Raw genomic sequence first — 72,089 nt, 5'->3', positions numbered from 1 at the left:
GAAACCATTTCTGCACATTTTAAAGTCAAAATAAATTTTCCTGAATCCGAATTCAGTGGTTTCCTAAAATGTCCATCCCTATGTCATTTTAGGAAATCCTACTCCCTTACTCTTATTTAAGAAGTCCAACTCCTTAGTTCATTAAATTTAACTCTTTAAATTTAACTATCTCAACGGGGATTAAAACTCCATTACACTGTGTGACCCTCAATGGTTCAGGGATACAGCTAGCCGTGGGCTCACAACTCCTTGTGACTCGGAACAACATTTTCCGACTTGCCCAACGAATCATGGTAAAGCGCCTAGCAACATCGCCCCATGATTCCCTAGGTATCACTGATAGTGCCTACAAGAACCAGTAGATTTTGGTTAGCGTACAGTACGGTCCCTTCATCCATATATCCCGATCGAATCAACAACCATTGGTATATCGAGAGTCACTCAAGATTCGATAACTATGCAATACATCTTGAAGATCAAATTAGTGACATCGCATGTGCTACTAAGAAACCATTTCTTAAATCACATCAAGTACTCTGGCCAGAGATTTGTCACACTAATATCTCCTCAGATCGCATAGGATATCCACACTCGCAAGTATGTGGTGTATCCTTGACAACAATGCATCGACTCCTATATGTGTCGTAGCTGTACCCAATCCCGACACCTGATGACCCCCATAGAGTCGGTAAACGAGTCAAAGCACAGCACTAGCATATAGAGTCTCCATGATGTTTCAAGTCGTAAGGACTAATGGTGTACAACCAAAACCGCGGACTTTATCCACTCGATAAGTGATAACCACTTGGAAAGTCCGGATAGGGTAGTTCGATTATTCATCCTATGAATATCCATTTGCATGCTTCGAACATCTCTATGTTCCCTACCAATGAAACGTGGTACTCCGCATCGCAAATGCTAGTCTCAAACTCGAGCGATCCTTATCCTTATTATCGGACGGCTCAATCGACTAGGAACAGTTTAGAATATACAGTGACTATAAGATGTATTTCATGATAGACATCTCCATGTTCTACCACATCTTACATACACTATGGTATATTCAAGGTCTTTATCAAAACAACAATAGTATATCACAATATAACAATATGAAGTAATATAAAGTCATTGCCATTAATAAAAGTGTAAATTACATTAAACAAAAGATTATTTTTACAAAGAGTCATCAAAGCCCATAGCCACAAGTTGGCTCACTGGGCACCCACTCTTTCACTGATCATGACGATACATCATCCTGTACGGAATAAAACACGCAGACTTTGTCAATCGGTCGATCACTACCCAAATGGCATCGCATCCTCGAACGGCTCGTGGTAGCTTTGTGACGAAATCCATGGAAATGTGATCCCACTTCCATTCAAGAACAGATAGACTGTGCAACAGACCTCCTGATCGCTTCCGTTCTGCTTTTACTTGCTGACAGTTCAAACACCGAGATACAAACCTCGCAACATCGCTCTTCATTCTCTTCCACCAGAACTGGTTCTTCAGGTCGTTGTACATCTTAAGACCTCCAGGATGAACGCTGAACCGACTGCAATGAGCCTCTCAGAGAATACGATGTATCAACTCCGGAATATCAGGCACAACAAAACGGTTATTCACCAACAAAACATCATCTCTAACCTGGAATTCAGACTGATGTCCTGATCTGAATTTCTCTACTGAAACCTGAATGCTCGGCTCAGACTTCTGTGCTTCTCTGATTGCAACAAACAACTCCGGCTCGGTTTGAATAGCAAACACCCTGATAGTCTCCCTATCTGTTTCAAACTCTAAGCCAGAAGTGCAACAATCATCGATCAACTGAGAAACACCGATAGTAGAAAGAGATAAAGAACAAAGCTCGGCTCAAAGCATCTGCAACTGCATTCGACTTTCCCGGATAATACTTGATTTCGCAGTCAAAATCCTTCAACAGATCTAACCATCTTCTCTATCTCATATTCAGCTCTTCCTGTGAAAACAAGTACTTAATACTCTTATGGTCAGAAAAGATCTCGAAAGACTCACCATAAAGATAGTGACGCCAGATCTTCAGAGCAAAGACGATCGCAGCTAGTTCAAGATCATGAACCGGATAACGAGTCTCGTGCGGTTTCAGCTGCCTCGATGCATACGCTATCACATGCTTATGCTGCATAATAATACAACCCAAGCCTCGGTTAGAAGCATCACAATAGACTGTGAAACCTCCAGTACCCTTCAGAATAGAAAGAATTGGAGCACTGGTCAGTCTCCTCTTCAGATCAACAAAGCTAGCCTCACAATCTGGAGTCCAAACAAAAGGCGCATTCTTCTGAGTCAGCTGGGTAATTGGCTTGGCAATAGACGAGAAACCCTCGATGAAACGATGGTAATAACCAGCTAAACCCATGAAGCTTCGGATCTCAGGTACTGATGTAGGTCTAGGCCAATTCATAACCGCTTCAATCTTGCTGGGATCGACAGAAATCCCATCTTCAGAAATAATATGACCGAGAAAGACAACTCGATCTAACCAGAATTCACACTTAGACAGCTTGGCAAACAACTGCTCAACTCGCAAAATCTGCAGTACGGTCCTCAAGTGCTCTGCATGGTCAGTACGGTTCTTTGAATAGATAAGAATATCATCGATGAAGATAATGACGAACTCATCTAGATAGCGCTGAAAGATACGGTTCATCAATCCCATAAAAACCGCTGGAGAGTTAGTCAAACCGAATGGCATGACTATAAACTCAAAGTGACCATACCTCGTTCTGAATGCGGTCTTAGGAACGTCTTCCTCTCGCACTCTCAACTGGTGATAACCTGACCTCAGATCAATCTTAGAGTAGACAGAAGAACCCTGCAGTTGATCAAAAAGGTCATCTATTCGGGGTAAAGGATACCTGTTTTTAACTGTAGCCTGATTCAATTGGCGGTAGTCGATACAGAGCCGCATAGAACCATCCTTCTTCCACACAAATAGAACAGGAGCACCCCAAGGCAATACACTAGGTCTGATGTATCCCTTTGCAATAAATCCTCAAGCTGCTCCTTCAACTCTCTCAATTCAACAAGTGCCATACGATAAGGAGCTTTTGAAATAGGTTGAGTACCTAGCACTAAGTCAATACTGAATTCGATTTCTCGAATAGGTGGCAAACCAGGAACATCTTCCGGGAACACATCAGCAAATTCTCTAACCACCGGTAAATCTACCAAAGCTGGGCTAGATTTCAGTGCATCAACCGCATAAACCAAAAATCCTTCTGCACCTCTCTGTAGCAAACGAGTCATAGATAACACTGAAATCAAAGGAATTCTAGATCGAGAAACCTTACCAAAGAATTTCCACTCGTCTGCCATTTTAGGTCTGAACCTGACAACTTTCAGAAAATAATCGACTGTTGCCCTGTACTTGGTTAAAGCATCTATACCGACAATACAATCAAAATCTGACAGTCCAAGTATGATGCAGTCGAATTCTAACAAATTTTCTTCAAAACACAGTTCACAGTTCCTGACTAATCTGACAGAAACAATTCCTCCACCCAAAGGTGAAGTAACAGCTACTACTGTAGGCAACAACTCAGTAGGCAAAGCATGCAATAACACAAATTTCTCAGAGATAAAGGAATGGGAAGCACCTGTATCTATCAAAACATGAGCAGAATGACCAAAAATCGAACAATTACCTGCTATAACATCATCAGGTGCCGCCTGAGCCTGATCCTCTGTCAAGGCGAAAACTCGTGCCTGCTGTCTCGGAGGCTGGTTCGCACTAGAATTACCTCCTTGTCTGTTCTGCTGCTGAGGCTGGAAAGAGTGCACTGCAGGCGACTGCCTCTTCGGCTGAACTGCAGGTCTAGATGAACTCCCACTCTGAGCTCTATCTCTGTTACGCTGAGGGCACACCTTAGAGAAGTGTCCCGGTTGCTGACAGGTGTTACAATTACCAAAGACTCCCACACACTGATTCGGTGAGTGTCTTCCTCCACACTTGCTGCAGTACAAGGATGATGATCCAGAGCTCTGTCCTGAACCAAACTGTCGGGAACCACTGGAACTAGACGAACTGTTCCCCTGCCTTTTGAACTGTTTACCTCTTGCCTTGTACTGATCCTTTCTTTTTCCCCCACTCCTATCACCTTCATACCTCTGCTGCTGGTTCTGATGCTGAGATGGTTGATTCTGATACTGAGACGGTTGGTTCTGATACTGCCTCTGTTGCTGAGGTGCCACCTGATTACCTCTTTGCCTCCACAAGCCTGCTTCTGCTCCCTTTGCGTGATTCATGGCATCCGCAAAGTTGTTAGGCCTGTTGGTGTTAACCAACGTGAAGACGTCGGGGTTCAACCCATTGATGAACTGATCTTCCTTAGCTTCTTCATCCCCGACAATTAGCGGCGCAAAAGCAACAAACTATCAAACTTAGCCACGTACTCTTCAATGTTCAGATTCCCTTGCCTCAGGTTGGCAAAATCTGCTCCCTTGTCTTTGCGATACGAGATAGGAAAAAACCGCTTATAAAACTCAGATTTAAAAAGAGTCCAAGTAACCTCTGTACCTCTACTCTCAAATGCTTTCTTTGTCATGATCCACCAGCTCTTAGCACCACCACGCAGCTGATGAATTACTAACCTGATTCGGCGGTCATCTGTGTAATCAATGGAATCGAACAGCTGATCGATATCATCCAACCAACTCTCGCAGTCAACTGGATTTTCTGAACCCATCAATAACGGCGGATTGAACGACTGAAATGTCTTCAGCAAGGTTTCCATAGGCGTTGCTAAAGCATCCAACTGATCAACTTCAGTGCTAGCTTGCTCAGTCGCAGGGATAACTGGCGGTGTGTTTCTGTTTATCACTCGACGAGGACCCATCTGATAATCAAAGGTTAGGACACGAGATATCTCAATGGCTACAATCAGTGCCCTTACAACCGCTTGGAATACCGGATACCAGTCGATAACAGAAACAGTTATATCTCAAGTAGATCATGCTTTATAAATTAAATCACATAACCATGTAATTCAATAATTCTCAATAATAAAGCATGCTCGCATGGAATTAAGTACACAGTTAAAATAATTCAAACACATGCGAGGAGCCAATACACGCAGACTCGATCTACCCGCTTACTCTAGTTCGACCAAGAATCTTATGCTCTGATACTACTTAATGTGAGACCTCGGTTCTAAACAACTAATCTCGGCTTAAACAACAATTAAGCATACAAGATCCAAGATCAAAGTAAGAAGAAAAAAAAATTTTAAAGGGGGGTGCGCTCGGGCGGGCAAAAACTGCCGCTCGAGCGCGCCCTAAACTCCAGCGCTGCTGGATTACTCGAACTGGGGTGCGCTCGGGCTGCTAAAAACTGCAGCTCGGGCGCCCCCCCCCCCCCCCCCCCCCTGTAGCAGAAACAGAACAAAGCAGAAAAGCTTGGCATCTCAAACTAAAAGTTATTCCATACATCAAACTCAAATTCATGCATTAAAAACATAACTTCTCCAGTTATTACATGAAATGCTAACGTTGGTCAACTACGAACCAGTCTATAACATGCAACATAAGGCTCGCATAATCGATACAACATAAACACCGAAGTTCGAGATCTAAACATGTTCCAAAACAACTACGTAGACATGCTGACACGACTTCTAAACCGAGTCTCACTACTAGATCTCCGTCTTGTTGCTAACCAGGTCTTCGCTGACTTGGTCCTGCCCCACCTGTTGCCAAGTACACATACAAAACAAAGCAACAGCCGGATAACCGGTGAGAATGATAATCCCAGTAAAAACAACATATCAAGTAATACAACAATAAACATGCTTTCAAGAAAACAACGAAATCAATAACGATGTAATGAAATGCATGTCTTTAAACCGGGATATCAAATCTGATAACGAGGTATTGCTGCTGTGATTTTGGGATCCCGAGGGTGAGATTACGTAACGACTCACCAACTCACCCAATCGAGGTGGTGCCACGTATCCCACTCCTCTAGATTTTGAGCAACTATAATGAGTATGCTAGCACTAGGCGAAACGACTACGACCTAGGCCACTCAATCATAGTTCCCAAACGTCTAAACAAAAAGGGCGGTTCTGCCCGCTGAAAACAAGATTGGCTCAAGATGAATGCATAACAAAAACATAAAACATAGCCATATAACAAAAGCTCAATCAAAACAACAAAACACAAGTTCCTCATGCTAGAACGAGTGTAGATGCAAGTATGTGATTTTAAGAGAAACTCGAGAACCAACTGTCCCGAGTATGCTATCCCGCTATTGATGTCTGCTTTTACCTTTCAATGCAGTAGTTCCAACTCTGGATAAGCTACAACAAAAGGTTTAATCAACAACTAAACAATCCAACAACAAAGGCAACGGTTCAAGTAATCTCTTTACCGTTCTTCGTCCAATTCTCGACGACCAAATGCTGCTAACACAGGGCTTGACAACTCCAAACGAATCTGTTCAGATACAATCAAAGATCAATTACCATGATCGACTTACAAGCCAAGTTCAACAACTTAAAAAATGGTTCAAATCTCCAAAACTCAAACCGACGGCATAACGGCTATAACTGAACAAACCGACAACGCAGACTGCAGTTCAATAGCGATATAACCTCATAACAATTCTAAGACAACCAAAACAAGGCAATCCCAACAAATCTCAAATCACAATTTTCGAAAATGGCTTCCAAAAATCATAACAATTTCGAACATCGCTCAAATTCAAAACCAACAGATAATAGACGATCAGGACTCTGTAGAGAACAACATACTCGAATCTAGAACGATTCTAACAACATCCAAAAACTAGAATGTATCTGATCGTAGAAAAACTTACGATATAACAGAGCTCTCACTGCAGTGATCGATAATCTGCCTTCAGAAATAATTTCTAACGGACGGATCGAGCTCGGACTGAAATCTAGAAGCTTGAAAAGGTGATGGGGCATTTTAATGGAGGAGGAGCCGGCTAAGGAAGGAGATGAAGACTTTTTAATCTCAATTCTAAGTGTAGATAATATATAAAATCCAATAATTGTGTTTTAGTCCCTAAAAAATCCAAATTTTGCAAAAAAGGACCCTGATCAAAATCAAGTCGGCTCGTGAACTCTGTAATCTCCGATTAACTCAAATAAACTTATTTAAGATAAAATAAAAAAAAAACGGGGCGTTACAGTCACTGTATATTCTAAACAGTTCCTAGTCAATTGAGCCGTCCGCTAATAAGGATAAGGATCGCTCGAGATTGAGACTAGCATTTGTGATGCCAAGTACCACGTTTCATTGGTAATGAACATGGAGATGTTCAAAGCATGCAAATGGATATTCATATGATGAATGATCGAACTACCCTATTCGGACTTTCCAAGTGGTTATTATTATTTGAGTGGATAAGTCCGCGGTTTTGGTTGTACACCATTAGTCCTTACTACTTGAAACATCATTGAGACTCTATATGCTAGTACTGTACTTTGACTCGTTTACCGACTCTATTGGGGTCATCAGGTGTCGGGATTGGGTACAGTTACGACACATATAGGAGTCGATGCTTTGTTGTCAAGGATTCACCACATACTTGCGAGTGTGGATATCCTATGAGATCTGAGGAGATATTAGTGTGACGAATCTCTGGCCAAAGTACATGATGTGTTTTAGGTTACTCGGTTTTCCTAGTAACACATGCAATGTCACTATTTGATCTCCAAGATGTAATGCATAGTTATCGAATCTCGAACGACTCTCGATGCACCAATGGTTGTTGATTCGATTGGGATATATGGATGAAGGGACCGTACTGTACGCTAACCAAAATCTACTGGTTCTTGCAGGCACTATCAGTGATACCTAGGGAATCATGGGGCGATGTTGCTAGGCGATATTACCATGATTCGATGGGTAAGTCGGAAATTGTTGTTCCGAGTCACAAGGAGTTGTGAGCCCACGGCTAGTTGTATCCCTAAACCATTGAGGGTCACACAAGTAATGGATTACTAAACCCCGTTGAGATAGTTAAATTTAAAGAGTTAAATTTAATGAAAGAGAAGTTGGACTTCTTAACTAAAAGGGAGTGGAATTTCCTAAAATGACATAGGGATGGATATTTTTGGAAATCGCTGAATTCGGATTCAGAAAAATTATCTTGACTTTAAAAGATGCAGAAATGGTTTCTGTGCACATTGGTAAAATCAGTTTATCAATCGGAGTCACGATGAATTTTATATTAATTTCTATAATAACAGGCTTGGCTTGTTGGGCTTAAGTTATGGATTGTGGGCCCTAAGGAGTTAGTGTCCTAATACAATTATAACTTAATCTAGTCTAGAAATTATCTATAAATACATGTGTAGTGTTCGAAAATTACATAGCATTCACTCTTGAAATTTTCGAAAATACTGCATAATATTTCAAGAGGAATTTTTGAATTTCTCTGCTCCTTTTTGAGATAATTCAGTCTGTAATTTTTGTGAAAAATTACATTCTGAATTGATAGATCAAATCTGTTTATTCTCTTCGATAAACATCTGATTGATTTCTAGTGCAATCAATCAGAGGGTTTTAGTTTTCTATTCGTGGACTTAATTCCGGAGGTTGATCGTGATAGTCATCGGTTCCCGGGATTTACAAGAAGAGCAGATTAAATTCTGTTGGAGTCCATAATCAAGCCTTAGCTTGAAGAGGTAAAAATATTTAATTGTGAATTTATATTTTTACTTGCAAGATTTTAATCGTTTGGATTTGATACCCACGATATGGAATCGTTCCATATCGAAAAATAAAATTTTTAAACTTCCGCTGCTCCGGGTATCACATCCATGTGATCAGAGAACGCGTGTACCAACAAAGGGTTCTCGAGCCAAGATCCCTTTGATATCTGTGTTATCTATGACCCGTTTATTGCAGAGAGGGGCGGAAGGATTTCTGATTTATGCAGTCGATGTATTGAAATCCAGTCCAGCAGTAACAGATATTCCAGTTGTGCATGAATTTGCTGATGTATTTTCTGATGAAATTCCTGGTTTACCTCCAGTCCGAGAGATAAATTTCAGTATTGATTTAATGTCAGGGACGCAACCAATATCCAAAGCTCCTTACAGAATGGCACCTATTGAATTGAAGGAGTTGAAGGATCAGTTGGAAGATTTATTGGCCAAAGGGTACATTAGGCCGAGCGTTTCACCTTGGGGCGCTCCGGTACTGTTTGTACGAAAGAAATATGGTTCAATGCGCTTATGTATTGATTATCGTCAATTGAACAAGGTAACCATCAAGAATAAATATCCACTGCCTAGAATAGATGATTTGTTTGACCAGCTACAGGGTTCAGCTATCTATTCTAAGATTGATTTGCGATCCGGATATCATCAACTGAGAGTACGAGATAAATATATTCCTAAAACTGCTTTCAGAACAAGGTATGGACATTATGAATTTATCGTCATGCCTTTTGGTTTAACCAATGCTCCTGCAGTATTTATGGGATTGATGAATCGGGTATTTCAGAAATACTTGGATGACTTTGTCATTATTTTTATCGATGATATCTTGATATATTCCAAGAATGTGGATGATCATGCTGAACATCTCAGAATCATTTTACAGACTTTGAGAAATGAGAAATTATATGCAAAGTTATCGAAATGTGAATTTTGGTTGCAGAAAGTTCTGTTTCTTGGGCATATTATTTCAGGTGATGGGATTTCAGTGGATCCAAGCAAGGTAGAGGCTGTACTGAATTGGCCTAGAGCTACCTCAGTGCCAGAAATACGGAGTTTTATGGGCTTGGCAGGTTATTATCAACGCTTTATCAGAGATTCTTCCAGCATTGCGAAGCCTATTACGCAATTGACTCAGAAAAATATGTCGTATGTCTGGACTGAAGCGTGTGAAACTAGTTTCTTGGAATTGAAGAAAAGGCTTACAAGTGCACCTGTATTGACAATTCCATCAGGTACGGGTGCTTTTGTTGTATATTGTGATGCTTCTCACAAGGGTCTGGGTTGTGTACTTATGCAGCGAGGACATGTTATCGCTTATGCATCGAGACAATTGAAGCCACATGAGACTCAGTATCCTATCCATGATTTGGAGCTTGCCGCTATTGTCTTTGCATTGAAAATATGGCGACATTATCTTTATGGTGAGAAGTTTGAAATCTTTTCTGATCACAAAAGTTTGAAATATCTGTTTTCGCAATCAGAATTGAATATGAGACAGCGTAGATGGCTTGATTTATTGAAAGATTTCGATTGCGAGATCAAATATTATCCAGGGAAATCTAATGCAGCTGCAGACGCCTTAAGTAGAAAGGTATGTTCTTTATCCTTGTCTACGATAGGTGTATCTCAATTGGTGGAAGATTGTTGTATTTCTGGATTAGTATTTGAAACAGATATACAGCCTATCCATGTTTATGCTATGAAAGCTGAGCCAGAACTTTTGATAAGAATCAAAGAAGCACAGAAAGAGGATCCGAATATTCAGAATTCGATTGCTATGGTCAGATCTGGACATCAATCTGAATATCAGGTCAGTGCTGATGATGTGTTATATGTGAATAACAGACTTGTTGTTCCAAATATTTCAGATTTGAAACAGCAGATATTGAAAGAGGCTCACAGCAGTCGATTCAATATTCATCCTGGTGGCAGAAAAATGTATAATGATCTGAAAATGCAGTATTGGTGGAAACAGATGAAGTCATATGTGACTGAATTTGTATCCAGATGTTTGAATTTCCAACAGGTGAAAGCTGAACGAAAGAAGCCAGGTGGTCGATTATAGAATTTATCAGTTCCAGAATGGAAATGGGATCACATTTCCATGGATTTCGTTACACAGCTACCACGTTCATCCAGAGGGTATGATGCCATTTGGGTGATTATTGATCGTTTGACGAAATCAGCATGTTTTATTCCGTACAGGATGACGTACAGACATGATCAGATGGCAGAAATTTACGTCAGAGAAGTGGTAAGATTACATGGTGTGCCTAAATCTATCGTTCAGATCGAGACCCTAGATTTACATCACACTTTTGGTATAGCTTGCAACAAGCTCTTGGTACTCAATTTCATCTGAGTACAGCTTATCATCCTCAAACAGACGGACAGTCAGAGCGGACTATCCAGACACTTGAGGATATGTTGAGAGCTGTAGTACTAGATTTTGGTACTAATTGGCAAGATTCATTACCACTTGCAGAATTTTCTTATAATAACAGCTATCAGACTAGTATTGAGATGACTCCTTTTGAAGCACTGTACGAAAATAAATGTAGATCACCGTTATATTGGGATGATATCTCAGATGTACCAGATGTTGGGCCGGATATGATCAGATAAATGACTGAAAAGGTAAAGCTTATACAGAAAAGAATGAAAATAGCTCAAGACAGACAAGCAAAGTATGCAAATATCAGACGACGACCTCTATCTTTTGATCAGGGAGACAGAGTTTTCTTGAAGATTTCTCCGTTTAGAGGTACAGTCATATTTGGCAAGAGAGGAAAGTTATCTCCGCGTTTTATCGGTCCGTATGAGATTATCAAGAATATAGGCGATCTTTCTTATCGACTCGCTCTTCCTCCATCTTTGTCTGGTATTCATGACGTATTTCATGTCTCTATGCTTCGGAAGTATCAGCCTGATCCTTCCCATATTCTTCAGCCTGATGAAGTTGAACTGGATGAGACTCTTAGTTATTTTGAGCAGCCTTTTCAGATTCTTGATCATAAAGACAAACAGCTCAAAAACAAGATTATTTAGCTAGTCAAGGTTCAGTGGAGTCGACATGGCACAGAAGAAGCGACTTGGGAGACTGAGTCAGACATGAGACAGAGATTTCCAGAGTTGTTTCATTGATGTGAGTTCTTATGTTGTTTTCTGTTATTTCATTATCTTATGTGTATACAGATTATCTATACAGCTTGCTTATGATTTCGAGGATGAACTCATGTCTTAGTGGGGGAGAAATGTAAGGCCCGGGATTATTTAATTTTAATCCGATAATATTTAATTTGGGAATATTTAGAGTTTAGAATTAAATTCTAATATTCTTAAATGAATAAGGATTGAAATTGAATTAAATCGCTTTTCTGGGGACTGAATTGCAAATAGCCAAAAGTTCAGGGACTAAACTGCAAATATGCTTATATTTATCTATTCTCACTTAAATTATTTCCATTCTCACGTGGAAACCATCAGAAGGAAAGGGGGAAAGAACAGAGACGGCTGAAACACATTTTCACGCCATTTTCAGCCTACAAAAGCTTCGATAATTTGTGATCCGGCTGTCAAAAATTTCAGATAAATATATATCTGCGATCACTGCTCCGAGACCTTTGTTTTGGTACAACTTTTATTGAGCTTTCTCAGATTTTATTTTTATGCTGAAGATGGAAATTCATGATTTTAAGATATAAGCATATATGAGCTGTACCGATTGTGTATTCGCAGACGGTTCGGGAAAAGACTGTCGTTCGGATTTTATATGAATTTATAAGCAAAAATTCGAAAACTACCATATCTGAATGTTGCTGATTTTTATGTTATTGAGTTGATATGATAGAGATTATGGTTGGTATGGCTTGGTAGATTGATGTGGATATCATTTGGATTGTCGGTGTTTAGCCGTTACGCCGCCGATTTCAGAATTGATCTACATTTGAACTTGTTGAATGAATGGTGTATTGTATTGAGTTGAAGCTGATATTATTGTTTCAAACACTTCATTTCAGCCTTGTGTTTGAAGTTTCCGAACTCGAGATCTTCGATTCGAACCGAGAAGGATTTGAAGCAAGGTTTGCTAGCATTTACACTTAAGATTGAGTTGAGACGTTGAGCAGCCTTTTGATATAATTTATCATTGATGTCATTGCAGATTTGAAGTACTTTCAGACGTGTCATCGAAAGGTATAAATGACAGCTAATCCAGATGGGATAGAACGCTCGAAATAGCTATTGTTTCGAGTATTCCCTTGTTAATCACATACTTGGTTGATTATGTGTTTTATGTGATTAAATGATTTGATTGTTTTGCTTGCTTATTTAAGTACATGTTCAAGGTGTTTTATAGCATTTAATGCATACAGACCATATTGCATTCATCTTGAACTCCAGCCTAATAAGCACAGAGGGTTGAAAAGCCTAGAGTGCATATGACGATTTTATTTCCTCGGGATCCCAAGAACTTATATCCTATTGATATCAGCTTGATAGCCTCTTTTGTCATATGCATTGCATTCACGTTTATTATCTCGCGCATTATGTTGTTTATACTGGGATTTTATTCTCACCGGAGGTATCCGGCTATTGCTTTGTTTTGTATGTGTGCATGGCAATAGGTGGGGCAGGAGCTGGTCAGAAGTGACAAGGATAGCTCGAGAGAGAGTCTTAGCATGTGAGGACTCAGGTTTTAGCAGAACAACTTGTATTTTAGCAGAACAACTTGTACTTTGAGTTGTTGAAACATGGTAGAATGATACAAGAACTTTGTATGATGTTGTCAAGTACTTGTTAGCCTTCATATTATGTTTGTAAAGAGCATGTCTTTGATTGTGTAACTTGTCAAAGATTAGATATACATGTTGGGTTGTGTTTTGATGTTATCATCTTCTCTTATTCATGTATGGTGTTGTTAGAAGAGCTGAGGCATCCCAAACTTCTATTTGACAGCAAAAAGTCAGTTTTTGAGCAGCCGAACAGAGCGCAGCTCGCTCGAGCGGAGCCCGAGGCTCGCTCGAGCGAGCCAAGGGGTCCTAGACCCGAGCGGCACTCGCTCGAGCGAGAGGTGAGGCTCGCTCGAGCGAGCCACCTTGGTTCTAAAAAAAAAAATTGTTGATCTTTTTGCGACGTGCTTTTGCGTCGCCAAATGTTAGGTTTTGCATTGCCAATTGTCCGGTTTTGCAGATTAACTATTTTTAGTTACTAATTTCCCTATAAGATTTGATTAGCAACCCGGGTCACCACAAAGACCAACTCCAAGAATTGTTAGATAAAAAGCAAATACGACCAAGTGCAACTCCTTGGGGAGCCCCGGTCCTGTTTGTAAAGAAGAAGGATGGTGGGAGTATGAGATTGTGTATTGACTACCGAGAACTCAATAAAATCGCAATCAAGAACAAGTATCCTCTTCCAAGAATTGATGATCTGTTTGACCAACTCAAAGGAGCAACAGTCTTTTCCAAACTCGATCTAAGGTCAGGCTATCACCAATTGAAAGTCAAGAAAGAAGATGTTCCGAAAACAGCTTTCCGAACAAGGTATGGACATTACGAGTTCATGGTGATTCCTTTTGGATTAACCAATGCACCGGCAGCATTCATGGACCTCATGAACAGAGTATTCAAGTCGTTCCTCGGCAAGTTTGTAGTGGTGTTTATTGATGACATTCTCGTATATTCACCAAGTGACGAGGACCATAAAGACCATCTCCAGCTCACACTTCAAACATTGAGAGAAAACGAACTCTACGCCAAATTTAAGAAGTGTGAATTCTGGCTAAAGAGCGTACTTTTCTGGGTCATATAATTTCTAAAGACGGAGTGTCAGTGGATTCCAAGAAAGTGGAAGTCGTCATGGATTGGCCTAGACCAAAAACGGTAACTGAAGTTTGGAGTTTTCTAGGCCTGGCTGGCTATTATCGGAAGTTTGTGGAAGGATTTTCCTCAATAGCTATACCTATCACAAAACTCACACAAAAGAATTCTAAATTCAACTGGGATGAATTGTGTGAGAAGAGCTTTCAAACCTTGAAAGAAAAGTTGGCATCCACTCCAGTGTTGATTCTACCAACGGAAGGTAAAGATTTTACCATATACAGTGATGCGTCAAAAGGAGGGTTGGGATGCGTACTCATGCAAGAAGGAAGGGTAATTGCTTATGCATCAAGACAACTGAAGTCGTATGAGCAAAACTACCCCACACATGATCTTGAATTAGCAGCAGTAGTCTTTGCACTAAAAATTTGGAGGCACTACCTCTACGGGGCAAAATGTGAAATATTTTCTGATCACCAAAGTCTCAAGTACTTGTTTACTCAAAAAGAGTTGAATATGAGACAGAGAAGGTGGATTGATCTACTGAAAGATTATGACTTGACGATAAGCTACCACCCTGGAAAAGCAAACAAGGTCGCTGATGCGTTAAGTCGAAAGAATATGGGTAAAGTAATTCTAGCTTCACTCTCAGCACAACCATGTCTTCGAGAAATAGTCAAGTTGAAACAGAATCAAGATCCTTCTTTAATCAAACTTAAGGACCAATTCAAGAAAGGAAAGACGCCTAATCTCCAAATAGATCAAAATGGAGTTTTGTGGATGAAAAGACGATTGTGTGTACCCGACATCGATAATCTTCGTCATGAAGTAATGTCTGAAGCACACAAATCAAAATTTTCAGTTCATCCCGGTAGCACCAATGTATCGAATATGGGTAATTGTAGATAGACTTACAAAGACAGCGCATTTTCTACCGGTCCGCATGAACTACAACCTGGATAAACTAGCTACCCTGTACATGGACAATATCATAAGATTACATGGCTTACCTGCTAGTATTTTGTCAGATAGGTACCCGAGGTTTGCGTCCAGATTTTGGAAAAGCTTTCAGAATGTCATGGGAACCAAGGTCACTCTCAGTACGGCCTATCACCCTCAAACTGATGGCCAAACAGAGAGAACGATCCAAACATTGGAGGACATGCTGAGGGCTTGTGCTCTAGACTTTAGTGGTAACTGGAGTGAACACTTGCCTTTAATCGAGTTTGCTTACAACAATAGTTACCACAGCAGTATTGGTATGGCACCATACGAAGCATTATATGGGAGAAAGTGTCGCTCAACTTTATACTGGGATGAAGTAGGAGAGAAAGCCATCACTGGACCTGAACTGGTTCAAGAAAAGGTAGAAAAAGTAACCATCATCAAGGAAAGACTCAAAGCTGCCCAAGATCGACAAAATAGTTGGGCTGATATGAAGAGACAACCGTTGGAATTTGAAGTAGGTGAAAAGGCGTATGTAAAAATCTCACCCATGAAAGGAGTTGTTCGATTTGGTAAAACTGGAAAATTGAATCTCAGATATGTCGGACCATTCGAGATTCTGGACAAAGTAGGAACCTTGGCGTATAGACTGGCTTTACCACCAGATATGTCAAGGATTCACAATGTTTTCCATATTTCTCAATTAAGAAAGTACATCCCATATCCCAGTCATGCCCTTGAAATTGAACCTCTGGTAATTGAAGGCAATCTAAATAAGGAGCTCAAGTATGAAGAGATTCCAATTCGAATAGTTGATACTAAGGATCAAATTTTGAGACGAAGGATCATTCCATATGTAAAGGTCCAATGGTCTAATCACACGGAAAGGGAAGCCACTTGGGAATTAGAGGAGAAGATGCGAAAGCTATACCCATTCCTCTTTGAAGAACAAGCCAATCCAAGTTTCGAGGACGAAACTTCTTCCAAGGTGGGAGGAATGTGAAGCCACGTTTTTGTCATAGTTGCATAAGCAAGAATTTTAACAGCCAAGGATTGTAACAGCCACAATGAGTATGCAGATTAATGCTGCATGTAACAGCCAAGGATTGTAACAGCTAGAAACCAAGAGTTGTAACAGCTGAAATAATGAGGAATGATGGCTGTTAGTGGCCATGAATGGGAGGCCTTTCAACTGCTGCTTACACCTATAAATAGTGGCAGATTATGAAGGGAAACCACATCATTTTCGAGCACCAAGTTCCAAGTAAAACACTGCACATTTTGAGCTCCAGCTTTCTGCCATTTCTAAGTAGCATAATTCTGACCAAATTCGAGCATACTTCCTGTTCCAGTTTCAAGCAATCACCTACAACAAGCTAAGCCAAGAAGCTGACCGAAGTTGATCCAAGAAGCAGTGCCAAAGTTGATCAGGGAACTGCATTTTCTGTCCAGAACCGAGCAACTCATATTTCTGCACGATTTTCTTACAAATCACTTAAGGTAAGAGGGCTTATACCTATATATGTTTTAAAAACTTTCATGATCTTGTTTGTGAAAGTTCAATCGTACATCTCCTGGTTCATATTTCTTTGAATTATGTACAAGTTTATTCCATGAAACTCCTTGTTATGCACTGTTAGAATTCGACTTAAGAATTGGTAAGGAATTCTGAAAACATGATAAGATATTATATGACCCTGATGCGGTGGGTTATAATAACCGTTTAAGGCCTCGCCCCCTTAGAGGAGTAAAAATTAGGGACTGATCAGTAGTCATGCTTAACGAGATGAATAACAGTGTTATGTCTAAGTTTATGTTTCATTCATGATATGTGTTGATGCTCAGTTTCAAGTTTTGTCTTGTCTTGATTTATGTTGCGACATGTGTTGGAACATGCTCCCTTCGAACTTCTATATATATGTATATTCGACATTTGCATGTACGATTGGCCCCCTCTTGCTGAGTGTTTCCCAAAACACTTATCCCCCTTACTTCCCTTCCCAGATACCGAAGAGCAGTTGGATGACGATGAGCAACACGCATTCTGGGGTTGGTGATCAAGTCTAAAATTATGGAAATGCTAGCAGTCTGATTAGTTTTATTATCTTTTACGTTTCGCTTCCGCTATTGTCATGTTTTGATATTGTAAAGACATTTCTGGATTTGTAAAAGACTGGTTGAAGGCTATTTATACACTACATGGCTTGTTTTTTTACGGTTTAAAATTGTTAACAACGCCGATGCTGCGTTCCGATTTCGGGGCGTGACATCATCAATTTTGCCAAACTATGTACTCGAACCTAAAAAACAAGGAAAATGTGTGATAATTGTTTTAGTACATTTGTTTGTTTCTTTGTAATTTGCAATCTTGATCAATTATATAGTCAAATTTTAGCCGTCAGAATCCTATATATTTCAATTTTTCAAAGTTATGGTCATTTTTGTCGTTTGATTGTTTTGACACTAGACACGTTAATACTATGTCGATTCACATCAACATCTCATTAGAAAATAAAATTAAAATTATAAATAAATAAAAAGAAAAAAAAATCAAATTTAATAGAATAAAATCAAATTTTACAACATAGGAAAACAAAATTGTGAAAAAACAAATATAATAATGTACAATGTAATTGATATTTGATCCTAACATACCTATGTAGACCAAACCCTACGTAAAAGCAACGTACTAGTAATTAATGAAGTTTTTGGTGTGTAAAAGTCAATAAAATTTAAGACTCAACCATTAATTGATCAAGCTTCGATATGGATGAGAATAATTTTCATGCTGGCAACTAAAACATACATACATATACCGTCAAAAAAAAAAAAAAACATACACACCTATATATATACACACACTTATACTTTTGATGGAACTTTTTCATAATTCATATTTAATCACTCAATAATTTCATGAAGTCTCTTTTCATCATTCACGAGTCTCTTATTAAAAAATTGAGAAATTTAACTTAAAATTTATTTGAAAACTTTATTTTTTTTTTTTACTGATCACACGTATATATCGTATATGTCATAACGTGCTGGTTGTTTATTTAGTGAACAATTTTCTTTATCGGTTATTTTCTCTCATCATATTATCAACTCTCGTTTTAAATTTTTAACAAAATATTAATTCTTTAGTTTTTTTTTAAAAAAAAAAAAGCTTGTATAACGTGTGTCACAATTCTCTTTTACATATATATATTTTTATGATGTGGGAATCTCTTTTATATATATATATATATTTTTTGAATATATTTATGGTAGGAAAATAAATTAGATCGATATCTATAAACAATGTATATAATGTTGTGAAAAGTAAAAATTTATGGTAAAAACTAAAAACTCTAAAACTCAAAATATATATCAAACCAAACACTTATAAAATATTCTCTCTAAACTTGTGTTATTTCTTCACAAATGTTGAGGTCTATTTATAGATCCTCGATTGAGAAATGTCCAAAAATAAATTAGTCATCCATTACATAATCAAAAATTAAAATATCATCACATCACCATCACAATAATTTTCAATCTAATTTTAATATATAATTTCCAATACTTCCCCTTGTGATGATGATCGTGATATTACGTGTTTGTATACTGCCTCGTTAAAAATCTTACTAGGAAAAATCCAGTGGGATAAAAATCATAGCAAGGAAAAAAGAGTGCAACTGTAACGCCCCGTTTTTTATCTTAAATGAGTTTATTTGAGTTAATCGGAGATTGCAGAGTTCACGAGCCGACTTGATTTTGATCAGGGTTCTTTTTGCAAAAATTGGATTTTTCAGGGACTAAAACGCAATTTTGGAGTTTAATATATTATCTACACATGAGACTAGTCTTCATTTCTCCTCATCTTCTCCCTTGGGCGTGAACCACCATTGAAGACGCCTCCTTAGGTTTTCAAGCTTCTAGATTTCTGTCCGAGCTCGATCCGGCCGTTGGAATTTATTTTTGAAGGCAGATTATCGATCACTGCAGTGAGAGCTCTGTTATATTGTAAGTTCTTCTACGATCGGATACATTCTAGTTTTTGGATGTTGTTAGAATCGTTCGAGATTCGAGTATATTGTTCTAGACAGAGTTCTGATCGTTTATTATCTGTCGATTTTGAATTAGAGCGACGTTCGGATTTGTTATGATTTTTGGAAGCCTTTTTCAAAAATTATGGTTTTGAGATTTGTTGGGTTTGCCTTGTTTTGGTTGTATTGGCTTTGATATGAGGTTATATCGCTATTGAACTGCTGTCTGCGTTGTCGGTTTGTTCAGTTTATAGCCGTTATGCCGTCGGTTTGAGTTTTGGGGATTTCGAACCGTTTTTGAGTTGTTGAACTTGGCTTGTAAGTCGATCATGGTAATTGATCTTTGATTGTATCTGAACAGATTTGTTTGGAGTTGTCAAGCCTTGTGTTAGCAGCATTTGGTCGTCGAGAATTGGACGAAGAACGGTAAAGAGATTTCCTTGAACCGTTGCCTTTGTTGTTGGATTGTTTAGTTGTTGATTAAACCTTTTGTTGTAGCTTATCCAGAGTTGGAACTACTGCATTGAAAGGTAAAAGCAGACATCGATAGCGGGATAGCATACGCGGGACAGTTGGTTCTCGAGTTTCCCTTAAAATCACATACTTGCATCTATACTCGTTCTAGCATGAGGAACTTGTGTTTTGTTGTTTTGATTGAGCTTTTGTTATATGGCTATGTTTTATGTTTCTGTTATGCATTCATCTTGAGCCAATCTTGTTTTCAGCGGGCAGAACCGCCCTTTTTGTTTAGACGTTTGGGAACTATGATTGAGTGACCTAGGTCGTAGTCGTTTCGCCTAGTGCTAGCATACTCATTATATTTCCTCAAAGTCTAGAGGAGTGGGATACGTGGCACCACCTCGATTGGGTGAGTTGGTGAGTCGTTACGTAATCTTACCCTCGGGATCCCAAAAGCATAGCAGCAATCCCTCGTTATCAGATTTGATATCCCGGTTTAAAGACATGCATTTCATTACATCGTTATTGATTTCGTTGTTGTCTTGAAAGCATGTTTATTGTTGTATTACTTGATATGTTGTTTTTACTGGGATTATCATTCTCACCGGTTATCCGGCTGTTGCTTTGTTTTGTATGTGTACTTGGCAACAGGTGGGGCAGGAACAAGTCAAAAGAGGCATGGTTAGCTCCGAGGGAAAGTTGTAGAAGTGAGACCCGGTTTAGAAGTCGTGTCAATATGTTTATCTAGTTATAGTAGAACATGTTTAGGTCTCGAACTTCGTTGTTTATGTTGTATCGATCATGCGAGTCTTATGCTGCATGTTATAGACTGGTTTGTAGTCGATCAACGTTAGCATTTCATGTAATAACTGGAGAAGTTATGTTTTTAATGCATGAATTTGAGTTTGATGTATGGAATAACTTTTAGTTTGAGATGCCAAGCTTTTCTGCTCTGTTCTGTTTCTACTGCAGGGGGGGCGCCCGAGCTGCAGTTTTTAGCAGCCCGAGCGCACCCCAGTTCGAGTAATCCAGCAGAGCTGGAGTTTAGGGCGCGCTCGAGCGGCCCTTTTCCCCCGCCCGAGCGCACCCCCCTTTCAAAAAAAAAAATTTCTTTCTTACTTTGGTCTTGGATCTTGTATGCTTAATTGTTGTTTAAGCCGAGATTAGTTGTTTAGAACCGAGGTCTCACAGCAGCCACGTGAACTCCCCCTCATGTTAATACGATCGATTCTTCACATACGCTGTAGATTTCGCATCTCAATATTATATATATGCTTTCTGAATATTGCCGTAGGAAGCGCCTTTGTGAAGAGATCTGATGAGTTCTCACTTGATTGAATGTAACAGATATCAATATCTTTATTCTTCTCAAACTCTTGAGTGTAGGCAAAGAACTTTGAGGGGATATGTTTGGTTCTGTCACTTTTGATGTATCCTTCTTTCATTTGAGCAATACATGCAGCATTATCTTCATACAGCGTCACAGGATTCTTGTTTACTGATAATCCACAAGAAGTTTGGATATGTTGTGTCATTGATTTTAGCCAAACACATTCACGACTTGCTTCATGTAGCGCAATAATCTCGGCGTGATTTGATGAAGTTGTTACTAGTGTTTGTTTCTGTGAACGCCAAGAAATTGATGTGCCTCCATGAGTAAATACATATCCGGTTTGGGAACGTACCTTATGTGGATCAGATAAATATTCAGCATCAGCATAACCAATGGTACTTTGATTGGTGTCTTTTGAGTACAAAAGTCCCAAATCTGTCGTTCCTCGTAGATAACGGAATATATGTTTAATTCCATTCCAGTGCCTCTTTGTTGGATATGAACTGAATCTTGCTAATAAATTTACAACAAAAGATATATCAGGTCTAGTGCAATTTGAAAGATACATAAGGGCACCAATTGCACTTAGATATGGTACTTCTGGACCAAGAATAACTTCATCATCTTCACATGGACGAAATGGATCCTTTTCTATGTTTAATGATCTTACAATCATTGAAGTACTTAATGGATTTGATTTATCCATATTACAACATTTAAGGATCTTTTCTGTATAATTTGCTTGGTGAACAAAAATTTCACATTCTTTTTGTTCAATTTGCAAACCCAAGCAATACTTGGTTTTTCCAAGATCCTTCATTTCGAATTCTTCTTTCAAGTACATCATAACTTCTTGAATTTCTTTATTCGTTCCAATGATATTTAAATCATCAACATATACAACAATAATTACACATCTGGATGTTGTTTTCTTGATGAAAACACAAGGGCATATTGGATCATTTACATATCCCTTTTTCATCAAGTGCTCACTTTGCCGATTATACCACATTCGGCCGGATTGCTTCAACCAATATAATGATCTTTGCAATTTTACAGAATAAAATTCTCTGGGTTTTGAACTTTGTGCTTCAGACATCTTAAATTCTTCAGGGATTTTCATGTATATATCACTATCAAGTGATCCGTATAAGTAAGCTGTAACAACATCCATAAGACACATTTTCAAATTTTCAGACACGGCCAAACTAATCAAATATCGAAACGTAATTGCATCTATAATAGGAGAATACGTTTCTCCATAATCAATTCCAGGCCTTTGAAAAAAACCTTGTGCAACAAGTCTAGCTTTATATCTTGCTATTTCATTTTTCTCATTTCACTTTCGAATAAAAACTCATCTGTATCCAATAGGTTTTACACCTTTAGGTGTGAGGACTATAGGTCCAAAAACATTACGTTTATTTAGCGAATCCAATTCAACCTGGATGACATCTTTTCATTTGGCCCAATCATGACGAGTTTTACATTCACCAAAAGATTTTGGTTCATGATCCTCATTTTCATTTATGATGTCACATGCCACATTATAAGAAAATATCTCATCAATATCTTTTATATCTTTTCGGTTCTATATTTTTTCAGTATTAATATAATTGATAGAGATTTCACGATTCTCGTCAGTTTGTGGTTCTGACAGAATATTTTCATCATCAGGTGTTTCTTTTGGAACACCATTTTCTATTTTATGATCATCGTGTTTCTTTATGCCTTTTCTTTTCTGAGGATTTTTATCCTTGGAACCGACTGTCCTTCCACGCTTCAAGCATTTTATGACATCATGAGTGTCTTTAATTTGTTTCTTTGGAATTTCAATTCGAGCAGGGGCATTTACAGCATGTATATATGATTTTGTTACCCCTTTTGTGTCTGCAAATGCATCTGGCATTTGATTTGCAATTCTTTGCAAGTGCACAATTTGTTGTACATCTTTCTCACATTGTTTGGTGCTTGGATCCAAATGTAACAATGATGGTACATACCATTTGATTTTCTTTTCGATGTGTTTCTTTTCTCCCCCTAACATTGGGAAGATTTCTTCATTAAAATGACAATCAGCAAAACGTGCTGTAAACACATCGCTTGTCTGGGGCTCAAGATATCGAATGATTGATGGGCTATCATAACCGATATAAATACCGATTTTTCTTTGAGGACCCATTTTTTATCGTTGAGGTGGTGCAATAGGCACATACACCATACATCCAAAAATTCTCAGATGAGAAATATTTGGTTCTTTATCAAATGCAAGTTGCAATGGGGAGAATTTATGATATGCACTTGGTCTGATGCGAATTAATGCCGCAGCATGTAAAATTTCATGTCCCCATATAGAAATAGGGAGTTTTGTTCTCATAATCATTGGTCTAGCAATCAGTTGTAGACGTTTAATCAATGATTCAGCTAATCCATTCTGTGTATGAACATGAGCAACAGGATGTTCAACAGTAATTCTCATTGACATACAATAGTCATTGAAAGTTTGGAAAGTAAATTCTCCAGCATTATCAAGTCTTATTTTCTTGATTGTATAATCCGGAAATTGATTTCGCAATTTTATTATTTGAGCCATTAATCTTGCAAATGCCACATTCCGAGTTAACAATAAGCATACATGTGACCATCTGCTGGAGGCATCGATCAATACCATAAAATATCGAAATGGTTCACATGGTGGATGAATTGGCCCACAAATATCTCCCTGAATACGTTCAAGAAATATGAGGGATTCTGTTTGGATTTTAGCTGGTGATGGTCTTATAATAAGTTTTCTAAGAGAACATGCTTACATTGAAACTTATTATTCTGAAAGATCTTCCGGTCTTTCAATTGATGACCATGTGTATTTTCAATAATTCTTCGCATCATTATTGAACCAGGATGTTCCAATCGATCATGCCAATTGGTTAATATTGAAGAATTATTAACCACCATATTTGATTCGATTGACCTTATATGTGTATAATGCAATCCAGTAGGGAGCATTGATAATTTTTCAACCACATATTTCTTTCCTGATTTATATGTGGTAAGGCACATATATTTTTTATTTTCATCAGTTATCGTCTCAGTATCATATCCATGAGAATATATGTCATTAAAACTCAACAAATTTCTTTTCGATTGTGGTGAATATAAAGCATCATTTATCCGAAATTTTGTACCATTTGGTAACAAAAATGGTGTTTTACCACAACCTTCAATCAAGTCTACAGGACCTGATATGGTATTCACCATTGTTTTTGATGGTTTTATTTCCATGAAATATTTTTCATCTCGCAGAATAGTGTGCGTTGTACCACTATCCGGTATGCAAATTTCCATGATATTATTTCCATGTTTGCTCATAGCATTTTCCATATCAAACTTCACAAAAATGCAATAAAGAAAAATTAAGTACAATACAAATGCAAAATATAACATGCTTTATAATACAAGAATGCATGAAAAATACAAATTTGTTACAATCTAGTCCCACCAATCTTTTAATCAATGTCTTCGAAATCATTCAAAAAATCTGCAGCATTAAAACTAGTTGAACCAATTAAATGGTCACTATTTTCAATAAAATTGGTCTCTTTTTCTTTCCTCTTTGTCGATTCTTTATAGAGCTTACATAGGTGCTTAGGGGTTCGACAAATATGTGACCAATGTCCTGGAGTGCCACATCTATAACAAACACTCTCAGATCTTTTTGAGTGATTTTCATTTTCACTCGTATTTTCATGCTACCTTTTTGGTGGGTGGTTCGTGACGTTCTTTTGAGATGAGTTATTGAAATAACTATCTCGATTATTTTCATATCCACGGCCACGACCACGACCACGACCACGACCGCGATAATTTTTACGTCCACGTCCACGCACACTTTCTCGACCTCGTCCACGACCAAAATATTGTTTATGCCTTTGATTTTGGTTTTCATTTTTAATTACGACATTTGCTTCTGGAAATGCCGTTGAACCAGTGGGTCGGGATTGATGATTTCTTACTAACAATTCGTTGTTCTTTTCGCCACAAGAAGACATGCGATGAGTTCAGAATATCTCGAAAATCCACGCACTCTATATTGTTGTTGTAGAGTTATATTTGATGCGTGGAATGTGGAAAAAAAAATTTCAAGTATTTCCATCTCAGTAACAACATGCCCACAAAATTTCAATTGCGAGACTATTCGATACATCGCAGAATTGTAATAACTGACTTTTTTAAAGTTTTGGAATCTCAATGTATTCCATTCATCACGGACGGTCGGGAGTATAACTTTCCTTATATGCTCAAATCTTTCTTTCAGCCCTTTCCATAAAATCATTGGGTTTTTTTCTGTGAGATACTCACATTTCAATCCTTCATCAAGATGTCTACGTAAGAAAATCATAGATTTTTCCTTTTCTTGTGAGGATGATATATTATTTTCTTTGATGGTATCATTTAGACCCAATGATTCAAGATGCATCTCTATATCGAGAGTCCATGGCATATAATTCTTTCCAGTGATATCGAGCGCAACAAATTCAATCTTTGCCAAATTTGACATGGTGGTACTAGAAAAATAACAATGCATTTTATTAGTTAATTTTTATTATTACGACAATACAAAATAATGGAATAACGAAGATTACAATTGTGTGTACAAATAGAGAAAAAGTATGTGGTGGAAAATCGCTGGTGAGTACAAGACTCGTGAGCATGAAGATCATAGTCGTTATGAAAAATAGCCTTATAAATGCCATCATCTTCTTCTTCGAAAAATCGAGGAGAAATTATTTTGAGAGAAAGAGTGAATTTGGTGTGATTGAAAATGAGTTTGAGTGAACATATTTATAGGGCAAAAACTAGTCGTTTGTTACCGTTGGGGGTAAGAAAAAAATCGAGTATGTGTTGAATAAAAATTTGTGATAATCATGTGATGCATATAATGATAATCATAATTAAATATACGCAATAAAATATATATCATATCACGTTATTATAAGGTCAGTGTCCTAGACAACCTCTTATATAATAACATGAAATTATATATTGATATAGTTAGTATATATACATAATAAATATATATCATATCACGTTATTATAAGGTCAGTGTCATAGACAGCCTCTTATATAATAACATGAAATTATACAAATATAATTAGACAATAAAATTATATAAGCAGTAATGTATAATCATATCACGTTATTATAAGGTCGGTGTCATAGACAGCCTCATATATAATAACATGAAATTATACAAATATAATTACACAATAAAATTATATAAGCAATAATGTATAATCATATCACGTTATTATTTAAAAACCTTAGAGGCTTTTATACTTGTCATATCCCTTACTGGGACTGTGGGATGTCGTCTTAACATCGTCCCAGGATTTATAACAAGTTTTTTTAAAAAACTTATTTTTTTTATAATGTCTGATAATAACATGATATTATATATTAAATATATACACAGCAAATAAATAAACAATAAAATAAATATACTTACTTGTTAAATATTTTTGTCTTCTCTTTCTGTTTTGGATCATCGGAAATTATATAGAACCTTCGAGCGATCGTGCTGATAACGTGTTGTGAAAAGTAAAAATTTATGGTAAAAACTAAAAACTCTAAAACTCAAAATATATATCAAATCAAACACTTATAAAATCTTTTCTCTAAACTTATGTTATTTTTTCACAAATGTTGAGGTATATTTATAGATCCTCAATTGAGAAATATCCAAAAATAAATATGTCATCCATTACATAATCAAAAATTAAAATATCATCACTTTACCATCACAATAATTTTCAATCTAATTTTAATATATAATTTCCAATATATAATACATTGTTGTTATTCTTAAGTTAAAAATAATTTAATTGAAAAACAACCTACAATAATCGCATTTTTGGACCAACGCACAAATTACACGTCGTATTTGAAATTATAAAAAAAGTAAAAAAAATATAATGGTGTGTAACTGTATACATAGGTATAACATTTTTCATACTAATTCGTATGCCAATATTTTATTTTTTCCTCTTGGACAGAGTATTTGAAGTGGTGTTCTGCCTTTTGGCGGTTTCAGTTGAGTCCCTTGGTAACTTTCAAACTAAGTCGCTCTCCTTGTCAATTAATAGCATCATCGTAATCCTCTTCACTATTATTCGCTGATTCTCATTCTTTTTCTTGCTTTTCCCATGCCCCCTTCTCTCGTTTCCTACCTGTATTTTTCGTCCTTTTTCGTTTGAATTTTTTTTTTTACGTTTTATGTACGATCGAGGAGGCGTCATTTTTCGAAGTTGAAGGAAGAAACCAGATGGGATTACTGAGCAGTTTACTGGGAATTCTTGGTTTTGGGATTGGGCTTCCTCTCGGTTTCTTGATTGGGTTTTATCTTTTTATTTATTCTGAACCCAGAGATGTCGAGGTAATCTTGTTTGATTTTGCTTCTTGCTTTACTACTGTCAATTTCTTTAAAAAAAATAAATTATTGGGTTTGAATTTATTTGTCAAAGAGTAACCAGTTTTTATTCAAACCCATGTTTTTTTTGTTTTTATATATTAGAATTGTAATGCTCTGATTCATTACTGTGATTTTTGTTTTACTGGAAAAGCACTAGTTTATGGCAAAACTGGAAATTTTATCTCTTTTGGTAAAGAAGAGAGTTTGATCATTGTTCAAGTTCATAATCTATTATGTTGTGATGCAAATAAAGGTTAATTATCTGTAGATCATGCTCAATGTGATAGTAAATTCTACCAGAAATGGCATTAATAAATGTGAGCATACCCGACCCTATTTTCTTGGGGGCTACTTTTATTATTGATATTTATTATCATAAAAAACTTGCTTTGATTGAATTTTACTTTTTTCAAAAAATAAAAAATTTGAAGCGTTTCCCACACACGTCTCTATCTTGGCTGTTGTAAAGTTCTTTCTTAATTGGTTCGATCGATTTTCGATTGGCTATTCAAAGAAATTTTAAGGATAATGCCCCTCGAAAGAATATACTAGAGATGCATTTGGTTGTTTGAAGTATGAAATGAGATCATGAGTGTGTAAATGTTGACGTTAGGATCCGGAAATCAGGCCACTATGTGAGCTCGATACAGCGTCATTGGAAGATCTTATGCCTGAAATTCCTCTGTGGGTGAAAAGTCCCGATTTTGATCGAGTGAGTATTCAGTTTTCCATTTCATTTTGAGTGTGTGTGACGAAGTTGGCCTTGTTTTGTATGTCTTCTGATGTTGTGACAAAGTTTTTGTCATATGCAGGTTGACTGTTTGAACAAATTTTTGTCTGATATGTGGCCCTTTCTTGACAAGGTTTTTTTTTCCCATCTCCGAACCTTCTGATGCTTCAACCAGAAAATCTTTTTTTATCTAAACTATGATGTACAGGCTATTTGTAAAATAATTAGAAGCTCGGCAGAGCCCATATTTACAGAGTATATCGGGAAATTTAAGATAGAGTCGATCGAGTTCGAGAATCTTAGCCTTGGACACCTTCCACCCACCATACATGGTAAGCTTATTCTTCTTATATCTCCTCAGTCACTGTCCTAAAAACAAGACCATTGGCTAGAAGAGTAAATTTTGTAATGTTTGGACATGTACCTTGATTTTTTCGATCATGGGAAACCAGTGTTGGAATCATATTGAACTATTTTCATAAGGATTAATAGTCCAAATAAACCATTTCATTGTTTGAAAATTTCTTTTTAAGTGTTGGATTTTGTTGTGATGAAGACTTAGTTCTTGCTCTCGTACTTGATCAAGTCGAGTCCAAAAGCTAATGCAGAGCGTGGTTCTAAAACCTGATATCTGATACAGAGGTTCTTTATTGACAGGTCTCAAAGTCGTTGAGACAAATGAGAGGGAATTGGTTATGGAACCAGCGATTAGATGGGCTGGCAATCCAAATATAGTCGTCGTATTAACTATTTCGTCCATTCGAGTGCCAATTCAGGTAAGTTAAACTCAGTCAATGCTCCTTGACAACAAAAGAAACTGCGTTCTTAGAACTTTTGTAAAGGTATTTTATGCTACATTGAAACATTTTGATATCATTTCTTGAAAGTTTGTGGATTTACAAGTATTTGCTGCACCACGGGTAACACTTAAGCCGCTCGTGCCTACAATTCCATGCTTTGCAAATATTGTTGCATCTTTGATGGAAAAGGTAGTTTGAATGCTCTGAATGTTGAACATTCCTTTGCTTATTTCAACGCTGTTAAATGGAAAGGCTCATTTTCTCCTTTATAATCAATATTTGAGTTCAGCCATGCATCGACTTTGGAATAAATGTGTTGGGTGGAGACATCATGTCCATTCCTGGGCTCTATCGATATGTTCAGGTATCATTGACACGAGCCGTATATCTTTAAGGTTTGGAGACTTGGATTTTCATTGGCTATGCAATCATCCATAGTTTTCTATTGGCAGGAGAGGATTAAAAAAGAAGTTTCAAATATTTACCTCTGGCCCAAGTCTTGTGATATACCAGTCCTCGATGCTTCTACGTCGGTCACTTACTTCACATTGCCAAACTTCTCATGATTTTCTCTTAAAAGTTTATAAATTCTTCAACATTACATGTTTGGCCTTCGATATACAGGGTAGCGATAAAGAAACCAGTCGGAATTTTGCACGTGAAAGTCATACGTGCAGTGAAGCTTTTGAAGATGGATTTACTCGGATTATCAGATCCTTATGTCAAGCTAAGCCTAACTGGAGAGAAGCTACCGGCTAAAAAAACTACTGTCATAAAGAAAACTCTGAATCCCGAGTGGAACGAGGAATTCAAACTGGCCGTGAAAGACCCTCAATCTCAAATGCTTCACATTAACGTCTACGACTGGGACAAGGTTGGTTTATACCTTAATTACCTCGTGTAACATTGACGTCTAACGCCTCAAATGGCTGGTTTTGGATCATGGAAACTAAGTTTGTATTTCCTACTACTTTCTCTTGTTTCGGCGTTTTTAACAGGTTGGTGCTCACGATAGATTGGGGACTCAACTGTATCCTCTGAAACTACTAACGCCAAATGTGCCAACGGAAGCAACACTCGACTTGCTGAAAGATACTAGTATATCTGCTCCTCACAACAAGAAGCAACGAGGGCAAATCGTACTCGAGCTTACATATGCTCCTTTTAGAGAAGATCTTCGTAGTTTTAGTGAGATTCTTGAAGGATATGGTAGAAAAGATAGTATAACTGATGGGGCATCTGGTAATGGAAGCCCGAGCGGAGCAGGCTTGCTTCTACTCACAGTCCAAGCCGCACATGACGTAGAAGGGTCGCGCCACAACAATCCATACGTGTTGATAATATTTCGAGGGGAAACAAAGAAATCAAAGGTGAACTTCCATTGCTTTTCAAGTCCCTCTTTTACACCTGGCTACCAATCATTTACGCTTTCGGTTGAGAAATTTGCTGTTGCCTAGATGATTAAGAGAACTCGTAATCCTGCGTGGGACGAAGAGTTCCAGTTCTTACTTGAAGAACCTCCTTTGGAAGAGAAGATACATATCAAAGTCATGAGCAAGCGCACCGGCATCAGCTTACATTCGAAGGTATTCGAATCTCAGATGATTATTTACCAAATTCCTATGATTTCCATCTTACAAATCTTAAGTTTTGCAAACTACTTCAGATATGTTAGTCTCATATTTTCTTGCTAACTATGCATTTATCACATATTATAGGAATCTTTAGGACATGTTGACATCAACCTCTCCGACGTCGTACGCAACGGACGTATCAACCAAAAATATCATTTGATAGATTCGAAGAATGGAGTTATACATGTCGAATTACGTTGGAAAACTATATGAGAGAATCACACAAGAAATTTTTTTCGGATTTTTTTCCCCAAAAAATCACATAATTTATCACTACTTTGTTTCTTTATCACAGTAGTAGCTGGAACATACCAACACTTCAACAAAAATTTAAGAATTTTTATCAAGGAAAATGAACATTATTCATGATGAATCTAGAGGATGAATCATATGCAACGAATTAAGATTATATGAACAAATGAAATTTGAGAAACAAAAATTAAATTTTCCATAATATCGTATGAAAGTTGAGAATATCTTTTCTAGAATTTGATTCTGTAAGCATATATTCAAAATAAATAAATAAGGGGGGTGGTTGTTTAGTTGTTTGGGAAAGAAATTATCGAGAAAAGGTTCTCTTTTTAGTTGACTTGGCCCAAAAAATGAGGCAAATTTAAGATGGTCATAGTGGAATCCAATATCACCAACAAATGGAATCATCGAAAAATTCCCACTTTTAATGAACCTTTATTATTCATATATAATGAAATATTATATGCGGTATATTATATTATAAAGTTTAAATATATAAAAAAATTGATTAGCAATGTTATCGACAGTGTGAAATGTCTCGAAATTATAAAAAGCTTTATGTTATTATTAAGTAGGATAAATTTTGATTGGGCCTCAAAAAGAGGTTTGAAATGAAAAGGAGTTACTTTCTTGGCTACTAGCTGATTCTCTTTGAGGGACAATGAACTTTATTTCCACCTTAAAAAGATTGGGAATTTTTCCTTTTAAAAGGTTGTCTTTTGGGAACTAAATTAAAGTGAAATAAAGTGGGAAGAATGAACCACACTTGCTCCATTTTTTAAAAAAAAAATAATTATAAAAATATATCATCCATGATTGAACACTACAAGGCAATTTTTTACAAACATGGGACTCTATGAATTGGATAAAGAAACATATTTTAAATTCAATAAAATGAGCATCTCGCTCGCCAGATGGATTATCTAACCAGCGAGATTTGTGCTATTATGTTAATCTGTATGTATTTCCAAGTCCAACGCACATAAAAAGATAACATATTCGAGATTCATCATCATAAAAATAAAATAAAATCGGCGTTCACACCTTTGGTTTCTTCTCTAGTTTTTTAAAATTTAAAAAAAAAAGATTTATTTTACTCCCTCTAAAAATATTTAAGCTATTCCTTCTTTAAAAAAAATTAACAATTTCTTTTTTTAAAAAATGATTTAAAGTTTAAACTATTGTTTTCGAAAATATTTAAACTATTGTATTAATGTTACAAAGTCAACAATATTGTGGGCAAATGTTAGCCGTTTGCGGGCACACGTGAGTTTGATTTTTTATCAGAAAAATATAAGATTTAGTCTACCCTCGTTTTCTTTTTTTCTGTTTTTTGGATGCTCTATTTTTATTTTTTAAGATTCGAATTTCAACTGGTTCCATTTAAAATAACTCAAAATGCATAATATTAACTATTGACATAAAATCTGACATTAAAAAAACTATTGACATAAAATCTAATGTGAGATGATTTCATTGGTTAATTTTGAGAGACGGGTCTTTTATTTGAATAATCCATTAAAAATATTATTTTATTATTAAAAGTCTTACTTTTTATTTTAAATATGAGTAACGTTAGTCTGTCTCACGGATCTCCCAAATAACTATTATAATGTTAATTGAAAGATGGTCTAACGGATATTTTTTCGTAATACTAGTCTCGCAAGAGTTTTTGCTAAAGTTTAATATGTTGACAAAATGATTTCAAATTCGTGAGATTGATTTCTCCTATCAACATCTTTTTGAATAACGAATGAACATGTGACACATAACCTATTCATCACAATTTACCTAACTAACTTAATTTATCAAATGTACACCAAAAAGTAGTCGCAAAGGATTTTTTAATTTATATAACTCGAAATTAAAAATGAAGGTAATCTAAAATTTTGCTGGGCTTGAATAGTTTATCATATAATACGTGCGTGTGTCAGCGGCAAGATGTATTTATTTGACCTAATATTTTTTATACTTATCGTATGAATTTGGCTTTCTGATGTTCCGAAGCAAGATGAAAGAAAAATCAATTACGATGGCATGTTGAATGCATATCATGAATAACAACTATTTTAAGGTATTGTTTTGAAGAGTTTTTAGGAAGCACTTTTCAGCTTCTCATTCACAAAATTTTGAAATTTTGTGAAGAAGAAGCTGAGAAGTGCTTCCTAAAAGCCCTCCAAAACACTACCTAAGACTAATCTTCGTCTTGTTGCGTTTGGAAAAATAATTTGAAAATATAACAAAAAAGAGTAAATAAAAACACAAAATATGTGTGTGTGTGAGAATTATTGTCCATCTATAGTTTTTTTAACAAGAAAAATGTAGCGTATGTGGTATTAAACAAATACTATTGAAATAACTGGGAAAAGTGCAATCTTTTTTGTTATGTAACGCATATTTGTTTGTGATTTCGATCATCAATGATGTCAAATTTCAATATTAATCTTGTTTTTCAATTTTTTCAATTTCAATTTTTTTTCAAAGTGTTGTTGACGTGATATTGTTCACATGTAAAATACCATATTGATAGCATGCTGGTTGATTTCATATCACGTCGGGGAAAAATAACAAAAGTCAAAAACTAAAATAAACAAAATATATCATATTAAAATTAAAATTTAACAATATAGAAAATAAAGCCAAAGTCACAACCTTTTTAATTATATAATTAGAAATAAAAAATGAAAATATACTAAATATTTAATTTAAACTATAAATTCCACATAATAAAGCGCGCACGCACATGTAATATTGGAGTATACATTTTTCTTTTTGAAGGATTATGATATGCATTTTTTAATGAAAATAATATAATATGCATTTGACATCGGAGTTGGTGGTTTTCTTGGTAATTTACTGTTTAATTAATTAATTTTTTTTTTTTATGATTTGCTCGTGGGAAGGAGCAAAGAGAGCCTCGAGTACCCAAATGTTGACTATTTCTGCCGCAATTGATGACATATTTAATTTGTAAACCTACCCAATGTGTTTATTCTTGGACTTGGGAGATTTTCTTTTATTATTGTTGACTACTTATTTAGGCATGTGATTTCGTGAGATTCTTGTCTCTACTGCTACTAAAATAATTAAGAAAATAATCTGGTGAAAATATGAGACTTTGATTTATGTTACTAAAGTTGACAAACTAACTATACGTGTTTATTTGATTGAATTATACGATTATTGTGATTATCTTACGTGTAAAACCATTATTTTCTCCTTGATTGTAAGAGTTTTTAAAAAAAACATTCAAATTAACTCAACTCGACTCGAGTGGTAATCAAATCGAAATCAAAACAGTCAGAATTTATTTTTTATGTTTTTAAAAAAACAAATTCATATCAAAACGATTTGATTCTAGTTCTGCCTTATTTTTATCATTATCATCATTATTATTATTATTATTATTGAAATCAGAACAATCTCAAATACGAAATCATATGTTCAAAATTTGTGGTCATAATTAGGTCTCATATTGAGTCATTTTCATGGTTTTTTTTAAAAAATAATATAAATTTAATAAAAATTAATAAAAATATAGCAATGTAGGGAAAGTTACAGAAATAATATAATCCGGGACTCCCTGTCCCGGATTCAGCAGAGAGCTGTCAGATCTGACAGGTCTTTGTTTTCTGTTGAATTCGGGACAGAGATTACCGGATTCAATTTTGTTTTCTTTTTTCTTTTTATTTTTTATTTTTAATAGCAATGCAAGGTTTGTGGGTTGAGAAAAAAAATCGGCTGGACCTGCTCCGGGAAGCGAACTTCATTTGAGAATTGATATAGGTTTTGTTTGGAAAAAATTGGAGTTATTAAAATTTATTTTTATAAGCATGAATGCAGATTAATGGCTATTTGTTTTTTTATGTGATGTTTATATATTTAATGTATTTTGTTATGATTACTATCTTATACATGATTTTTTAAAATATAATTATAATATGTTTTGATCATGATTTTTAATATTGTTAGATTATTAATTTGTTGGATTTATCTTAATCACACGCTGTTGAAAGATAAGTATTATAATTTTTTTAATATTGTATTATTGGTTGATTAAGTAAATTAAGTAAAAAGTAAATTAATTATATTTAATAAAGGTTTGATTTTTTTTTTTTTTTGTGTGTGATTAGACTAACTGAAAGTTAAATATAATTATTTTAGAGATTGATGCAATTATTTTAGGTTTGCAAATATTATTTGTTGTAGTGATTATATGTCGAATGCAATTTAAGATATATACACATTAATTGTTTAATTTAAGAACAAAATATATCATAGTACAATTAATAATATTTAATGTTAATAATTATTTTGACAAAAAAAGATAGAAATTGATCATATAATTCTTAGAAAAATAATTTTGATAATTACATTTTAACTACGTACGAAAATAAGATCTATCAACGAATTCAATTATAATCAGATAATATTTAAAAATTAATAGAACAAAACATACAACTAAAAAAACATCGGATTATAGTTAAATTCGTGGAAGTTCTATTGTACATGGTTGTTATATGGTTCTACCAGTGTCGTGGTCGTTGTGGGAAACATGAGAGCACAATTACTGTGTTGTCCGAGGTTAAAGAAATCGATCTATCTTGGTTTTAATTTTATATATTTGTTTTCATTGTAATATTTTGGAACATTGACAATAATTTAAATATGCAAGTCCGGATGATTTGACTAATAATGGATATGAGTTTTTTGTGTTAGTTCATCATCGTCCAAACGAGTGTACTGTCAGAACAAGTTGTGGGTTTTCGGATCATGAAAGAGTTCGATCCATACTATTAATGAGAACTAATATTTTTGATGTAAAAAATAATATTTTTGATGAATTGGATTGATTATTAATCTTATAAAATTATCTAATAAAATAATTTTATAAGTGTTTTTGTGCTACTAGTGAGTATGCTATGTTGAAAGATCTATTCTTATGCTAAATCCGGAGATCTTATGATGTGCAAACGTAATATGGCTTCATTCTTATCCTCCACATGCACCCGAAGGGTGACGACCCATGTGATGTGAAAATCTAATTGTAACAAGTTTCTATCCAACTAAAAAAATTAATATGTATATGGATCTCCCAAGTAGCGTGAATTTTTCGGACTAAGTTTTCCTAGTTATTGAAGGTAAACACAATTTTTTGACATGATGCATATATTTAATTTTTATTACATTATATTGTATATTTGGTTCTAATAATTTTTGAAATATTATCAAATTATATTTGAATTCGTCGGTAGATGTTACTTTCGTAAGTAATTAAAAGATAATTATCAAAATTATTTTGCTAAAAATTATATTTTTTGTTGATTTTGCTGAACTAAGCGAATTTAATCTATTAAAAAGTTCTTTTTATACATTTTAAAATTTTTTATGATGTTTTTTTTAGTTGTATTTTTTCTTCTACTAAATTTATATATTATCATATTATAATTGAATCTTTCGGTACATCTTACTTTCGTATGCAGTTACAAGATAATTATCGTAATATTTTTCTATGAATTATATTATTTGTTATTTTCTGAAATTTATAAAATACTTAAAACAAAAATAATCTAGTAAAAATTATTTTTATACCTTTTAAATTTATTTTTATATTTTTTTTCGTGTTTGTTTTGTTGTAATAATTTTTTAAACATTGTTAGATTATAATTGAACTCGTCGATAGATCTTACTTTCGTAAAATAAAATTCTTAAAATGAATTGAGTCTAGTAAAATGTTTTTTTTATACATTTGAAATTTATTTTCTATGATTTTTTTAAGTTGTATGTTTTGTTCTATTAATTTTTAAATATTGTCTGATTATAATTGAATTCGTTGATAGATCTTATTTTTGTACGTATAATTATCAAAATTATTTTTCTAAGAATTATATGATCAATTTCTATCTTTTTTGTCAAAATAATTATTAACATAAAATATTATTAATTGTACTATAATATATTTTGTTCTTAAATTAAACAATTAATGTGTATATATCTTAAATTGCATTCGACATATAATCACTACAACAAATAATATTTGCAAACCTAAAATAATTAAATCAATCTCTAAAATAATTATATTTAACTTTCATATAGTCTAATCACACAAAAAAAAAATCGAACCGTTATTAAATATAATTAATTTACTTTTTACTTTACTTAATCAACCAATAATACAATATTAAAAAAAATTATAATACTTATCTTTCAACAGCGTGTGATTAAGATAAATCCAACAAATTAATAATTTAACAATATTAAAAATCATGATCAAAACATATTATAATTATATTAAAAAAATCATGTATAAGATAGTAATCATAATAAAATCCATTAAATATATAAACATCACATAAAAAACGAATAGCCATTAATCTGCATTCATGCTTATAAAAATAAATTTTAATAACTCCATTTTTTTTCCAAACAAAACCTATATCAATTCTCAAATGAAGTTCGCTTCCCTGAACAGGTCCAACCGATTTTTTTTCTCAACCCACAAACCTTGCATTGCTATTAAAAATAAAAAATAAAAGAAAAAAAAACAAAATTGAATCCGGGAATCTCTGTCCCGAATTCAACAGAGAACAGAGAGCTGTCACATCTGACAGATCTATGCTGAATCCGGGACAGAAAGTACCGGATTATATTATTTTTGTAACTTTCCCTACATTGCTATATTTTTATTAATTTTTATTAAATTTATATTATTTTTAAAAAAAAAAACCCATTTTCATAACCTAAAATTCTTTTTGTTCAAGAAGGTGATGATGGTATTGAGCTTTTTCAACTTACAAGTAACTAAATAAATATTCCAATTTTGATAGTCAACAGAATTTTTTGACAACATTCATTGCACACACTCTCTCTCTCTCTCATAACTGATTAACATCATTAAAAAATTACCCTCTAAAAAACCATCATTAAAAAAATTATCATAACTGATTAACATCATTAAAAAATTACCCTCTAAAAAAACATCATTAAAAAAATTAAATTTTTTTCTTGAAACCCAAATTTGTAACTTAAAGTTTATTTATTTATTAATGTTGATGGAACTAGACACATTTGTAGTCTTTACTTTTCGATGCATATTCATTAATCATCTAATTGACACAGTATGCAAACCATATTATGAAGATAAATCGTATTAGGTAAAATGTGTGTGACAAGTTTGTCTAAAAAATGTTGATTGTAACTTGTTGGGATCGGTTCAGAGGGTAGAGGGGGGGTGAATACACTCTGAAACTTTTCTTCTTCTTCTTTAAAATGATCAAGTAAGGTTTAGTTCACTTAATCTGTTTTCTCAACTTCTAAAACGTTTTGAACAACTTAAATAGTGCGGAACTAGTTCAGAGGTTTTAGTGATGCAAAGTTTATAAAGCAATGTATGAGCAGGATGTAAGATAAATGGCAGTAAAGGCTAAAGCACGATTTTATGGAAGTTCGAAGGCTTAATCCTTCTACGTCTCCCCTTCTTCCACTTAGGAAGGAATTCACTAGAAGACTTTGGTTATTACAACGTCTTGTAATACACCCACTTCAGACTTAGGACTTATCCAATGCCTAATCCGAAACTCCTAGATTTACACAGATAAGATTCTCAGTTCTTATCAGACTGGTGGAAGCTTTCAGAGCAGCTTCAAGTCTCTTCAACACTGAGTATAGTTGAGTTGAGCTTCTCAGACTGTAGAGCGGTCGAGAGGCTTGGAAACCCTAGGATGATCCTTGACGATCAGATATGTGAACTGTAGGCGAGGGTTTATTTGAACAGCAGATGAATGATCTTGTGAGTGTGCTCAAGTATATCAGATGAGGACTTCTGATATTATTCAAGTGATTGAGTTGATTGAGATTTTTCTGAATTGCTTGTCTCTCACCGTTGTCCCCCTTTTGTTTCTTGAGCAATCTTCCCTTTATATAGGTCAATCATCAACGTCTTTATTTTGAACGTTCTGATGCTGCATTGAATGCACATTTAATGCTCATAAATGCATTGATGATTCTGCATGAAAATCGTACACTGCAGACAACTTCCAGGGTCCAAAACTGGAATAAACGGTCGAATGCTTTATCTGTAGTCATTCTGTGTTTTTGCCATTTTGGTGCAACCTGTTGTCTCGATTGCAGGAGTCAACAAATCTTCTGATACGCCGGTTCTGCTTTTAATAAAAGATCTTTGCAAGGAACATCTTGTCACAGGTACTTGTCTTGAGATATCCTAATAAGCAATTGGCATTCTACCTGTAGAGATATTTGTCCTCTGCTGGTTTGAATAACCAGTCGATAGGCTTGAGACTTCAACCGGTCGAGAGACATAGGCGGTTGACAAGCTTCCGGTAGATAGATTTATCCTCTGCTGGTTTTGATAGCCAGTCGATAGGCTTGAGACTTCAACCGGTCGAGAGACATAGGCGGTTGACAAGCTTCCGGTAGAAGGTGTAGTAGATTCCTGAAATACAATGGTTGGCAGCACATTCCTATACGATGAGTTGTTGTTTGTTATCACCAAAATATCGGATTCAACAATTTCCCCCTTTTTGGTGATGACAAAACTTAAGTGCCCCAAGAACAATATGAAAGCAGTACAATGAACTTCATTGAGAGAATGAATTTCATTAAGTACAATAAACATTTTTATTACACCTACAGAAGAAAGTCAAAATGAGATGCAGCTGAGATAAGTGAAGATTGTTCATCTTTTGAACCAACTGGCTCCTCCCGACCTATCGCCTGACCTGTCGCCTTCTCTTCTTCTTCTGTCGGCTTCTTCCTTTCTTCTGGACTCTTCTTCTCGTCTTCTTGCCTCTGCTGCTCTACGTTGCTCTTCTTCCCCCTTTTTGGCATCACCTTGGTTGAGTCGAACGATGATCTCAGTGAGTTGAGTGCCAAGGCAGGATTGCATATTGTCAATCTTTGCATCGAGTTGAGCAAGTAGAGTAGCTTGCATAGTGTCCATCCGATCATTCAACTGCTTGTGAAGGCGATTTTCGGATCGGACAACTTGTTCAGAGACGGTAGAGAGCGTGTTGATTTGAGTGCGATGATGATTAGTGATCTCTGTGGTCATACGAGCAAGGTCTCGAGACACGGTCTCGAAATGCCGAATCATCGTCTGGCGTGAATTATCAACGGAGAAGGAGGAGTTAGTGATATCTTGAGAGAAGGACCTAACCGTTTGCGTGAGCTCATGTAGCCTATTAATCAAGGTATGATCTGGAGCTGCGGCCATGGCGTCAATCAAAGAATCATCAGTCTGAAGCATTTGCCCTTGTTGGTCATTTCTTGGTGAAACCGGGCTTGACTCACGATGATGTAGTGATGGTGATCTGGCTGGAGAGCTAGATGATGGACCCTCCAATAATGGTACAGTTGGAGATGTAATAGTCTCGACTGCAGCCAATATGGTTGGTGGAGTATCAGGATCAGCACTTGGTTCATCCATAATGAGATCTTCCATAAACTTTTCAGTGGATGGAGACGGTTGATGTGCTTGATCAGCATCAGTCACTTGCTGTACTGGAGATGCAGGTGATACAATAGTGCTTGGCGTCTCCATTGGGGGCACTATTGCTGCACTACTGCAAGGAGCCTCTGTCACAGAGGTGACAGGTATCTCTTGTGCTACCATTTCTAAAACATCTTGTGGACGACTGGGAGAGGTGTGAGCGGTCGTCACTGGAGAGGAGTGAGCAATCACAACTACTTCCGGTTGAGTGACTGCTTGGACTACGGTGGAGGAGGGGTCGACCGATGAAGAGGCTGCCACACTCGATTTTAGAGCAGATGATTGAAAGAGGTCGGCAGTGATGAGATCGGTCAGAATCCCATCTGAAGAAGAAAAAGCATAGACGTCTTCTTCACCCTGATCTTGAGTGAGAAAGGTCTTCATCATCACTTGTCCTTCCAGCACATAAGCTTGTAAACAGGCTGCTGAAGCTGGTGTTTTGACATTGTTGAGAGTTTGGAAGTGCTGAAGTAGTTGAGTGATTTGACGTAGACTATCCTGTAGTCCAGTCAAAATCACAAAGTCATCGGCAGCGGTAGGACTCTTGGATTTGAAATTCTTGACACGCTCATTAATTAGCAGAGATAGCAGGCTTCCTCGAAGCTTCAAGTCTATGAGCTGTCTTCTTCCCAGAGCCTCCACGATATCTTCAGTATCAGCAAATAGAAGCATCTTCTGCTCAATGACGTTTAGAGATTTCCATTTAGGAAATATTTGAGCCAGAGTCAGGTGTGTGCGGGAGTGATGCCATCTGTCAAAGCGTTGTAGGTGACGCTTGACAGTGCGGAGGACGTGTGAGATGATCAGATTGAGCTCTATCGTAGCTGCTGGTTGAGCCTTGGGTGTGTAGATCATCACACCTTTCCCTTTGTCTTTGGGATCAGCTAGAGTGACCTTAGGAGCTGATAAGGCACCTTCCCGGATTGTCACACCCTTTGTAGGATGAGGAGCAGTATAAGCAGCAGCGGTAGTGGTCTCGACCGTTGGCAGGGTAGGAGCAAGGCCAGACAGAGACTTTAGCTTCTTGTGCTGCCTCTTCTTCTCGCCTGCAGACGTAGATGACACAGCTGCTTTGGATAGAGAAGGAGATGATTTGCTGAAAGCTTGAATCAGTGGAACATTCTCACGTGATTCGTCTTCAGAGTCAGATTCGATGATCAGTTGGCGCTTGGCAGACTTTTTGGTGTCGACTGGTTTGGTCACGACCGGAACCGTTGAAAGCGGTTGTGGGATAGCAATAATCTTTGCGGTAGCAGGAAAGGTGTCGACCGCAGTCTCCTTTTTGTTCAGGAATTTGAGAATCGTGGACTTGTTGAGCCATTTGGTGGGATGCAGAGGCTCAGTTTTGGAGAAGTCCACTCCAAGGATGCTCAAAATATGGCAAATTTGTAGAGAAAATCCCTCGGATTGCCCTTTGCCCCTGATCATTTCACATAGAATATTGAACAGAATGTCTGACCAGTTTATGTTGATCTTGGAGGCAATACACGCCATGTATTGAAATTTCTCCAGTGTCACTTTGTCGTAAGAACCAGCCTTGGCCAGAAGATTCTTGGCTACGATGTTGGTCAAGAGCCTGAATGGAGCTTTGAGAGATGTCTTCTGGGCCGGCAGTTTGATTGGAGCATCAGTGGTTGAGAACTCCTTCAACCAGTAAGAGCAGTTACCGTCTGGAAGATCCGTGCATTTTGTCAAACCCCTGGAGGGCAGATCAAAAGTGCTAGCGAAGAACTGCTGATTGAAAGAGTAGACTTCTGTCTTGATCATGCATTTGATAGTCCCATGCTCGATTTGAGCGGTAGTGAAGAACTCCTTCAAAACAGGAAAATCGCAGATGGCACTGCATTCCAGAAATTTCTTCAGTCCAGAGGCTTCAAGCATGGTGAAGACCTCTGTAATTCCTGCATTGTTTGCCTTAACCACAGAGTCAAAGTTGATTGCCAGGCAGGTCTTCTGGATCGACATGATAGCTGTAAATAGGAACTAGAGCAGAAAGTAAGCAAAATCTAGAGAGTAATTCGATGATGCGTTTAGTGCAATATGAAAGCTTTAGCAAATGTGAAAGGTTGATATACGAGTGTAAAGAGGTATATATAGGAACCTATGGGCCATAGGGTGACGTCATGAACAAGTGTTTTTGAAATTCAAAAAAAATTTTGAGGAGAATAATCACCGCGCCCAATTAATGTCAACTGGTTCAAAGCACAAGGCTGCTAGTACTGAGCCTGTCAGACACTAGTTTAAGGCGGATGATATGCCACTATTTATGGCAATGTAAAAGCTAAGCTATTAATGGCATAATGTCAATCATTCCCCCTAAAAACATGCATACTAACTCAGATCTACTAAGCCAAGAATATTTCGAAAATATGAAAACTTAGCGTCCGGTAGAGGCTTGGTGAATATGTCTGCTGCTTGCTGATCGGTAGAGATGTATTCCAGCCTGATTTCCTTCTTTAAGACATGATCTCGGATAAAGTGATGCCTGACATCAATGTGCTTTGTCCTAGAGTGCATCACTGGATTGAGAGTGATGGCTATGGCACTTGTATTGTCACAGTAGATTGGAGCTTCACTCGACCGGATTCCATAATCCTTAAGCTGCTGTTGAATCCAAAGTATTTGAGCACAACAGCTGCCAGCAGCAAGGTATTCTGCTTCGGCGGTCGAGGTAGCAATTGATGTCTGCTTCTTACTTGACCACGAAATCAGTCTATCTCCAAGGAATTGACATGTGCCGCTTGTACTTTTGCGATCAATTCTACACCCTGCATAATCTGCATCTGAATAGCCAATAAGATTAAGATTTGAATCTTTGGGATACCAAAGACCCACATTAGTAGTTCCTTTAATATATTTAATGATTCGTTTGGCAGCAATGAAATGAGATTGCTTAGGTGCTGCTTGAAATCTAGCACATAGACAGACTGAATACATAATATCCGGTCGACTGGCAGTCAAATAAAGCAATGAGCCAATAAGGCCTCGATACATGGTTACCTCGACCGGAATTCCCCCTTCATCTTTATCAAGCTTGATTGATGTACTCATGGGGGTAGATGCAGTTGAGCATTGTTCCATTCCAAACTTCTTTACCAATTCCTTGGCATACTTGGACTGATTGATAAATATTCCAGTTTCAAGTTGCTTCACTTGAAGTCCAAGAAAGAAGTTTAGCTCGCCCATCATGCTCATTTCAAACTTCTCCTGCATCAGCTTAGAGAACTTTGAGCACAACTTGGGGTTAGTTGACCCAAATATAATGTCATCAACATAAATTTGTACTAGTAACACATGATCACCTTTTACAAATTTAAACAGGGTCTTATCGACCGTTCCAATTTGGAAATCATGTTCCAGTAAAAATTTTAGTAATGTGTCATACCAAGCACGTGGTGCTTGTTTTAATCCATAAAGAGCTTTGTCAAGTTTATAGATATATTGAGGATGAGTAGGATTGACAAAACCTGGTGGTTGTTCAACGTACACCTCTTCTTGAAGTAGACCATTGAGGAATGCAGACTTGACATCCATTTGATAAACTTTAAAATTTTTGAAGGCTGCATAAGCAAGAAAGATGCGGATTGCTTCTAGTCTTGCAACTGGCGCGAAGGATTCCTCAAAGTCTATGCCTTCTTCTTGTCTAAATCCTTGGGCAACAAGTCGAGCTTTGTTACGCACAACAGTGCCATGTTCATCGAGCTTGTTACGAAACACCCATCTAGTTCCAATCACATTTTGATTTTTCGGTCGAGGAACTAGATGCCAAACATTGTTGCGGGTGAATTGATTCAGTTCTTCTTGCATTGCCTCGATCCAGCTGGCATCTGATAGGGCTTCATCTATCTTCTTGGGCTCTACCTGAGATATGAAAGCTGCATGCAAGAATTCATTAATCATTTGACCACGTGTTTTTCGAGGAGCAGAAGGGTCACCTATGACCAACCCAGGTGGATGATTTTTGTTCCACCTAAAATAATTCCCTAAAGGGTTGTCATCAATTGGTTGATGAACGTCCTCGTTTACTGGATCATCATTGGCTGGAGGATTGTTATCAACCGGTGGATCCACTTCTGGCCTTGTTTGATCACAAACGGTAGAGGGAGCTGGGTCATCCTTCTTTGGAGGATATAGATCACTGTCACTCTCTTCCTGTAGATTTGTGTTTTCCAATCTGTGACTCAGATCATTTATGCTCCCTTGAGTTTGTTCTGTACAAAGAGTAGATTCATCAAAAATAACATGAATGGTTTCCTCGACCGTTAGTGATCTTTGATTGAACACTCGATAAGCTCTGCTAACGGCTGAGTAACCAATAAAAGTTCCTTCGTCTGCTTTGGCATCGAAGGCTGTCAAATGGTTTTTGCCATTGTTATGGATAAAGCATTTGCACCCAAAAATTTTGAAGTATGAAATATCAGGTTTTGTGCCATTCCAGATCTCATATGGAGTTTTGTTAAATCGTTTATTAATCATAGATCTGTTTTGAGTATAGCAAGCTGTGTTAACTGCTTCTGCCCAAAGCCTTTGAGAAACATTTGAATCAGCAATCATAGTTCTGGCTGCTTCTTTTAAAGTACGGTTCCTTCTTTCAGCCACCCCATTTTGCTGTGGGGATCTAGCAGCTGACAACTCATGCTTGATTCCCTGATCATCTAGATAAGTCATAAGAGTGGTGTTTAAAAATTCAGTCCCTCTATCACTCCTGATCCTATCTATCACAGTAGATTGCTCATTTTGCAAGCGTTTAAAAAGCTTAATCAGGTGAGGTGCAGTTTGATCTTTTGAAGAGAGAAAGATGACCCAAGTAAATCGAGAAAAGTCATCTATAACAACAAGAGCATATCTCATTCCCCCTAAGCTTCTTACTGGTATAGGACCAAATAGGTCCATGTGAAGTAAGTCTAAACATTTGGAAGAAGACATACACCCTTTATTTTTAAAAGTTGCTCTCACCTGCTTTCCTAGTTGACAAGCAGGACAAACTTTGTCTTTTATATAATCTCCTTCGGGCAGTCCAGAAACCAAATCATGCTTCCTCAAGTTAGAAATGGACTTAAAATTTAGATGATTTAATCGCTTATGCCACAGCCAATGTTTATCATGATGAGCAGTAAGACAAGTAGGTGAAGAAATATGTGAGCAAGACCAGTTTACCTTGTAGGTGTTTAGGTCTCGTACACCGGTCATAAGAGTCTCACCTTTGTCATTTTTTATGAGGCAAGTGTGTTTGTGAAACTCGACCGAATGATCATTGTCACATAGTTGACTAATACTTATCAAATTATAGCATAGTTTGTCAACAAGTAACACATCTTTAATAATGATGTTACCATGGATGATCTTACCCTTACCCACGGTTTTACCTTTGGAGTTGTCTCCAAAGCTGATCTTTGGTCCTTTGCACAACACCACTTCTGTTAGAAGTTCTGGATTCCCTGTCATGTGTCGTGAGCAACCGCTATCTAAATACCAGGTAGTGTCCTTGATAGAAGTGGTTTTCTCGCCTGTTTGGACTTTTAGTACCTGCAAAGGGTGAAGAACTTTTGGTACCCATATCTAGTAGGGTCCAGGTCGGATTAGCCCTTTCGGGACCCACACCTGGAACACCCTTACAGGTTTGCCCGTGTGTGTGTCCAGAAATCTGTGCGGTCGATAGGCAGTAAATGTGTGTGCTTGTGAGGTTGCTATGTGCTGCTTGCCTTTTTGATTTTTATCAGTTAGCCTGTACCTCTTTTGAACTGGCCTGCAATTAAAGTACTGGTAAGGCTTCTCCTTTGACCATCTTTTCTTAGAGTAGTTAGGCTCATTCCATGGCCTTTTGAAATTAGATTGGTTTCCCTTTCTTCTTTCATTAGGTTTAGGTTTGATCCAGGTTCCTCTTTGATTAGAGATCTGGGGATCCACATATCCCAGCCCTCTATGCTTAGAACTTCGTTCGTTAGATACTTTCTGATTTTTGTCAAAGCTGCACTTATCGTGTTCATATATCGTGCTGGACCTGACAAATCTTCTTTTGTTAAGATTGCCTTTGTCCAGGCTTGACTGAATACAGGACTCCATAGACTGTTCATTTGTTCCAAACCCTAGACCGGTCTTATCATGTACCGGTCTTTGGATTTCTTGAATCTTGTCAATGGTTACAGAAGATTTATTCCAAGCCTTAATGGTTTCAAGTAGTTTTTTATTCTCAATCAAGGTAGCTTGGAATACTCTTTTCAAGGTGTCGTTCTCAGTAGCCAGCAGACTTAGCTTGACCTTAAGACCATCAAGCTCTTTTTGCTGCATGCAGCTTGATTCGCTTGACTTATCTTTTAGGTCGGCTCTTTTTGCCTTTACTTCCTCGAACTCCTTGGATAATGCTTTGTATTCATTAGCCATTTCGTGTAAAGCAGTAACCAAATCACTGTGAGTAAATTCAGGTGAGCCAAAGTCAAATACCTCCTCAGCTTCTTCTTCGATGTCGGCCATAAGGCATTCCACTTTTTCATCATCGCTGTCATCTGAAGAGCTTCCGGTATTGGAGTTGTCGGAGTCAGACTCGGCCCACTTTCTTTTGCTTTCGTCTGCTACTAGAACCCTTTGGTCTCTTCCTTTTCTAAGGGTCCTCTTGTCCTCCTTGCCCCTTCTTCTTTCAGAAAATTGCTTCTGATCATTGCTCTTAGGCTTGGTACACTCTGCAATGAAATGGCCTGGCTTGCCACAGTTAAAACAAATAGGACCATCGTTTGTATGGTCCGATTTATGATAATTTTTAAAATTAGAATTGTTTTTACGCATAAATTTACCAAATTTCTTGACAAAGAGTGTCATGGCTTCATTGCTGATTTGTTCAGCTGATCTCTTTGGAGCTTCCTCGACCGGTGGACGTATCATGGTTGAGGTTAAGGCCTTGGTTGGTTGAGAGGTAGATGGTTCATCTTCTGTTCTCATGTTGAGCTCGAACTCGTAGGCTTTAAGATCTGCAAAGAGATCATGCAGTTCAACCTTGCTCAAGTCTTTCGACTCTCTCATGGCCACTGTCTTGATCTCCCATTCTTTGGGCAGAGCTCTCATAACCTTCACAGCAATTTCACGGTTAGTATAAGTTTTACCTAAAGCAATAAGATCACAAATGATACTACTGAACCGTTCATCAAATTCAGCCATGGTTTCCCCTGGCTTCATTTTGGCGTTGTCATATTTTTGAATGGCCAAGGTGAGCTTGTTTTCCTTTGTCTGGTCATTCCCTTCACACAGCTGAGTGAGCTTCTCCCAAATCTCCTTTGCTGTGGAACATGACTTGATTTTGCTGAACATATTCTTGTCCAGTGTTTTGTATAGGATGTCCCGGGCCACATTGTCAAGATTGGCCTTCTTTTTGTCCTCAGTGGTCCACTCAGCTCTTGGTTTCTCAATCGTTTGTCCTGCACCATCGGCTAGAGCTGGGTTGACCTTCATAATTTTGATAGGACCGTCTGTTATGACATATAGCATGTCATCATCCTGTGCTGCAAGATGTGCCTGCATGCGAATTTTCCAATCATCATACTCTTCTTTAGAAAACATAGGAATTCTGTTGAAAGAAGTCATGATTTTAAAACTTTAGATCAACAGTTGAGAAAGGAACCCGCTCTGATACCACTTGTTGGGATCGGTTCAGAGGGTAGAGGGGGGGTGAATACACTCTGAAACTTTTCTTCTTCTTCTTTAAAATGATCAAGTAAGGTTTAGTTCACTTAATCTGTTTTCTCAACTTCTAAAACGTTTTGAACAACTTAAATAGTGCGGAACTAGTTCAGAGGTTTTAGTGATGCAAAGTTTATAAAGCAATGTATGAGCAGGATGTAAGATAAATGGCAGTAAAGGCTAAAGCACGATTTTATGGAAGTTCGAAGGCTTAATCCTTCTACGTCTCCCCTTCTTCCACTTAGGAAGGAATTCACTAGAAGACTTTGGTTATTACAACGTCTTGTAATACACCCACTTCAGACTTAGGACTTATCCAATGCCTAATCCGAAACTCCTAGATTTACACAGATAAGATTCTCAGTTCTTATCAGACTGGTGGAAGCTTTCAGAGCAGCTTCAAGTCTCTTCAACACTGAGTATAGTTGAGTTGAGCTTCTCAGACTGTAGAGCGGTCGAGAGGCTTGGAAACCCTAGGATGATCCTTGACGATCAGATATGTGAACTGTAGGCGAGGGTTTATTTGAACAGCAGATGAATGATCTTGTGAGTGTGCTCAAGTATATCAGATGAGGACTTCTGATATTATTCAAGTGATTGAGTTGATTGAGATTTTTCTGAATTGCTTGTCTCTCACCGTTGTCCCCCTTTTGTTTCTTGAGCAATCTTCCCTTTATATAGGTCAATCATCAACGTCTTTATTTTGAACGTTCTGATGCTGCATTGAATGCACATTTAATGCTCATAAATGCATTGATGATTCTGCATGAAGATCGTACACTGCAGACAACTTCCAGGGTCCAAAACTGGAATAAACGGTCGAATGCTTTATCTGTAGTCATTCTGTGTTTTTGCCATTTTGGTGCAACCTGTTGTCTCGATTGCAGGAGTCAACAAATCTTCTGATACGCCGGTTCTGCTTTTAATAAAAGATCTTTGCAAGGAACATCTTGTCACAGGTACTTGTCTTGAGATATCCTAATAAGCAATTGACATTCTACCTGTAGAGATATTTGTCCTCTGCTGGTTTGAATAACCAGTCGATAGGCTTGAGACTTCAACCGGTCGAGAGACATAGGCGGTTGACAAGCTTCCGGTAGATAGATTTATCCTCTGCTGGTTTTGATAGCCAGTCGATAGGCTTGAGACTTCAACCGGTCGAGAGACATAGGCGGTTGACAAGCTTCCGGTAGAAGGTGTAGTAGATTCCTGAAATACAATGGTTGGCAGCACATTCCTATACGATGAGTTGTTGTTTGTTATCACCAAAATATCGGATTCAACACTTTATTGATTTTTTTAATGACGTAGAAACTACACTCGTTATCTTTTGGTACGCACTGGATAAATTTCGAGCTAACGCAATAACATGCAAACTATCTAACCAGATAAACAACACTAAGTAAGTCCGTTGTGACAAATGAAAAATTACTCTAACCACCTCTTCTATAAAACATACTAATATATATGTATATATATATATATAGATATATAAAACCATGAATAACTCATAAACTTGAAAAATTAGCAAGTAACAACTTCATCCAAAGTTATGCGATATTTAAAAAAGAGTTTATTGCACCAAACCTCCATGTGAAATATTAAAAATATACGCTTTTCTGTAAAATTTTAATGGGCATCCCAACCCTTAACCTTTTGTAATAGTTGCACATTTAACCCTTGTCACAAAGATTTTGTTAAACATGCGTTGTTTTTACGCCAAAAATAACCATTTTTAAATAATATTAGGATTATGATACGAAACTGACCTTTTATTATTGTAATAATTTTCATATCTACTCATATACATCAACCACATCAAAATAAATAATTTTTATTCACAAATACGCGTGATGTATTTGAGTAAATATGAAAAATTTTAAAATAACAGAAGGACATAGTCGTACTATAAATTTAATATTGTACCATAGACCTAATATTATCAAAAAAATTGTTGATTAGGCGATGTCACAATGCGTGCTCAATAACTCATTTAGGCAAGGGTTAAACACGTAACTATTAGAAAAGGCTAAGGTCTAGGGTGCCCAATAAAATTTCATAAGGAAGAGGTGTGTGTTTTCAATATTTCACAGGGGGTTTGGTGCAATAAACTCATTTAAAAATGAATTCTCAGTGTTATTAATAATACATGGAGAAGTAATATAACGCAATATAAAATAAATAAAAAATGATAGTTAATAAAATATTTGATTTGATTGATAGATTATAGTTTATTTGATTTAGTTGATTAAATTTTATAAAAAAATGATAAATTACCATTTTGTTCTTTTAAGAATAAATAAAATATGAATAATATTATTTATAAGGGTAATATAGTAATTTAAATTAAATGATTTTATTGATATAAGATCAATGATTTGATTGATGTAAAATAAATAATTAATAGATGGATAAATAATATGATGAGAAGAACGCGTGATTGGATAAAATAAGTTATACATGAACCATCAATACTCGTATCAAACGGTATAGTGAATTCGAATTTACTTTATGTGTGTGTGTGTATGTATGTATTCTAACCATATTATAACGGCTGAGATCCTTTTAAAAATTATTTTGGTATGTCCGATTAAACCAATGCAAATTTACAAATACTATCTTCAAAAATATTCTATCAATATATAATTACATTCCTCATCGCCGTGAAAACAAAATCTTATGTAGACGCATCTCACAAAATTAACTCATAAGATCGCTTCATAAATTTTTTTGCAAATATATATATATTACTTTATTACATTACATCTATAAATATGTTAGTTTATTTGTGAATTTATGTGGTTATCATTCTCCATTAATACTACATAACTAATGTGGTTTTTTAATTATTTATTTATGTGACTCTTCAATTAAGTAATTTATTAAAAAAAAGTATATCATGCACTCTTTCAAATAAAAAAAATTTAAAATTTTGTGCATCTACTATTTATTATTTGGTAGTTTTCTTATTTGATTTAATTTGTCTATTATATATCTCTAATATCTAATCTAATGCTCTAATATATACTATAACAATAAATATGTAAGTTTGATTTGTGAGTAATTTTTTTCTCTTATTTATTTGTGGTTCATAAGATTATTTATGTCATTTTTACATTAACTTAATATAGTCATTAATAGTATACTTAATCTATTTCTATTGTCTATTCTATTATCTATTATCTATTACATGCATAAATCTATTATCTATTATCTATTGTCTATTATTTTATTCTATATAAATATGTGAGTTTATTTGTGAATTTACGTGGCTACCCTTTTACATTAATACTACATTGTGTTTTTTTCAATTATTTACTTATGTGACTCTTCAATTAAGTAATTTATTTTAAAAAGTATATCATGCACTCTTTCAAATAAAAAAATAAAATTTTGTGCATCTATTATTTATTATTTGATTTTTTTCTTATTTGATTTAATTTTTATATTATATATCTCTAATATCTAATCTAATGCTCTAATATATATTATTACTATAACTATAAATATATAAGTTTGATTTGTGAGCAATTTTACCCTCTTATTTATTTGTGGTTCATAAGGTTGTTTATGTCATTTTTACACTAACTTAATATGGTCATTAATAGTATACTTAACTCCACCAAATTTCATAACTTTGTACTTAATTTGAATGCTTAGTGAAAAATAATATTATTAGGAAAAAAATAAGAGCTAATTTTTTTTTAATTATTTGATGTATAGTGGAAGGGTTATTGATTGATGCATGATAATATGGATCCGTGTGTTTGCATTTACTTATATCGGTAAATATGTGTTATTTATTATGACCGACTACCAACTTTTTTTGTGAAATAAATGTATTTTTTTGTCTTTTCATCATCCTACATAGAAATAAATTTTGATTTCAACTTCGTGTCTATGATTTTATTTCAATATGAAAGGTATAAAGACGTCTATATTTTTTGTTTTGGCTTCCATATTTTACTTTTTTTTAAAAAAAAATTATTTTACATATAATTTTTGGCTAATAGCCACAAGTAGAATAAAGAGATTAAAAAATTAAAAACTTTAAAAAATATAATAAAAAATCCTCAAGTGCCTAATATGTCAATAAATATCATTTTTAGAGTGTTTTTCCAATGAAATCGGGTATTGAGAGCAGGTAGATTATAAATGTGCTTTCGTAAATTTTTTTAACGTTTATTTGCACTACAATTTGATTAATTTGATTTATTTTCATATATATATATATATATATATATATTAACGTTTATTTGGACTACAATTTGATTAATTTGATTTATTTTTAATTTTATTCATATATATTATTCTTTTATCTATAATTTATTTGTGGTTCATAATTATTACGACCAAATACCCATTTGTTTTTGTGAAATTAATGTATTTTTTGTTTCCTTTTCATCTTCCGGAATATAAACAAATTTGTCTTTCATTTTCATGTCTTTGATTTTTACTTTAAAATGAAAGATATAAAAAAACGTCTATATTTTTTTGTTCGGCTTCCATGTTTTTCTGTTTTTAAACCTTTACATATAATTTTTGCCTAATAGCCACAAGTAGAATAAAGAGATTAAAAAAATAAAAAATGCTTAAAAAAATTAATCCACAAATGCCTTTTAAAATATGTCAGTATATGTCATTTTTTTAGAGTGTCTTCCAATGAAACTTAATTAGTATTGAGAGCATTATGATTTTAAGTATGCTTTTGTAAATTTTTCTAACATTTATTTTCACTATAATTTTATTAGTTTGATTTATTTCAGTTTTATTCATAGAAAAAAAAATTAGTGAGAAGCTTTAAATGATAGAATGTTACTTTCTACTTTTGAATTCAGTGTAGGCTACATATAATATAATATTTATAATAAATATTAATTATAAGGGAAAAAATATTTACATATGACATTTGATTTTATTTTTTCTAAAACATATATTGTATTTTTTATCTTTAAAATATGTGTTTTATTACACATATTTATTTAATTCATATCATTTGAAAAATTTTATTTCTCTTGAAATTAATATTCGTTAATATTAATATACAGAAGAATCATTGTGATATAAAATTAGTTATTTATATCATGTAACTCTAAAAAAATAGAGAAAGGTTTTAAATGGTTAAAAAAAATTCGCACAAACGATTAGTGATATTAAATTTAATAACAATTTTTGGATTTTATTTTAACATTAATATGATCATTTTTTTAATTAATTTTTTTTTTTAAACATGGAGCTTGAGTTATTGTACAGTTTAAAATATTTGAGTTGCACCGTCACCACCAGCTATAACTATTGGTAAGCGTCATACGCTCGATCCTACATTATTTTTATTGATTTTTTAGGATTAGCATTTGATGGAAAAAAAATACTATATCCGTCCAAATTATATATGTCACGTTTTGTTTTGTCTCAAATGCATAGTAATATTTTTTTGCACTCTTTTACTAATATACTTTTATTAACTACATCTTAAAAATTGTGCAATCATTTTTTAATACATTAAATAGGGATAAATAGGAAGTTTGTACAAAAAAAAAAATTTAATAATTTTTTCTTAATTCGTGTGAATTAAAAGTAAATTTATATAATTGAGATGAATGAAATATCTTTTTTGACTTGAAAAGAGTTGTCTTTATATCAAAATCACACAAAAATATGGATTAAATAGTGTCACATATGGATAGGTGAATATATATTATTTATTGTAATGCACATTGTTTTTTTTATCTAACGTGGTTTGCTCTATTTAGGTTGACAAATACTCCTAAAAAATATTATTAAACAAATTTAAACATTATCTAAATTTGATAATCATGTTTTGAACGTGCGTGTATTGGTTGCATGTACAAGTGAAATATAATGAACTTATTATATCAAAATTCGTACTATTTGATTCGAAAGTCGACAAACGAAAAGGCCGATTGTATATCACAAAATCATTCGAAGACAAAAATCATTAAAACTTAAAGCACATGAAAATATATACAAAAATCGTACATATACTGATATACATATGCTAAAAAAAACATTATCGGACAAAAGAAGCATTCATAGTCAACTCAGGCCCCTCCCAATAGGCTCTGTCACCAATCGAAACAAAGCACTAAGTTACAAAACAAAACAACGATGGTCAGCTCACATTTCACAATGAAATCCTCCATCCACTTGCTGCCATTCCACCCCAAATTCTCCATTGGCCGCCAACAACAAAGAGTAAAGCAATTTTGCTTGTGGGTTTTTTTGTATTTTTCCTCGTTGTGTGTTGATCTTTCTTCAACAGCTGTATATATGCTAAAAGTATAAAACCATCTCCCTCGCCATCCTGGATTTTTCCTTGTGATTTGCGTGCTTGACTATCTATATCTATCTCTGTTTTTCTGTTTTGAAAATAGAAATTGGGTTGGTTTCTATTTTTAACGCTTGCGTAGAAAAATCTCATTTTCAAGATTCGAGCAATTTGTTCAATTTTGTCCATCTCTTTCTTGGTTTTTTTTTTCTTGAAAAGGGTTCTGCTCTGCTTGTTTATTACAGAGGGAGAAAAACAGAAAAAGAAAGAAATCGTAGTCTGCATTAGTAGCATTGATTATGGTGAATGGGTTTTCTTTGGGGGTGATTTGTTTCCTGTTTTAAGACTTGTTTGGAGAAATCATTTTTAAAGACTGGGTTTTTTTCCTCGCCTTTGTTCCGCTCTTTCTTGGGTTTTAAAAGGAGCTACTTTGTTAGCGCAATCAAAGAAAGTTCTCATTTTGAAGAACATCGACAATTTCTTTAAAAAGGGGCTTTTTTCTGGGGAGGATATTGAGCGGAGAATATTCAGAAATGGGGAGTAAATGGAGGAAAGTGAAGATGGCGCTTGGATTGAATCTGTGTGCTTTTGTGCCGGCAAATCATTTAGATGGTGATGATCCTGATGATGTCTCCTCGCCGGCATCTGAGCTACGGCCTGCTGCAGCCATGCCGCCACGGGCGCCGGAGGACTCGCCTTCTGCTCCTCCTACGCCCGGTTCGATTAAGATGAAGCTGTCTAAAAGCTTGAGTAGAACTTCTTCTAAGGTTTGATTTTGTCCCTTGGCTTCATTGACCACTTGTGTAATTGATTAGATTTGTGATTCTTAAATGATTTGCGATAAGGCCGGTGGATTGGTGCTGGAAAAAAATTCAAAGTTTATGATCTATCTTACAGGAAAATTTAAGGCTGCTTTTATATGATGGATTTGAAGTATGTTGTCCAATTTCGTTGTATATGGTCGCCCACATAAAATGTCGTTTCCCAAAATTTGATATGAACACGGAATGGAATTTAAAACTTTTTTGTGTTTTCGTAATCATTGTAATCGGTTGCTTTTAAACCATTTAGTTAGAATAAGATAAATCCACATTCATAGATGAGATTTATATGTCCCGGTTTTGTGTTATGGAAAGATCATCGATATTCTACCGTATAAAATTGCAATTGCAGGACCTTTGGCCATTCACCGATCACGATCACGAAAATATCTTGTCTGCAAATGGAATGGGAAAACCTCCAATAATTGGTACTAAATAATTATTGGACATTAATAGTCTTAAGATTTATGGTTTTGATTTTCCATTAATTAAAAAATGATAGAGAATTGGTTGCAGCTTATATGGTCCAAGGTGAATAATTCAAAACAAAGTCAGGGTGTTTGGTTAGGCTGCTTTAAGTATTGATAGGAATAACAATTTTTGAACTTCTTGATAACTTAGAAGTCTTATGTTTCTCACAAGCTTTTGCTTAAATTTACAGAAGAATTGTGCAATATGTTTGGCATCGGTCAAACGAGGAAACCAGGCGATTTTTACTGCAGAGTGCTCACATACCTTTCATTTCCAGTGCATTGCATCAAATGTTAAACATGGCAACCGAAATTGCCCAGTGTGCAGAGCAAAATGGAAAGAAATACCCTCTCAAGGCCACAGCCTTGATCCTCTAATGGGGAAATCAAGGGTAAATCCCATCGATTGGCCCTACAACAATGATAGGATGATTGATTTCCATCAATATCCTCCTCGTTCGAATTCCAGTCGAAATGCCTCGCCCCTGTTTCATACCCCCGAGCCTGCAGTCTTCGATGACGATGAGTCCTTGAATCTTGAAACTGAAACAGCTTCTGCTGAAAGAAACGTTGCGGATAAAAGTTCAGACAATGGTGATGACCGAAGAAAAGTTGTCATTAATTCTCATAAAGAAGTTTCAGCTGTTCCGCAATCCAGCACGGTTGATAGTTTTACTGTGTTACTTCATCTAAAAGCTCCTTGTTCAAATTCGTGGCGTGATTTCAGCAGGAATGATGCAAAATCGCCGCAAATCTCTCAACTGCCTCGGGCACCTGTTGATCTGGTAACTGTTCTTGACATAAGCGGGAGCATGTCAGGTACGAAGTTGGCATTGTTAAAAAGAGCTATGGGGTTTGTGATACAGAATCTTGGTCCCAACGATAGGTTGGCAGTTATCGCCTTTTCCTCCTCTGCTCGCCGCCTCTTTCCCCTCTGCAGAATGTCTGAAACAGGACGATATAAAGCATTACAAGCTGTCAATTCTTTGGTTGCCAGTGGAGGAACAAACATTGGCGAAGGCTTGAGAAAGGGGGCAAAAATAATGGAAGATCGAAGAGAAAAGAATCCTGTCGCCAGTATAGTATTGTTATCGGATGGGCAAGATACATATTCAATAAATGATTCTGGTGGCAGTCAGAATCAACCGAATTACGGGTCGCTTCTTCCCTTATCTATCCACCCAGGAGAAAGTTCAGGTTTCAAGATTCCGGTTCACACCTTCGGCTTTGGTACTGATCATGACGCATCATCAATGCATTCAATTTCTGAAATTTCGGGAGGGACTTTTTCTTTCATCGAGACTGTGGGGGCAATACAGGATGCATTTGCACAGTGCATTGGAGGCCTGTTGAGTGTTGTGGCAAAAAATCTTCAAGTAAAGATTGAGTGTATCCACCCGACTGTTTATCTTGAGTCTATTAAAGCTGGAAGTTACCCTAATGGGGTGTCCTCTAATCACCAGACAGGATCCATTGACGCTGGAGACCTGTATGCGGATGAGGAGCGGAACTTTCTTGTTTCGGTAAATATACCAGCTGAAATTTCAAGTAACAAAACGTCATTGTTGAAGATAAGGTGCACTTACAATGACCCCTTCGCTAAAGAAACAGTGACCTTGGAAGATCATGAGGTTAGAATTGAGAGAACCAAGACGGATAGACAAGGAACCTTCTCAATTGAGGTGGACAGACAGCGGAACCGGATTCAAGCTGCAGATGCAATGTCACAGGCACGAACTGCTGCCGAACGGGGAGATTTAACTGGTGCCATTTCTACACTTGAGAACTGTCGGAAATTGTTATCAGAAACCATGTCAGCTAGGTCTCAAGATAGCCTCTGTATTGCTCTTGATGCCGAGCTAAAGGAAATGCAAGAACGAATGGCAAGTAGGCGTTTGTACGAGGAATCTGGAAGGGCGTACATTTTGTCAGGATTGAGTTCGCACTCTTGGCAAAGAGCAACTGCTAGAGGCGATTCGACGGATGGTTCGAGCCATACTCAAACATACCAAACTCCATCAATGGTTGAAATGGTTACTCGTTCTCAGGCCACATTGAAGAGCGGTTCTTCAACCCAGAGACATTTACGACCAACGTGGTCATTTGCCTCCCGACCGAATCCAAGGTAGTTAACGACAGGAGAAACAAGGGGTTCTTTCCAATGATAATGTTCTTGTCTTGTTTTGTAAAGAATAAACTGTGTAAAAATACCATGCATGTGTAGGGGAGGGAATGGTTAAAACTAGCTTAGGTTAATAAATTTTTATTATTTTATTTGTTGGGGGTGAGATAGATAAAAGGCACATTGCTTTGAGAGCAATTTGGATAGAGATGCTAGTGGTGAATGCTCCTAAAAAATGCAGATATTGTTGTATTTTCTGCAAGTATGATATTGATGCAATAAGCAATGTACTTTATGATTTATCTCTTAATCTCAAAGAATTACCATGTGATTTTCTTGATGAAATTTTGTTTACTTTCCATCTATCTGGTTCAAAACTGATAGCTGTGAGGTAGCAAGATGGAAAACATCCCGAGTCCTCGTGGTCGCAGACTCGCATGGGGAATAAATATTGTTGTTTTCTTGTAGATTTTGTTGTTTCCTGCATATATAAAAAATTGCACACGTGAACCTGTTGGTTAGAATTTCTCCTAAATGTTTGTGAGACGAAGAAATTAAATTACCCTTGCTGCACATGCAAACAAGTTCAAAAATATTCCGTGTACGATTTACTATTTTAGAGGCACCAAAATGATATAAAATTTGTGCTTGGCTGATTGATGAATATATAAATCGGCTATTTAAAAACATTATTGGATATTGTTGTTGGTCCATTTTTCATCCCAATCGTTCATGTTTCCTGCTTCATGGTTTCTATCCATCGTCTCCTCAATGAAAAAAATGATCTACTTGCTCGCCATAAATCAATGTCATCTCAAACCCGAGGGGTCGAAACCATAGTTCTTCCTAAACAAAAACTAGACCAGAAAAATGTGCTTAGTTGCAGAATACAACTAAGCATCAAATTATCCACAATCCTACTTCTATGCCCCCAGTATTTCTAAACAAACAAGATATATAACTTTTGAGATTCGATAAAAAAAAATTTGAATTCAATGATCCGGCTTACATTTTTCATGCTTATATTTTCCATTTTTTCGTGGTTGAAGTGCTTCCCCATTGCAGGGTATCTTAGATTTTAGACCAATTCTTCTACAGAAGCTATTCCAGCTTCCCTTGTTCTTGACAAGCTTCCCTATCTCTTGTTTCATGCCCTCACATTCCTTTTCAAGCTCAGAAACTCTTTCTTTCATGTCGTCAAATGCAAAAATTTGACTATTTTCAGAGATCGTTGCGGCCATGTGGTCATTTCTTGTTGCGACTTTGCCACTTAGATTCTGCGAATTCTCGAAATTGTCAGAGACAAAGAGCCAACCGGCCACAGAGGTGCGCAAGTGAAGTTGTTCGAAGAATAGAACTTGAACAATGACGCGTAGTGGTAGCCTCTCATTCTGAGCTGCGTGGGTGCTGGCTTCCAAAGAAAATTTCTGGTAATTCATGAGCCTGCAGAGATGTTCTTTCTCGGAGTCTGTCAACCAAGGATGTGCCTACAGTCAAGAAATATAATCAATATTTATAACGAAAATATTGAACTAGATATCTATCTTATCATGTTATGAATGAATATGAAAAGATTATATCAACCGAAAAACTTGCATAACTAAAAATATGATACATCAGGTAAAAATGCATTCAGACTGCGTAAAATGACATTGTGTTCCAACTTCAGCATATTTTTAGGTCATCGATTGCTTTTAGTGAAATAAACTTTAAACGCTGAATCAAGATATATTGAGTATTACCTTGAGATATACATCAATTGCCCGGTAAATCCCATCATCTAAAGGCCTAGAATAGTCAGGGATTGCAGCAGCAAGTGAAAAGAATTTCTCTAATCCCAAGTTGACGTCAGGTGCAACCTCGGCTAGATAGTTGTCTAATAGATTAGCCACCTTCGTCATAGGCTCGAGTGAATGAGAGCCGCTGACCAAACTCACTTCCTCCACCAAATTATTTGAGATAAAATCTGAGCAGTCCTCATTAACCAACATGAAATGATTGACTATTCGATGAGTGCATTCAACGTCGTAAAGGGTTTCTGCTGAGTAACCTGTGTTTGGTATAAGAAGGTCTTCCAGAAGAACTAGGTCCAATTCAACACCAATCTTCCGTTCCAGTGCTTCTTGAGTTGATGGACTGGTGCATAGAATCTTTGATATCCGTAGAAGTTTAAGTAAAAACTTGGTAGGTACGACGCCCCTTTCACTGGGCAGTAACATGACTGTCTCTTCAATCATAGTCCTTTGATCCACGTCAGATAAAGAAGGAAGCGTTGATCCCAGAGTACTCTGGCGGAAGCTCAACTGCCTACCGTTCAATGGGAGATGACTCTTAGCATAGAATATTATCATTTCAGCAATCTTATTGTGTGCCATGCCTTTCAAGTGACACGCACATATCAGCCTTTTGAAGAGAGGGAGTTTAAGAAATGCCACATCCTCATACCAGCAATCGGTTGAGGGGACTTTATCACAAGTTGAGTGTATTCCATTCCAAAGGAAGGCACTCCCCAGACTTTTTCCGGCCATACTATAACTGAAAAGGTGTGTACTTGCACAAGCTATCATTGCAAGCGAATCAATGCATTTCGAAACTATGTGAAGCTCTTCTGCTAGGGGAAGGAACTTTTCAGAGGTTTCAAGGGCTTTAATGGTATCATCCCAAGTCCCGAACAATTTAAAGAGGAAATTTTCAGTCAGTGAGATGAGGTTTCCTTCCCCATAACTTGCAGTCATCTGAAGGTGCTCGGCCGCACATCTGAGACTCACCACATTTGTTGCGGTGAGTTCGACTTTGACATCATAGCAAAACTTGGCTATGAACAAAAAGGATTTTGCCCCACCGGGCAAGTTTTCAAGATGTAAGTTGCACACAATCTCGTCTTCATACTTCATCCTTTCAGAAAAATCTTGAATAAGTTTCTCCAGAAACCCGCTCCTCGACAGCAATGGAAACTAGAACATATACCAAAATGAAAAGGTCAGAACAGATTATAAGTAGTATACAAGAAAGATGACGTAAATAAAATAACTTGATTCAATCCTCTTCACGGATACACACACACCTAGGATCGAGGGTTCACTAGCTGGCTCTCATTACAAGAACAAGCAACAATACATACAATGAAGCATACAGATCAGACCTTGTGAAGGCGGAAGAAAGTCCCTTCCACTTCAATGCTAATATCACTTGGAATACCTGGGGAATACATCCTGTAAAAAATTTAAAGAAAAATTAAGGATGCCATAAAACGAAATAGCATGCAAAATTAGATCAGAACACGAAAAATACTCCATAGAAATGTAGACACCATCGTTAGAAGATAGTACATCTGGTGAAGCCGATAATGCATCAAAACTATTTTAATGATAAACCAGTTCTATATAACAAGTAAAAAAATAAAAAATATATCAAGCTGGCGTAATAGTAGTGTACACAGTGAATCAATCATCACCACAAATTCTCAATCAATATAACAATTCCCCACCAAATTTAACGCATCAAAATCTTAAAAACCAAAAAGGAAAAAAAGAAGAAGAAGAAGAAGAAGAAGATGATGAAGATGATGATGAATCAGGCCCTGGCTCGCTTGAACATTTTTCATGTGTTTAAGTCCGATATCTCTGTGATATCATGGAAAAGTTTCCTTGACTTTGGGATGCTCCCAACATGCCAAAAAGGCTTCAGTGCCGCATCATTGTTCCATTTTCCAGTTCTTTAGCCGTCAGTAACCCGAGCCCACTTCATGCTTACCTTTCATAAATTCACAGGACCAAAATAAACCAAGCACACCATAGAACAATCTAGTTGGCAGGGGTAATCATCACACAAACATACAAGAAGTAACGCAAGAAATAACTGGGAACAAATTATCCACCAAAGTAGCTCCCTACAAACCCCGACACAATATGATTATAAACCCATGTCATAAAACGATTACGAAATTTAAAACAATGGGTTCAAGAGAAGATCCCCGATTATACACGCAGATTTCAAGAGAGGAAAAAAAATACAGAGAAATGAGAAGACGGACCAGGTCTGCCCCTCCAGGCGGAACACGTCTTCCTTCGTTCCCAACTTCATGCACGCCATTGGCTAATAAAACCAGTCGCCACTCCCACACTGTTTTACGTTTCGATTTTTTTTCACCGCAACACTGTATCACGCATTCAATACGTGCATATTTAATTCAGATAAAAATTTGTTTTTTGAAAACAAAACAAAATGGGTATCATAAATGAGATAAGATGGAGTATGAAACGGCGAAATTGAACCCAAAAAAAATGGATTGGTTTGTTGAAAATTTGGAGACAGAAGAGGAAGGGAAAAGGGGGATGGCCCAAAGAGTGAAACAGGTGGAAAATCCAGCTGATGAATATTTGGCAGCTGACCGTTACAGCTGATTATGGAACAATCCAAAGGCTCTGTTTGGATGAAAGTGAAATTACATAATTTTCATCCTTATTTCACGTGCTAATGAAATAGTTTTTTTTGTTTACTTTTTTAGATTATAAATTATATTAAAATTTAAAAGTTTTATATGATTTTATAAATATATTTGATTTGATAATCATTTAAGTGGGATTTTTTTTGTGTTGTTTCCCAAATTGATGATATTTTATAATAATTTTGGATTATTTAAACCAGGGTGATATTGTAACTTTGTGAACACTTTTAGATATAAGATAATCACAACTCTTTTTTTCAATCGAGATAAATGATTATACCATTGCAATGTACTGGTTATAGACTTCTGTTGTTTTCTGAAACACAAATGATGAGATCTTTTCATTAGTGCATTCAAAATAATTTTGTAATTTGAGAGATAACATATAATCGGCATGAAACCATGTATATACATATTGCATTTTCTTTAATTTATTGGAGGTAATTAGTTTATAGTATTTGATTTTGTAGGATGGTGAATCACTGAATTGCAATGTAGACCCAACCTCGGGCACTATGCTCAGCAACTTATGCCTTGTCCTGGTTCATTTTCGGGAACTACGTTGACAAAATTTGCCTCATTTGCTCCACTTTTCAATCCCTTCGAAGAATTTGGCTCCATTTTGCTTTTTATTATTATTATTATTATTATTATTATTATTATTATTATAAAGTACATTGATCATTCTAATTAATTTCATAAGGCTACGTTTGGTTGCAGTGATAAATGTAGGATTAGCTCCTTGTCCTGCGTTTGACTCGCTGATTAATTTTTCGTGGGATAACCTCGGGCCCGTCATAAAAACACTGTTCTTTGGACAAACTACTGGATTACAGTCCTTTGTGGACCCGTGATATTACAATCCACCATTTGAACAGTAGTTTGGACTATATGCACAAATTACCTATCTACCCATGCCCTAGCGTATATACTCTCCACATTTCTTCCTTCACCCCTCGTCAGCACTCCATGGCAGCCGTTTTCTTTTTTTTTTTTTTTTTTTTTTTGAAGCATGTATACTCCATCGTACCTATTATGATACGTAAGAAAGTTTTTTCACATTCTTCTTTTGGTAAGGTCTGCCAGATTCTTCGCATTATTCTCTTTCGTTTATAATTAATCCTAAAAATTTTGACGATTTCATGGAGATTTGTGGATCTATGCAGGTGGAGTGGGTTCGATGTACCCATATTCTCCTTATTTGTTCTGCCAAAGTTTTCCATGCATAGTTATTTGTTTCAACTAACTCCTCGGTAACCGATTAGAATATGTTAGGCAAAATCTTTTTGTTAGGCAGCAAGTAGTGTAATTTATGTTTATGAATTTGATTGCTGGGTTGAAGAAAGTTTGAAGAATATGTACAAAGTCAACGACGATGGTAGTGTTTGTGGATGTGGAAAGGAGAAGAAGTGAGAGAGCCTCACGTGCTTTGGATGTGTACAACATTGAGGGGCAATTTCGGTAGAAGGTGGGATGTCTTATTTTTAACGTGCTAATTGCATTAATCTCTCCTGTGAAAAGTTTAAAAATCATAAAACCCCCTAAAAAATATTAATAGACTAATGCATCCCTCTGTTTTTTAAAATATAGCACATTTCACCCCTATGTTATACAAACTCGGGTACATTTATACCCTCTCATAAGGGTTTTTATCTTAATTTTTTTTAAAACATAAGGTCTAACATGCTATTAATTTTACACATGATGTTTTATGTCTTTTAAACTTTTCACAGGGGGTGTGGATGCAATTAGCCCTACTTTTAATCCTACACACAAAAAACCAAACAAACAAGTTAAAGTTTTTAAAACTTATTTAATAATTATATCCAAAAAATATATTTATCCCACCATTTATCTTCACGTTAATAATCTCATCACACTTACCAAGCATAGCCTAAATGGATGCTCTTTCAAATGTTTCCAAATTTTACGCGATATTTAAAATTTTATTAGTACCCCCATACGTGAAGAGTAAGGGTGCAATCGAGTCGAGCCGTATTTAACTACTCGAGCTCGAGCTCGATCGAGTAGTTAGTTTCGTACTCGAGCTCGTCGAGTAGCTCGAAAATTATATATATATATATATATATACATACAAAATATATAAATAAATAAAATATTATATACATTATGTTAGAACCTAATGGGGGGATTTAGGTTCTATTGGCAACTTTAGCAATTTAAAGCAATTATGCAAGTATGCAAGCGGAAGACTTAAAGCAATCAAATATAAGTGCAGTAAATAAATGCGTAATATAAATAAAGCAGTAAAAGGGATAAGAGATGTTTATGGAAGTTCGACGATAAATCGTCTATGTCTCCCCTTCTTGGTTAAGATCGATTAACCAAGGATCCACTAGCACTTCAACTCTTGGCCTTGATGGCTCCAAGGATAGCCGCACAACTCAACACGATCACCACGCCGATATAACTCGAACACTTGGCCTTAAGGGCTCCAAGGATAGCCTCAACACAATACACTTGGCTTCATACTCAAGTGTTTACAAAGATAGCACAACACACTTGGCTTCACACTCAAGTGTTTACAACAATAGCACAACCAACTCACAAACTATTTTTACAAACACTCTCAAATATTTGAATATATCACACACACACTTTGATAGAGAAGATAGCTTGCAAATGAGAGAAGAAATGAGTTGGGATGTCTCCAAATGACCTTGGATGACCTCTATTTATAGTTGGCAAAGATTTGAATCTGATTTGAGTGCATGAGGCGTGTGTTGAGAAGTCAAGGAGTGACAAAAAGTGTTCGGCGCCGCTGCCTACTTTTTCCCAGCACTGAGCGGATTTTGTGGAAAAATCATATCTCACAATCTAACCGTTGGATTGATCTGAAATTTAAACCAACACTTTAAAACATCTGGATCTTCATTCTGAACGGTGGAGATTTTATTTGCACGAATCAATCATGCCCACTATTTTTCGGAAGTCGCTTCATCATGTTTTCGAACTTGTTCTGTGCAACAAATTTGAAAAATTCGTATCTCCCAATCCATCCGTTGGATTGATCTGAAATTTGGACAGATGTTGTAAAACATCCAAGATTTGAATTTGATTCTTCATCATTTGCTTCATGTTCTGCAGAAATAGGTACTGTGCAACCTTTGTGGAAAAAAATCATAACTCCATATCCAGCCGTTGGATTGATATGAAATTTTGATATAAGTTTGAAAACATCCTGATCTTGATGTTGATTGGTGGAGATTTGATTTGGATGTCTCAAGCATGCCCAGTAATTTTCAAAAGTTGATTCTTCATCCTTCGTTTCAAGTTCTGCAGAAATAGGTACTGCACAACTTTTGTGGAAAAATCATAACTCCATATCTAGCCGTTGGATTGCTCTCAAATTTGGACAGTACATGTAAAACTTCCTCATATATATTATGATTGGTGAAGATTGGATTTCAATGCATAGAAAATGCCCAGTAATTTTTGGAATTTGCTGCTCCATTCTTTGGCTTCTTCTTGTCTTTTTCTTCATATCTCTTAACAATGTTCCATCCATTCAATGAGCAATACAAGAATTTATAAATAGATGTATAGCTTCAAAATAGCTTCCAAGAATTTAATCATCAATAAATCTAATTTGTAAAATCTCACTTTATATGGTTAGTAACAATTAACCGAGTTTTGTAATTATCAAAACATAATATTATGAGACTTGTTAATGCATTAAAAACATTAATCTCATAACATGAGATTTGTATGTTTTTAAGGCGTAACAATCTCCTCCTTTTTGATGATCACAAAACTTGGTTAAATAGGAGAAATAAATGTACAATATTAAATAGATAATTTAAATTTGCACAATATAATTGCATGAATAAAACTTTCCCTAATTTAAACAATTAGTTAAGAAGAGTTTGTTTATCAAATAACCAGTTTTATTCTCCATGCATTTAACCAAACTAACTCTCCCCCTTAGTTAAAGTATTTAACCAAACTAATTCTCCCCTTTTTTTGTGATAATCAAAAAAACTGAAAAAGTAAATGCAAAAACATGAGAATTGAAATATGATTTATAAAATGCAACACATAAATTTTACATAAATAACAAAATATGAGCGTATAATATTGAATAAATACAATTAATTTGTATTATCCAAAATTAAGTTGCTCGAATTTTATATTAAGATCCCCCTTAATATGACATTATCTTTAAAATATGTCAACAAGTGATTACAACTCAATCATGCCAAGTTCACCACGCAAACGAATAAAAATATTTTTCATCTAGTGGTTTTGTAAAAATATCGGTAATTTGATTTGTCGTGTTAACATATTGAAGTTCAACTTCATTTCGTTCGATGTGGTCACGAATAAAATGATGACGAATGTCAATATGTTTGGTGCGCGAATGTTGAATCGGATTCTTTGTAAGACATATGGCGCTAGTGTTGTCACAAAAAATAAGAATTTTTGAGAAAGAGACGTCATAGTCGAGCAATTGATGCTTCATCCAAAGAATTTGCGCACAACAACTACCGGCAGCCATGTATTCGGCTTCGGTGGTTGACAACGCAACACAATTTTGCTTTTTGGAAAACCAAGAAACCAAACAATTTCCTAAAAAGAAACAGGTTCCACTAGTGCTTTTCCTGTCCACCTTATATCCACCAAAGTCGGCATCACAGTACGCTTTTAAATCAAAGAAAGAATTTTTTGAATACCACAAGCCGAGATTTGGAGTCTTTGAAAGATATTTGAAAATGCATTTTAAGGCGAATAAATATGATTCCTTTGGACATGATTGAAATCGTGCACACAAGCAAACACTAAACATAATGTCAGGTCTACTAGCAGTAGCATAAAGTAAGGAGCCAATCATACTACGAAAGGAAGATTGATCTACAGATTTACCATTTTCATCCTTGTCGAGTCTGATTGCTGTGCTCATCGGTGTGGATGATGATTTTGTGTTCTCCATCCCAAACTTCTTTAGAATCTCCTTGATGTATTTGCTTTGGTTCACAAAGAACCCATCCTTGCACTGTTTGATTTGCAATCCGAGGAAATAATTAAGTTCCCCCATCATGCTCATCTCGAAGTGATCCTGCATCAACTTAGAGAATTCTTGACAAAGAGTTTCATTAGTAGAACCAAAAATTATATCATCAACATAGATTTGCACAATTAATAAATCATCTTTGACATTCTTGGTGAATAAAGTAATGTCGATCTTTCCTCTTGAAAAACCATTTGAAAGCAAGAAAGTAGACAATTTATCATACCAAGCTCTAGGAGCTTGTTTCAATCCATACAAGGCTTTGTTTAATCTATACACATGATCAAGCAATAATGCATCAACAAAACCATCAGGTTGTTCAATATAAACTTCCTCTTTTAGTTCACCATTCAAGAATGCACTCTTAACATCCATTTGAAATAACTTGAAATTTCTAGAGCAGGCAAAAGCAAGCAACATGCAAATAGATTCAAGTCGGGCAACATGAGCATATGTCTCATCATAATCAATGTCTTCTTCTTGACTATATCCTTTAGCTACAAGCCTAGCTTTATTTCTAGTGATAGTACCATGCTCGTCAAGTTTATTCCTAAAGACCCATTTAGTACCAATAATAGATCTATCATGCGGCCTAGGAACAAGATTCCAAACATCATTACACTTGAATTCATTTAATTCATCTTGCATAGCAATTATCCATGAATCATCTAATAAAGCATCATCAATACACTTAGGTTCAACATGCGAAACAAAAGCAAGATGATTGCAGATATTATTAAGAGAAGATCGAGTAGTTACTCCCTTCGAAGGACTTCCAATGATAAGATCCATAGGATGATCTTTGTGAAGCATTCAATCCTTCGAAAGTGGTTTTTCCTCAACAGAAATATCTATATCATTTAAGCTTGATGAAGCCATCTCTTCTTCGAGAAGTTCTACATCATCGTTAGTATTACGAGAAACTATAGACATAGATTCATCAAATATAACATGCATAGATTCTTCAAAAAGTAAAGTATGTTTATTAAATACTCTAAAAGCCTTACTTGTGGTAGAATATCCGAAAAAAATACCTTTGTCGGATTTGGCATCAAATTTGCCAAGATTGTCCTTATCGTTATTATGTATGTAGCATTTGGAACCAAAAGCTCGAAAGTATGAAATGTTAGGCTTTCTCCCTCTCCATAATTCATATGGATTTTTCTTGAGAATTGGCCTTATTGATACACGATTGATAATGTAACAGACAGTGTTCATTGCTTTAGCCCAAAAATATTTTGGTAGAGAATGCTCACATATCATGGTCCTTGCAATCTCCACAAGTGTCCTATTTTTCCTCTCAACGACCCCGTTTTGTTGAGGAGTCCCAGGACAAGAAAAATTGTGACCGATGCCTTTCTCTTCACAAAAATTTGTAAAACTCTCATTTTGAAATTCAGTTCCGTGGTCACTACAGATCTGTTTTATTGAAATATTTTTCTCATTCTCAACACGTTTGACAAAAGTTTTAAAATAATCAAAGGCATCATTTTTGTGGGCTAAAAACAATGTCCACGTGAAACGTGAGAAATCATCCACAATGACAAATGCATAAAGCTTCCTCCTAGGCTAGCATTCCTCGAGGGAGCACATAGATCTAGGTGAAGAAGTTCAAGGGGCATAGAAGTTGATACAAAATTTTTGCTTTTAAAAGATTCCCTTGTGTGTTTGCCAAGTTGACACGCATCACAAACCGAATCTAATTTTAAATTGAGTTTTGGCATACCAACAACTAAATCAAGTTTAAAAAGTTTTTCTATGGTACTAGGACCAACATGACCTAGTCGTATATGCCAAAGAATGTTGTCATCAACATTCAAGGATACAAGGCTTTTGATATTTGATAAAGATAAATTATTTAAAGAAACCTTGTATACATTTTCACTTCTATATCCTTTGAAATTTATGGATTTGTCAGTCGTGAGTGATACAGTGCAGTGTTGGGGAGTGAATTTGACTTCATAACCTCTATCGCACAATTGACTTATGCTTAGTAGATTATGTTTAAGCCCTTTCACTAGGAGTACATCATCAATCAAGCAAGATTTAGATATACCTATTGAGCCGATTCCTTCAATTACTCCTTTGCTGTTGTCTCCAAAGGTGACAGTTCACTTCTCCTTTGGTTTGACGGATTGGAGTAGATCTTTGTTCCCAGTCATATGTCTAGAACATCCACTGTCTAGATATCATATGCTAGGAAGAACAGTTTTCCTATTTCCCGGCAAGAATTGATTTTGGTACCCTTTAGTTCTTTTGGGTCCACAGTGTTAGAAAAGAGAGATACAAAATAGACTTCTAAGAGTTCAGTCTCTCATAGCAACATCATCGATACTTTCTAAGAGTGCTCCCAGTAGTAGGTAGGGCTATGGCCTCTTTAAAAACCTATTTCCTTGGACAGAGCAGCGTTCATCAGGAAGACCAGTCGCAAGTCAAGGCAGTTTAAACCGGTCTATGATGAACTCCCTTAGATCTTGATCTCATAATGCCGACTGATGAGTTGTTAAGTACTCTTAGGCCTCCATTTTATATAGCTCTTTTGAACATATTGATATTTTAAAGATTTACAATTATGTCTAGCATGACCTATTTTACAACAGTAAGAACATGTAGGAGGTGATCTCATTTTTGCTTTAGCAATAAGGCTAGTAAAGTTTATAGATTTCTTACCATACCCTATTCCACCCTTATCAAAACTACATTTCTGCATGCTAAGTAGATTATTCAATTTATTACTACTAACATTGAATTTATCAAATGATTTTTTTAAGTGAGCTATGTCATCCTTTAATCTTAGGTTCTCATGCCCTTTGCTTTCTAATTCATTTTTGAGGTTTCTATTTTCCTTTCAAAGTGACTTAGCCATATCAAACATATGTTTATATGCATGTAGTAATTCATCATAGGAAGGTACCTCGTCATCGTCGCTATCGCTCCAAGTGGCTATAAGTGCTTTCTTCTTTCCCTTGTCAACCTTCTTCTTGAGAGGACACTCATTTGCATAGTGGCCTTGTTGTTGACAGTTGTAGCAAGTAACTTCCTTTTTCGTCTTCTTTTTGAAGTTGTTTCCTCGCATAAATCTTTTGAATTTTCTTGCGAAGAGTGTCATATCATAATCTTCTTCTTCTTTGACTTGGGTAGATAAGGCAATCCCCTTTGCCTTGGTCTTTTCATCCTCCCTCTTTGACTCTTTCCTTGTAGACACTTCCAACTCATGGGTTTTTAGGGTCCCATGGAGTTGATCAAGATCATACGATGCGGTGTCGCCTTTGTTGGACTCAATGATGGCCGTCCTCTTGGCATCCCACTCCTTGGGTAGGGCGCGTAGAGCTCTCCTCTAAATTTGCTTGGATGGATATTGTTGGAAAACGTGTTCAGATCAATTAAGAACTGATACCCGGTGCAACAGAAGTTTAAAAATTTTATTTTATTATATGGAACGATTCCATATATGGGTATCAAAACTTTTACGATTAAATTTGTTCAAGTAAAAATAAAAACACAGTTAAATTTTTACCTCGTCAAGCAAAGACTTGATTGTGACTCCAACAGAATTTAATCTGCTCTTCTTGTAAATCCCGGGAACCGATGACAGTCACGATCTAACTCCGGAATTAGGTCCACGAATGAAAAATAGAAACCCTCTGATTGAATGCACTAGAAATCAATCAAAAGTTTTACGTAGAGAATAAACAGATATGATCTGTTAATTCGATTTGTAATTTTTCACAAAAATCACAAGTCGAATTTTCTCCAAAAGGGACAGAGGAATTTTTGAAAAACCTCTTGAATAATATAGACTGATTTTTGAAAATTGCTAGACTGAAAGCTTGTGTAATTTTGGAACACAATACATATATTTATAGATAATTTCTAGACTAGATTAAGTTATAATTGCATTAGGACTCTAACTCTTTAGGGCCCACAATCCATAACTTAAGCCCAACAAGCCAAGCCCGTTGTTTTAGAAATTAATATAAAATTCATCGTGACTCCAATTGATAAACTGATTTTACCAATGTGCACAGAAATCATTTTTGCATCTTTTAAAGTCAAGATAATTTTTCTGAATCTGAATTTAGTGATTTCCAAAAATGCCCATCCCTATGTCATTTTAGGAAATCCCACTCCCTTTAGTTAAGAAGTCCAACTTCTCTTTCATTAAATTTAACTCTTTAAATTTAACTATCTCTACGGGGTTTTAGTAATCCATTACTTGTGTAACCCTCAATGGTTCAGGAATACAGCTAGCCGTGGGCTCACAACTCCTTGTGACTCGGAACAACAATTTTCGACTTACCCATCGAATCATGGTAAGAGCGCCTAGCAACATCGCCCCATGATTCCCTAGGTATTACTGATAGTGCCTGCAAGAACCAGTAGATTTTGGTTAGCGTACAGTACGGTCCCTTCAACCAAATATCCCGATCGAATCAACAGACATTGGTGCATCGAGAGTCGTTCGAGATTCGATAACTATGCATAACATCTTGGAGATCTATTAGTGACATCGCATGTGTTACTAGGAACA

The 72,089-nt window shown here is 35.9% G+C and overlaps 3 protein-coding genes across 4 annotated transcripts; 2 read left to right on the top strand and 1 right to left on the bottom strand.

Annotated features, from left to right (window-relative positions):
- The first annotated feature begins 27,399 nt into the window (after positions 1 to 27,399).
- Positions 27,400 to 31,232, top strand: LOC140865163 (synaptotagmin-3-like). 2 transcript variants are annotated; one of them, XM_073269703.1, is made up of 13 exons: positions 27,400 to 27,422; positions 27,609 to 27,752; positions 28,402 to 28,500; positions 28,601 to 28,651; positions 28,727 to 28,850; positions 29,176 to 29,294; positions 29,406 to 29,507; positions 29,608 to 29,682; positions 29,771 to 29,847; positions 29,943 to 30,192; positions 30,317 to 30,688; positions 30,776 to 30,904; positions 31,037 to 31,232. In XM_073269703.1, the coding sequence occupies exons 2-13, from the start codon at positions 27,642 to 27,644 to the stop codon at positions 31,163 to 31,165; spliced, it is 1,638 nt and encodes a 545-aa protein (XP_073125804.1). In that variant the 5' UTR covers positions 27,400 to 27,422; positions 27,609 to 27,641; the 3' UTR covers positions 31,166 to 31,232. The 2 variants fall into 2 exon arrangements, with proteins under 2 accessions (XP_073125804.1, XP_073125805.1); XM_073269704.1 differs by lacking the exon at positions 27,400 to 27,422 and adding an exon at positions 27,460 to 27,469.
- A 23,280-nt stretch (positions 31,233 to 54,512) lies between these two features.
- LOC140859804 (E3 ubiquitin-protein ligase WAV3-like) lies at positions 54,513 to 58,384 on the top strand. Its single transcript, XM_073262366.1, has 2 exons — positions 54,513 to 55,436; positions 56,152 to 58,384. The coding sequence occupies exons 1-2, from the start codon at positions 55,203 to 55,205 to the stop codon at positions 58,087 to 58,089; spliced, it is 2,172 nt and encodes a 723-aa protein (XP_073118467.1). The 5' UTR covers positions 54,513 to 55,202; the 3' UTR covers positions 58,090 to 58,384.
- A 555-nt stretch (positions 58,385 to 58,939) lies between these two features.
- On the bottom strand, positions 58,940 to 62,359 carry LOC140866874 (BTB/POZ domain-containing protein At5g03250-like). Its single transcript, XM_073271933.1, has 4 exons — positions 62,116 to 62,359; positions 61,225 to 61,294; positions 59,825 to 61,036; positions 58,940 to 59,569 (listed from the first exon to the last, which is right to left on the bottom strand). The coding sequence occupies exons 1-4, from the start codon at positions 62,172 to 62,174 to the stop codon at positions 59,075 to 59,077; spliced, it is 1,836 nt and encodes a 611-aa protein (XP_073128034.1). The 5' UTR covers positions 62,175 to 62,359; the 3' UTR covers positions 58,940 to 59,074.
- Between the last annotated feature and the right edge of the window lie 9,730 nt (positions 62,360 to 72,089).

This window comes from Henckelia pumila, chromosome 4, assembly GCF_033568475.1.
Source record: "Henckelia pumila isolate YLH828 chromosome 4, ASM3356847v2, whole genome shotgun sequence".
Taxonomy (NCBI): Eukaryota; Viridiplantae; Streptophyta; class Magnoliopsida; order Lamiales; family Gesneriaceae; genus Henckelia; species Henckelia pumila.
This window is presented reverse-complemented; position numbering and strand designations above follow the sequence as displayed.

Bases quoted from the DNA above. Each gene is read 5' to 3' on its own strand.
- LOC140865163 (XM_073269703.1), top strand. From the start codon at position 27,642: ATGGGATTACTGAGCAGTTTACTGGGAATTCTTGGTTTTGGGATTGGG. The intron at 28,851-29,175 runs GTAAGCTTATTC...CTTTATTGACAG, and splicing joins CCTTCCACCCACCATACATG to GTCTCAAAGTCGTTGAGACA. The intron at 29,508-29,607 runs GTAGTTTGAATG...ATTTGAGTTCAG, and splicing joins TTGCATCTTTGATGGAAAAG to CCATGCATCGACTTTGGAAT.
- LOC140866874 (XM_073271933.1), bottom strand. From the start codon at position 62,174: ATGGCGTGCATGAAGTTGGGAACGAAGGAAGACGTGTTCCGCCTGGAG. The intron at 61,295-62,115 runs GTCCGTCTTCTC...AATTTTTTACAG, and splicing joins CGCCTGGAGGGGCAGACCTG to GATGTATTCCCCAGGTATTC. The intron at 61,037-61,224 runs GTCTGATCTGTA...TATATGTTCTAG, and splicing joins CTTTCTTCCGCCTTCACAAG to TTTCCATTGCTGTCGAGGAG.
- LOC140859804 (XM_073262366.1), top strand. From the start codon at position 55,203: ATGGGGAGTAAATGGAGGAAAGTGAAGATGGCGCTTGGATTGAATCTG. The intron at 55,437-56,151 runs GTTTGATTTTGT...TTAAATTTACAG, and splicing joins TGAGTAGAACTTCTTCTAAG to AAGAATTGTGCAATATGTTT.